The sequence below is a fragment of the Gadus morhua genome, chromosome 14 (genome assembly GCF_902167405.1).
Source record: "Gadus morhua chromosome 14, gadMor3.0, whole genome shotgun sequence".
In the NCBI taxonomy this organism is placed as follows: domain Eukaryota; kingdom Metazoa; phylum Chordata; class Actinopteri; order Gadiformes; family Gadidae; genus Gadus; species Gadus morhua.
In genome coordinates, this window is record NC_044061.1 from 2,925,635 (window position 1) to 2,991,701 (window position 66,067).

Here is a 66,067-nt window from a genome sequence, read left to right on the forward strand (position 1 = left end):
CTGCGAGGCGAGGTGGCGGGTTGCGGCGCTAAGCTAAGCTAACACGCAGCCGTTGCGTGTGTCTCACGGCATGAAAGGCCATGACTGGCACGTCGCGAGTTTGGAGTTTTTTTTCAACTCTGAAGAAAAAATAAGGGGAGTGTGCCTCTATAAATGCTTTTTAGTACTTTATTTCTATCGGGGTCTTAGGTTGCGATTGGAAGTTTATGTTGGTGCATGTGTGTGTGTGCTGGCGTCCCACAGACACACCATGTAGGAACAGCCTCAACGTCAGAAAGGATTCCCAGCTGTTAATACGAGCATATCATATCAAATGTTAGTCGATTTCTTCACAAAGATTCTTGGACATTACCAGCTCAACAACGTTGGTTCTTCGTCTAACTAAAAACGAGCTTTCTCCCCAACACCCAGGGTTATTAATACCCGCCTGGTGCTAAGATCTGTGCACACCTTCCACGGTGTCCTGTTATCAGCCGTAACAGCAGAGAGGTGAGGCGTGGTGCTCCGCATGCCCATTTGTAAGTGAGAGACAAAGAATGGCGCAGACTTTTCAAAGCATAGAGCTGTGACTCTCGGTGTTGATCAGCAGTAATCACACCGAAATAGATCTTGAATAATTTTTTTGAAAAAAAGTTACGAAACAAGCACGTTCCTTTTTGCTTCAGGTGTGTTAACAAAGTTCTCGACAGTAGTACGAGCCAGGAATAAGTTTGACATTAAAACTAAACTCACTTTAATTCTCTTTTAATTCCAAAAACAATAAATTCAGTTGAGCCAGTGACTAGCTATACAAGCTCAATACGAGCTGGGACTTACTGTTGTCAAGCATTCACTACATTGACAGTGACCATGAATGAACCGATGGATACCAAGTGGTATCATAGTGACTGGCCGGTCGTCATACACCATTTTTTTCTATTTGCATGCCGGTCAAATTCTAACACGCAAATAGAAATGAGCAGGGCTGGAATCTCCTCTGATTCCCTATAGATGGCTGTGCTCTGCTTAGTGAGAAGGAGATAGGGAAGATGAGTGTTCAGGTTTGGCCAGAGAAGCTTGGGCAGACCGGGCTAAACACAGCTGTAATGTGTTGATCTTATTACTGACCTGCATGGACACAGCTGCAGGCAGAGCTGCTGGCTCCTTCTAAAGAGATGCTCCTGCTCACTGCTGGCCCATATCCCTTCGCTATGGCGTTTACAATGATAAACGTATACAGTATCATGCTTAGACAATGATAAACGTATACAGTATCATGCTTAGACAATGATAAACATATACAGTATCATGCTTAGACAATGATAAATGTATACAGTATCATGCTTAGACAATGATACATGTATACAGTATCATGCTTAGACAATGATAAACGTATACAGTATCATGCTTAGACAATGATAAACCTATACAGTATCATATGAAGACAATGCATACCATGCAGTATGATTCCTTGATAATCGACAGTCTACACACACACACACACACACACACACACACACACACACACACACACACACACACACGTTTGTTTCTCAGGGGACAGATGACGGGGGCAACATCTGGAGCACCACTTGCCTCCAAGGGCACTTGACCATGTGGGGACAGAACACTCACACACACACACACTGAAGACGTGGAACAGCTTTAAAGAAGTTTGTGGTTATTATGGTAAGTGGCTCTACTGTAGAGTCTGCAGCGCTGGGTCCAGATTCTGTTTACATCGCCTCCTGAACACCAGAACGGTGTGTGTGTTTAACAGAAACCTCACCAACACGATGAGGTTATGAATAGAGGAGAATGACTATCTCTGCAGACGGCCCCGACGATCTGCATGTAAAGATCATTGTAGCATCGATCACCCATCCTCAGCCCAAACAATAGCTGTTGTCCCAGCCGACGGGCCCTTTGTGCTGGCAAATGGCACGCTTGCCAGTGCGGGGGTGACGAGTATCGGCGGGCGCGGGAGAAAGCAATCAGCGGGGAGCTCGGCTCAGAGCCGCTAAGTGGCCGGGCCGCTGATGTTCCCCGTGTCATGGGTGATGTTTTAAGTGAGGCTCTTTCGGTGTCCATTATAGTAGCGTGTAATGAAATTGTCCCGCGTATCATCACACCACACAGAAAGCAAATTATATCGCCCAACCCGGAACCCCCCACCCACCATGGTCCCAGACTCCAAACTATTTCTGCACACACCAATCCCCGGCTAAACTTTTACCTCTCAGCGCGCTTACGTGTCTGTCGTCTCTGAACCCACCACCAAAAATCGTCTGCTTTCTGTTCCACAGATTGACTCCCTCCTCCCCGCCCCCCTTTCTCTTACCCCCTCCCTGTCTCTTACCCCCCTCCCTGTCTCTTACCCCCCTCCCTTTCTCTTACCTCCCTCCCTGTCTCTTACCCCCCTCCCTGTCTCTTACCCCCCTCCCTGTCTCTTACCCCCTTCCCTGTCTCTTACCCCCCTCCCTGTCTCTTACCCCCCTCCCTGTCTCTTACCCCCCTCCCTGTCTCTTACCCCCTCCCTGTCTCTTACCCCCCTCCCTGTCTCTTACCCCCCTCCCTGTCTCTTACCCCCTCCCTGTCTCTTACCCCCCTCCCTTTCTCTTACCCCCTCCCTTTCTCTTACCCCCCTCCCTGTCTCTTACCCCCCTCCCTGTCTCTTACCCTCCTCCCTGTCTCTTACCCCCCTCCCTCTCTCTTACCTCCCTCCCTGTCTCTTACCCCCTCCCTGTCTCTTACCCCCTTCCCTGTCTCTTACCCCCTTCCCTGTCTCTTACCCCCCTCCCTGTCTCTTACCCCCTTCCCTGTCTCTTACCCCCCTCCCTGTCTCTTACCCCCTGTAGATCAATGGAGGTGCGGTGAGGCAGAGCTGGATAATCTGACAATCTTGGCAGACATTATTGGCCCTGGCTGGAAGGCAGGTGCCTTAATCTCCAGTAACCGGCAGTTATTACTGAATACATCTTCTTAAAATGGAGTAGGTAATGGCCCGTGGTGCTTTGGGTGCCCATCTAAGCTTCCTATTAGAGCTTAATGTGATTTACACTGCTGGCAAAAGAGAATGGTTTCCCCGAGAAGAGAGGGGAACTAAATCGGAAAGTGGAAAAGTGCTGATATTTATATGGTTGGATGAGAGGCAGGGTCATTTGTGTGTGTGTGTGTGCGCCTTTGAGTGTGTGTGTGTGTGTGTGTGCGTGCGTGTGCGTGTGTGTGTGTTGGAAAGAGGGAGAGAGAGAGAGAGACATATGTTGAATTAACTCATAGAGCAATTAAAAATAAATGTGAGAATCCCGTCTGTATGGTCTGTGAAAGTGGACCCTGCAAATTGATTTTGTCACATTTGTCAAGTGTGGTATATTTCTTGGGCTTTGCGACGGGGAGCTTTTCCACACTTCACACACACACACACACACACACAGATTAGAGTTCCAAGCAGATGGCATGAAGCTCTTCAGTTCAAATAGTATATTTAAGTTTCCATCAGCGGCTACTCTCAATCTCGTTATTGTTTCTACAGTACACTACAGAGTGGAGTAAATCTTGCATGTCTTTTGGTTCTGCAACATTAGGGTTAGGGTTGAGCCTGACCCTTACCCTATTCAATGATATATAGAAACAATACCTGCGTTAACATGAACACATTAACTTAGTTGGCATGAACACCATCAGCAAATAGACAGTGGGCTACGCAACAGTGTGGACAGGTAAAGTGAATATCAATCAATGACAACCAAAACTAAAACATAAAGCCCCTCAGATCCATGTGTTGATGAGGCCAATGGCTGAGGGGATAAAGCATGTATCTGTCAGAGCCAAGACTGGGGTAGCAGAGGCTGAGTCCTGCTGGGAGTCGCCCACCACACAGGGGCCTGGGAGTCTGCCGGATTAGCCTTGATGTCCGCAGCTCACCTGGTGAAGGTGAGGGAGATCATGGAGGCTCAACACCAAGGATCTGGCTCGCGTTCGTCCGGCTCTTCAGTTCAAACAGACTCAATAGAAAAAGGAATCAAACACCTTCATTAGTGTTTGATCCATATTCACTTTTCTTACCTTCGGGTTTCCTTTCTTACATGTCTATGTTTTCGTCCAAGTTCAATTGATCATCAATCAAAGTCTCCAATCTAACTGTGATTCAGACCCTTTATCTCACAGTCTAGATGAATGGCAGTGTTTGCAGTTTAAAAGCCACTGACGATGAATCCATAAGCCCGTCCACCACCTCTTTAGGTAGTTTCAACAGCAGATGTGACGGGAAATGTGACATGAGGCAGTGAATTCTCCAAGCAGAGATCACCTTGAGCTGTCTGATCTTCTCCTCTTACTTATCCAGTATTCATTAACTCTGAGGTATATGAGACACGACAGAGAGGTCATGTCTGTCTGACAAAAAGGATCCTTTTGTGTGCATTATTGGTGTTAATAAACCGCATCAGTGAAACCGCCCTATTTATACTTTTTGTTTCAATGAATTGTTGTGTAATCGATAATGATGGCTCAAACATTGCACCACCTCAGACCCACTCATTCATTGCAGAATAAATCAATACCCATGTTTAATCGTCTTCAAAGGGAGTTCACGGCTTTGAAATATAAAGTTAAATAAAGTTTTAGCTGTACAGATGGCATGTCAACAGAATTAGACGGCACACCGTTTTGTGTTGGCACTGTGATGCCAACAAGTTTGTTTCCATTTAATTAGACAGATGATGTGACTGGCATACCAGCACAATGTACAGTGAAAGTAAACAAAGACAAAGCTATATTGGATCAGCGCAAACATAGAAATGCCCATGAAAACCTGCCAGCGATACTGGCATCGCTGTAGTCAGTGGCGGTTTTAGGCACGGGCGAACTGGGCAGTCGCCAGAAGCGCCATTCTTTCATGACTCGTGGGGGCGCCACGATCAGATAGAAAAATAAATAATCATCTGCTGATGCATCAGAACTTTGTGTGGTGAATGGGCATATTGGCGCCCCCTATGGCTGCAGGCGCACCTGCCTTTTGAGAAGGTGCCTTGCACAGACGGACTGAAACTCCCACCGAACTCCGTAGGGCCACGAGACCCCCCCCCACCCCACCCACCCCCAGCCCCCCACCCCCCCCCCCCCCCCCCCTCGGAAGGAGTATCGCCTGTGGCAAAACTAGTTCTAAATCAGCTGGATCTTATTTTAGCCAAGGAGTGGTAGACGATATTGAAACTGTATTGTGGGTATTTTATTGATATGTCATCCCTGTATCTAAAAATAATCAACACTTTCAAAGAACATATCTATTATTTTCCTATAGAGCTAAAATATGAACTTTACAAAAGTGTTGCGGACGATTTCCTGACTCAACCACTAATATCCATATCCCTGCCATAATCATTTTATAAATCAAAATGCCAACAATTTTCTATTCCTGTATTTACTCTTTCTTCCATGAGTTGGATCCTTTCCGTGCTCTAGATGAAGAGCAAAGCGAGGAGCGAGTTTCCAAAGTACCTGAATTTACTTTTCATCATTTATCCCATCTCATCCTTCCAATCAGGACATCAGCCAGTCGATTAGTCTCCCCTGAGTCAGACATGAAGGACGATCCTGCAGCTTTTTTCCTCATTAAGTCTCCATTAGCTAGGATGTAATGGATTTCTAATGAAGGAGGAGGGAGAAGCAAACACATGCACACGTACAAGACATGCTCCACTTGACCTCCTGATCTGCAGAGACGCACGCTAATCACCGCCTGGAACCGTGACTGTCACCTCCCTTGTCCTTTCTCAGACCGTCACTCACTTCCCTTTCCTCCATCATACAGTACACAGCTACTCTTACATTTCCACTGTTTTAGTGTTTGCCTTTCTTGTATTTTGCAGCTTGGTGACGAGGTTAAAGAGTGTCAAACTCATTCGACTACAAAATACGTTGTGACTCTAAAATGATGTAAGACAAGGAAAAGTAAGAGGGTAATTTAGCTAGCGAGGCGGTGAACACAGGGTTTAACGTAGCTACGTGGGTAATTGAATGCAACGTTTTGGTAGTGTTTCTACCGCTTAATAACTAACCTTATTTCCCACGGCATGAGACCAATTATGAACACTGCAATTACACCACTTTTATCTCAGCAAGCATTTCTTTTTCAAGGAGTAGAGCCCGGGAATTCTCCAAAAGGTCACTTGTCATTTAGTTACAAGGCAGCTCCGCTTCAACAATGGGCATTGAAGTAGAACTTAAATTCCACATTTTAAATGAGGGTGGAGAGAAACAGAGGACAGAAAAAGGACAGAAGCAACAGTTGGTACAGAATGAACATGCGGGCCAATTCAATTAAAATCAATATAGAAAATTAAGTCATTCAAGGAATACAAGGATAAAATACCGAAGATAACATTGACTCTCTGAAGGTCACAAAAATACAAATCGTTGTCCTTATCGCCACTGGTAGAACAGAGAACAGTTCATTAACCCACAGTAGTCACGTGATATTCAGTCTTTGTCCAGAAAAGTATGGATTGTCACACAGTGAGTATTGCATTATCTTTTTCAAATTCGATAAACCATAACAGTCTCTCACCATATTCTCGTGTGTGTGTTTGTGTGTGTATGTAACACGTGTGTGTTTGTGTGCGCAACTGCGTGTACGTTGATGTGCACTCGCGCAAATGTGTTTGTGCGAGTGTTTGTGCCTGCGTGTGTGCGTTATTGTGTGTGCATCATGTTGTGTTCCTGTGTTGGGCCGTGTGTCCCTACATCATTATTTCTGTAGCGTAAACTCGGGGCAGGTAGCTTGGCGTTGGAGCCGGAGCTAAAGTCCTAGTCGTCCAGCTTTTTGTTGGGGGGGGGGGGGGAGATGCTGGGCCCTTTTCAAGATGAAAGGCAAACCAATAATTGGAACAGGTGCATAGGCCAAAATAAAGAGAGATTGAGAGACAGCAATAATGAGCGGCCGCAACGAACTCGCGCAGCAAATAAAGGTCTAATACACAGGCACGGCAAAGTGAGTGAAATACATACAAGGAAAAAACATGGCAAATAAACCCAAGATCAAAGGCAGATAAATAGGGTCAAGAATTAAATTAACTTTTATCTTGTATTCTTTTCAAGCTCACCCACAGTGCTGTAATAGAAAAGAAGAGTAGCCTCCATTTTCCCATCAGCATGGGCCATACTGTACACCTACAATATCACAAGCATTTCCCCATAGGACCCCCATATGTCTGCAGGAGGGGGTGACATTAGAAATGTATTGTGTGTCATTGTGTGTGACATGTTTCTGAACGCACACACACAAATAAATTCCCCCTCAGGGACATCAACCACACACAAACATACACACACACACAGAGACACACACATTGTTTGATTCATATACTCACATGCTCAAACATAATCATAGGAGTGCACAAACATCATAAAGAATGATTCGGCACTTGTGAAATAAGATGTTGACTTTATTGCCCTGCTAGACATCTGTTCCGCACCCTGTCAGATTGGCCTGTGTAAAAAGACAGACAGACAACCTAATACACAACTTTTTTTCAACCAAATACCTTGGAAACACGAGTAAGAAGGTAAATAATATTATCATTATTGTTATTTTCCATTTTGACTCATTAAAGAAGCATGGAGTGCGCCCACATTTCCCTCATTGTTTCAATCATCCTGCACACGATGTGAGTGTTTGCCCGTTGTCAGGCCGCACTACATACCTCATTATTTCCCCGGTGATGAGAAAAAGAGGCCTTTCTTCATAGCAGTGGGAGTCACGTGTCCTCAGTAGCAGCAGAGGAAGGAGCAGAGGAAGCAGCAGCAGAGGAGGAAGCAGCAGAGGAAGCAGCAGCAGCAGAGGAAGCAGCAGCAGAGGAAGCAGCAGCAGCAGCAGAGGAAGCAGCAGCAGGAAGCAGCAGAGGAAGCAGCAGAAGCAGAGGAAGCAGCAGAGGAAGCAGCAGCAGAGGAGGAAGAATCAGCAGCAGAGAAAGCAGCAGAGGAAGCAGCAGCAGCAGAGGAAGCAGCAGCAGAGGAGGAAGCAGCAGCAGAGGAGGAAGCAGCAGCAGCAGAGGAAGCAGCAGCAGAGGAGGAAGCAGCAGAGGAGGAAGCAGCAGCAGCAGAGGAAGCAGCAGCAGAGGAAGCAGCAGAGGAAGCAGCAGAGGAAGCAGCAGCAGAGGAGGAAGAATCAGCAGCAGAGGAAGCAGCAGCAGCAGAGGAAGCAGCAGCAGAGGAGGAAGCAGCAGCAGCAGAGGAAGCAGCAGCAGAGGAGGAAGCAGCAGCAGCAGAGGAAGCAGCAGCAGCAGAGGAAGCAGCAGCAGAGGAGGAAGCAGCAGAGGAGGAAGCAGCAGAGGAGGAAGCAGCAGAAGCAGAGGAAGCAGCAGAGGAGGAAGCAGCAGCAGAGGAAGCAGCAGAGGAGGAAGCAGCAGAGGAGGAAGTAGCAGCAATAGAGGAAGCAGCACAGGAACTAGCAGAGGAAGCAGCAGCAGCAGAGGAAGCAGCAGCATATGCAGCGAGTGTGTGATGGGCGAGAGGGATAATTTGCCAAGGTCAACCACTGGAGGAGTGGCTGGTGTTCGTTGCTGGCCTCCAAAGGGCACGCACGCTTCATTACCCCCTTGATTGTCAGACTTGTTGTTTTCTGCCACTCTGATGAATTTCTTCCCAAGGAGCCATTAACGGTCGGAACACCAGCGTCTATTTGTTATACACACTGCTGTGGCTGCACGCATGTCCACATGGGACGAACACACACACACACTCACACACACACACACACACACACACACACACACACACACACACACACACACACACAAACCAAAATAATCATCATGCATGGCAATCTGTTCTTCTCTTCCCATCATAGATCATCTCTAATTCCCTGCCGTATCCCTGGACATCGAAGGCTCTAATAGGAAAGAGAAACATGCAAATGAGATGTGTAAAGTTGTGCGGGGAAGTGGGAAGGGGGAGAAGCTGATGGGTGTGTGCACGCCTGTGTGTGTGTGTGTGTGTCTGTATGTGTGTGTGTGTGTGTGTGTCTGTGTGAGTTTCTGTATGTGTGTTTGTGTTTGCATTTATGTGTGCGTCTGTTTGGACTGTGTGTGTTCCTGTGTGCACGTGTGTATGTCTGTGTGCGAGATGAGGATCATAAGGCAGTTGGCAGTCCGACAGACAGTTCCCAAAGCAGGTCTGCTCCTCCACTGATTGGCTGAGAGGAGGAGGAAGGCCCTAAAGCCGTTAGCAGTGAGGACTCCCGCCAGAGACCTGGAGCCTGGGGGGTTCATATCGGCCGGTATGGACCCGACCTGCACCAAAACCCCATGGATAGAGAGGTGCTTATTGACGCTGCATCTATGGGGTCACCAGATATCACACCGATCACTCTGTCTCCTTCTGATCACGTGATCTCATCCTGATCACGTGCTGTCATCCTGATCACATGATTTCGGAAAGAGCAAAGTTGGAGAGGAGATAGTGTGCGTGTGTTGGTGCGTTTGTGCGTGTGTATTGGGGGGGGGGGGGGAAAGCAAGGCTGTGAAAAAAAAGGTTGGACTAAATAAATGGCTTGTGAAAAGAGCTGACGTAGTTGTAACTAAGGGAACGGCTGTGCATTTAATGATCTAGTGAGCGCTCGGATTTGTGAGCATATGTGCTGCAGCAGAAGTTTCATGGCATTCTTCCCTTTCCTTTCACCTAGAGTGTTTGTGTACTACAGCAAGAAAACATTCAATACATCGTTTTCATTCAGACGATCACATGATGGTGTGAGAGATAAATGAATATATTAGAAGAGGGCTTTGTGTGTGTTTTTCACCCGCTCTCTCGAGCATGTGTGTGCGTCTGAATGTGTGAGTCGCAGCAAAACACTTTTTCGGGATATTTTTTTTATGATGGTTTATGGTTTTACTTTTTTTTCCGCGCCAGACCTCAACTGTCCTGGAGCCAGCACTTTACGGTTCAAATCAAGCGTCTTGCTTTTGACTTTAAAGTAAACACTGTGGTCTGAATCCTAGTATCCACAACCCCTCTTCTACCACACAGCATGCCCCCCCCCCCCGAGAGCGCCTCACAGCAGGGGACCCTCCCCGCGAGAGCCCATCTCAAATCGCTCCCAAGCACCCTCTGCCTCCAGCCTGCCTCTCCCAAAACCACTCTCTCTGTGCTCGACTTGTTTTCCTGTCCCCGTCTCCCCCCGCGCCCGCCCGGCCGCCTTGCGTGACGCCTCTACAGAGAAGAGATGGGGCCAGGTCATCAAAAGCCCTCCCCCGTGCTTTGACTCAAAGGCGTGGATTGGACGTTTAGTGCAGATCACAGCAAACGCGCCAAATCGGCGCGTTAGCTGCTGAAACACGAACGGCTCTACACACCAGACATCTTCCACTTTGGTCCACTTTGGAGTCAGACAGCAGGAGAACGGTGGGGGGGGATTCGGTCTAGTCTAGGGTTGGATGGTGGGATTTCGAGGGACTAAGAGGAAGTCAAAAGCATGTGACGAGTGGTGCTATTTTAGTTCTGTAACCCAATCTATAAATGATTATCTGAGTTTTGGGGGCCATCCTGGGACCCTGGGGCGACAGAAGCATCCGTCTTCCAGGGTGATTCTCAAGTTGTTCTCCTCGGCCCACTCGGCTGGAATCTCGTTCCATCTCACTCATAATCTATTTGGAGGGAGATTGCTCTGGTTTCCTGGAAAGGTACTCTACGCTACAGCTCGGCCGGCACAAATGTGCTCACTGGACAATAAAAATAGATCCGTTTTTAATGTATGATAATGGTTATTTGAGGCATAGTACATTTTCCAAGATTGCATCCTGATTATATTTACTTATAACTCCCTTCCACCCTATGTGTGTGGGTGGTTGTGGGTAGTGAGTATTTGTCATTGATTGTATTTTGTGCGGTTGCTGATGAGTTTAAATAATATTATCATTCATGAACACTATCCAAGTCAGTTGGCATCATACTCATTAGCAATCCCAGACAGTACTTAACCCCCTTTGGAGTCTTTATACATGTTGTATCACTGTTAGCAGAGCCACTCGTTTTGTGAAAGACGTGATGCCAAAAGAGAGTGTATGTGTGCGTGCATGTGTGTGCGTTCATGCGTAAGCATGTGTGTGCGTGCATGTGTGTGCCTGTGTGTATGCATGTGGGTGCTTGTGCATGTGTGCGTTCACCTGCATGTGTGTGCTCACGTGTAAGTATGTGTGTGAGTGCGTGTGTGAGTTCACGTTTAAGCGTGTGTGCCTGTGTGTGTGAGTGTGTACTAACCCCTTATGTATTATTCTCTCCAGCAGATGTCATCTCCAGAAGACCGAGCCGGGTTCTAAGGGAGAGAGGCGGGGCCGTCAGCAGATGATGATGGAGCAGCTTCTGGTTGGCAGCGTCTTAGGACAGCAGAAAGGGAACGAGGGTGAGAGACACAAACGCTCACTCATTAAAAAAGGGGAAGAAAAAGGAAACATTATTCCCCCCTGCCAGGGTCCCAAGATAAAAAGGTTCAGCGCTTTCTTTGGCTGCTTATCAAAACTGAGGCGCAGCAGTTTCCTATGCTCTCTCTCTCTCTCTCTCTCTCTCTCTCTCTGTCCTCTCTCTCTCTCTCTCTCTCTATCTCTGTGCGTTCTCTCTCTCTGTCCTCTCTCTCTCTCTCTCTCTCTCTGTCCTCTCTCTCTCTCTCTCTCTCTCTCTCTCTCTCTCTCTCTCTCTCTCTCTCTCACTCTCTCTGTCCTCTCTCTCTCTCTCTCTCTCTGTCCTCTTTCTCTCTCTCTCTCTCTCTTTCTCTCCCCCATTCTCGGTGCTCTCTCGCCCCTTGCTGCCTCTTAGGAGAGCGCATCCTGCTGACTCAGCAGCTGGGAGGAGGAGGAGCTGCTTTTGGCTCTTTTGTTTGATGACTCCTCTTGTCCCACTCTTTTAGGATCTGAGTGCATTTCACTTTTCGTTTTCGTTTTCCCCTGCGATGTGTATATATATATAGTGTGTGTGTGTGTCTTTGTGTGTTTCTATATGTATGAGTGTGTGTGTGTGTGTGTGTGTGTGTTCCTCCTTTCCAAGAATCAGTCAATCTTCTGGCAGTTCATTAGTCTGACTGATCGCCACGGCGATGACACCCTCCAGCCAGCAAAGGTCAAGGAAAGGTCACGTCCGTGCCCTGCCCTGTTTCTCCCTGATATCCCAAGCTCGTCTCTGGTTGCCCTCAAGATGCCCCCCCTTCCCCCCCCTTAAGCCTCACTCTGTCCTCCATCACCCGGGCGGGGTGGGGGGCTGTAAGGTCAGATAGGCAGGATATCGACAGAGCACGCCTGGTTAACACCCCCAGACTGTGTGTGTGGGGGTTATCCGGAGGAGAGGGATGGGGGAGAGAGGGATGGGGGAGAGAGGGATGGTCGCAGCTCCCTCTCCATCTGCAGCACAACGGCCCTGGAAAGAAGAGTAAAGAGACGCACCTCATCCCCGACCCCCCTCGGTGGCTGTGAGTGATCGCAGACACAGGAAACGTGTTGTTGTCCGGGGTATTAATCAGGCAGGAATTAGTGTGCCCGTGCTTTAGAGGGGATCTAAAAGGAAAAAGAACAGGACTATCTGGATGGAAGTGTGCAGAGGGAAGCACTAAAGCCCAGGCAGTGTCCGGGGCACGCGTACCGGCCCTATGAATCCCAGGTTCCACCGTTAAATGTTTTAGCAAATTGTCTCTTTGTGTCCGGTTTTTAACAGATTCATTATGGAGGACAGCACAATGACACGGTGTCTGGGTGTTCATGTGGTCACAGGGAATATCAGCTCTGTTACAATCGGGCAGAAAGAACAAAGATGGGAGGCCGCTCCTGAATTTTATGTTTATTAATCCAAAGTAATCAATATGACGCCTTAACATGAAGTCTGTGTAATCTGTGGTGATGGTGTAGTGTAGCTGTGGGAAAGTTGAAGGATGGAACACAAGACAAAGATCGAACATAAAACCTAACCAAAACTAACCAAAAATCCCACCTGCCTGTGTGGGAAGAGAGACAGAATGGCTGATCTCACACCTAAAACCTAAATTTAACCGTCTCATCATTATACCTAAACTCAACCATGACTCAACGTTAGGATTTATTTTTAAAAATATGTAAAAAAGTCTTTGACCTTAACTGAAGAAAGAAACAGGCAACCTTTTTATGATTTGGACAAATGGTATCTTTAAATGTTGATTTATTGGTTGACGTCAACAACAGCAACTCTTCTATTCACAGTAACAGAAAAGCACATGTTTGTCCCTGGCAATAAGATATGTATTTATGATAAACCATAAATGTCCTTATTTACATCCTCCTGTCTCACTGTCTCACCTGGAGTCACACTTTTAATAAACCTTGGAACGGAAACATGCTGAAAGAGTAGCAAAGGTCCCTTTACCTCAGGCATGTTTGAATAAACTCCACGAAAAACCAATAGAAACGGAGAAAGAAAACAAACTGTTTTTATAGCAATCCCGACTCAAAGAGGCATTCAGAGCGGTCTTCAATTCACCAATGTTGAAAGTTATCAAAATGTGTTTGAGTGCCAGTGAAAATACAACACGATTATAGTTTGCCTACAAACACATAATTATCTGATCAGTTGCTTGTGTCTAGGTATTCTACATGGGTGTTAACCTGTCAGCGGCGAATCGTTGGTAGCAAAATATCGTAATTCGTATTCTGATGAATTCAAAGTGTGTTCCCCTCACATAAACAGGAGCTAAGCTACTGTAACTCTGCAAGACAATGGAAATGGCAAACGGAGAAAAAATGCTTATCCAATGAACTCCCCTTATGTACACAGAATGATGAACTTGGAATTAAACATATCTTCAACTACACATATCTCTGTGTGTCCCTTTAAAACCAACCTTGTTTTTGGTTTCACTGACACAACCTTAAGGCTACAGACTTCTATCTACATTAAACATAAAACATTTCTCCCAGCCGTCACCACGGCGTACCATTGGTGTACCTGTACAACTTCATAACCTCAAATCTTACAGAGTTACCGAACTACCGATGTGAACCACTAAATGTTCGCTCAACACTTCATGTCCTGATACATAGGAGCATGGCGGAGCATCCTGTTGAAAGGACCTCATCTTTGAAACGGAAAACTTGGATGGAAGTAAATGTAAATGGACTGCATTTATATAGCGCTTTTGCTAACCATTGGCCACCCAAAGCACTTTACAATATTGCCTCACATTCACCATGCACACACCGACGGCGGAGTCAACCATGCAAGGCGACAGCCAGCTCGTCGGGAGCTAAAAGTCAGGGTTAGGTGCCTTGCTCAAGGACACCTCGAACCAACAAACTTCAGGTTACCAGCCAACCCGCTCTACCTCCTGAGCTACTGCCGAATTGAGTCGTAGGAATTAATTGGCAAGTCTTGAGCACATCTAAAAGCTTCAGGAGCCACCAGGAAGGGGATACTCAACGTGTTGCTCGGTACCCGGTCTGAACTTCCCTTTATTTAGCCATAGGTTCGCGACCAGCGCCGCACCGTGCGGCAGTTTATTGACGACCCCGGCCTTGTGCTGAGCAGACCTTGACCTGCTCTGAGTGCTGAGGAGACCGTCAGAAACAAGGTCCCTCAGAGCGTCTGGCCTTGGCCCTCACCTGGGTGACCTCTTTATCCTCTGACAGACAGAGAGAGAGAGAGAGAGTGGCTGTCAGAGAGAGGCGGAGCGTGGGTCTGTGATTGATTGAGAGCGAGAGAGAGAGAGAGGGAGAGGGAGAGAGAGAGAGAGGGGGAGAGGGAGAGAGAGAGAGAGAGAGAGAGAGAGAGAGAGAGAGAGAGAGAGAGGGGGAGAGGGAGAGAGAGAGAGAGAGAGAGAGATCTCAATGGAGAAAAAGTACATACAAGAATGAGAGGAAGAGGGAGGTAGAGAGAGTGCAGACAAGAGAGAGAGAGAGAGAGAGAGAGAGAGAGAGAGATGGATACATGGATAGAGGGGGGGGGTGGGCCGCAGATAATGGATGACAAAATGAGAGTGTTCAACATCAATGTTTTTTTTTGTGCGATTTTTTTAGAGAAGTAGAGAAAAATGCAGCGAGGGCAAGGGTGGCTGGACAGCTGGGTGGGTGGGGTGAGGGGGGATTGAGGCCTCTGAACGGAGACCTCTGAACACATACAAACAGAATCTAGGAACACACGGACCCATTGGCAATTCATCCGTATGCATAGAAGTTTATCCAATTTCAAAAAGCACCTCTTTTGAGAGCGTGTGATTTGTGTGTGTGACGTAGGGCCGAAGAAACTCGCTTTGCCCCTGAAAAGTTCACCCCCCTGGCAGCGGGCGGATGATGTCAAACCACATCTCTTATCCCGGCGTCGCCCAAGCAGAGGAGCATCCAAACAATGGATCTCTCCGCCGCCTCGGCAGCGGTTGACTCCGGTATGAACCCCGCAAACGGCTTCTAATCCGGCGCCCGCGAGGCTCTGACATTTCTGTGACATTTTAGCACCGCTCCTCTTCTTCAGTTACCTCGTATCACTAAGCGGAACGCAGCGGAAGCGGCAGAAACAGCCGTCCGCGAGCATCAGGACGGCGCTTTCATCTCACCTAAGGAGCGCACGGTCAAAGAGAGAAGGAGCGATGAGAACAAAGACGACAAAGCCATCCGGTTGTTGGTGAGGATTCCCGTCGACCACGTCTGCAAGCCAATTAGGAGATCTGTGGGTTGAGGAGTAAACAGGAGGAAACGTTGTTCTCCTTCATCTTAGTCCTGGCCTGGCATACCTCCCTGGCTCCGTATCGCTCATCACTCACTAGCTTTCTTGCTTTCTTTTTTTTTTTTTTCTTTAAACGAGCCATGTGGTGGAACGGAAGGAACAAGCCTTTGAAACCATTACTAAACAGCCAATTTATTCACTGTATATCACAGTCCTCTGGCAATATGATATAATACAATATCTAATAAGTATTTCCTTCAAGTGGAAATTCTATTTAAAGAAGGGCCGCTCATTTAATTTCATTGTTTGTCGTGCTCTTTATGCTGATAGAACGGCCACATCGTACCTAGAGAGGTTAGACCAGCGCACTGTAATTAATGGCACAGCTGTTCTAAGAATAAGGCATGAAGGAGGATGTGTTGGTATAGGACTGATGAAGTACAGTTAATCGATCAATAATCAATGAGATTGCTGCCCACCCATACAAGCTTGCATTAGACGCATGTCGATATATTGGAAATATAGGAAATTAAGGCAATCTGTAATCATACACTGGATAAGGCATGCATGCATATAAGATGTTTATGATGCATGCTGAATGTTATTTTTATTGTAATTCTGTATATTCAAGTAGGCAGTACAGTTCATGCATGTAAGCAGATATATGGCAATGTCTGGATAATGCATGTATGCATGTAAGCTATTTATGAAGCATGTATGTATGAATGTTATTTTTATTGTAATTCTGTAAATTCAAGTAGGCTAGCATCCATATTATTATGATAAGAGAAGGGAATGTAAAAATATTACTCTTCAGCTTTTGCATTGAGGCTCATTAATTTAAAATTGCACACAGTGAGTAATTATCTGTTGTAGTTTTTATTTTCCGAAGCTACCAGTATCGTACCGACCAATTACCTTTTGGAAGTCACTTCATCCATTAGATGGTGAAAAGCAAACCACAGTAGCTGAGATTAATAATGTTAAAAAGAAAACACACAAAAATACAAACAAACAGACGTCCATCTTGTGTGTATGCTTGTGTGTGTAGGCATGTGTGTATGTGTGTATATTTGTTTTCATGTTTGTTTTTGCCTGTGTGTGCGTGTTTTTGTGCATCTGTGTGTGTGTGTGTGTGTGCGTATGTGTGTGTTTATTTGTTTTCATGTTTGTTTTTGCCAGTGTGTGCGTGTTTTTGTGTATGCATCCTTGTGTGTGTGTGTGTATGTGCGTGCACATCCAGTCCCATCCAACACGTTTATCGGCTCCGGCGTCCCCGTGCCTGACAGCCAGTCTCTCCCTGTGATGCTCTGCAGAAAAATCTCAGAGACAACCCCTTCATCAACTCCTGGCCCTTTGTCTCACGGTCAATCAAGCGCATTATCCCCCGGACGGAGAATAGGGGGTAATTATCCGCCACGTCAATGCCCACATAACTCATTGCTGTGCGCAGAGTCATCCACCAACAGCGCTCCTCTGAAACCCTCCGGTCTGCCTCGGCAGTAACGACCCAAGAACCGCTCTTCACTAGAATTGTTCTGATACCGATACCAGTATCGGGAATCCATCCGATCTGCCTGAAACGCAGTATCGAGTATCGGCGAGTGCATAAGACCATGCGCCAATCTGATACCATCACGTGACTCAGTCACTACACAGGCAGAGAACATCACAAACACTACAGTACCAACATCCATTTACCAACATCTCTACCAAAGACCCCCTCTTCACTCACTCCAGTGTCCAGGTGAATCTGCGTAGCATCGAAGTGGCAGCCCGCTACAACAGAGAACAATGCTTTGCCTTTTAAACCAGGGGGATGATTACAGTGGAGGTGAACGGGCTGCACTCCGACGCCGGGGCCTCCGCCAGAGAGCGCCGTGTGTGTAATGTGCCGCTCCTGGGAGATGGAGGTTTGAAGTCGCGTGTGTTTGTACTGTGCTGACAGGGCTGCCGATTTCCCCTGAGGAGCAGCGAGTGATTCACCTCATCCCCCAGCCTCTTCAATCACCCTAGGCCGTTGGTTCAGGGGGCCTTTTTCATGTTCATCAGGGCACGTGTGTGTGTGTGTGCGCCTCAAATGGGCATCCCTCTGTGTTTGTTTGTTTGTTTGTGTTTGTGTGTGGTGGTGTGTGAGGGTCGGGGGTATGTATGTGTGTAAATATGTTTTTTGCCAATTGTGGCTGTATGTGAGTGTGTGTGTGAGTGTGTATTTGTACGTGTATATGTGTGCATGTGTGGCTATGGGTGTGGGTGTTTTTGTGTGTTTGTGTACGTGTGTCTGTGTAGGTGTATGTGCATGCATATTTGTATGTGTTTATGTATGTGTACTTGTGTGTGTGTGTGTGTGTGTCTGTGTGTGTGTGTGTGTGTGTGTGTGTACACACCGGATTTGAGAGAGCCAAGCAGTTTATCTTAAGCATGTTTTTGTTTAAATTTGCGAGGACCTTTAGTGAGCTGTTGATGTGGAGGTCTTTTATCTCGCGGAGGCAGCCCCGGATTAGGGAGCTCTCTGTTTTCATTATTTCTGTTTTCCTAATGTCTTTTTCATACATCTTATTTTATGACTTGCTGTCATTTTTTTTTCTTTTCATGTCAGCGTTTCCTCTATGGTAAATGTATTTTGTTCGTTTTTTTTTGGTATGGTTGCTATTGTGGCAGTACAAAAGCATAAGTAAATCATTATTATCAGACTCCTGTGTACACACACCGGAGATATGTGTGAGGTATTGCATTTTCACAGCCATACTGGTTAGGAGGAAGGGAGCTTTCCAATCCTCAGGTTGGTTAAGGACAATTGAATAGTAAATGACTGCATTTTGTGCTTTTCTCACCAGTGGTCGTTCAAAGTGCTGTACATTATTGCCTAACGTTCACCCATTCAAGCACACATTCACTAAGGGTGGGAACCTCTTGGCACCTCACGATTCGATTCCGATTATGAGGTCAACGATTCGATTCTGAAGCAATTATCGATGCATCTCGATGCAACAATTTTTTTGATGCACATTTACATGCGTGATTTTCAAAAATATATATATACATCTGGGTTTGCTACTCAGAGTTTGCTAATCACTTCCTACTTTTGTGATCATCATCATTAAAGACATCAACAGATGAATTAACTTATCTAATATTTTATAAGAGAGAAAGCTTTTGTCACGAATATGACTTTCAATGAACAATGCAATAATCAATGCAGCTTGCGTTATAACACAATATGGAAGCATGCAAAAAATAGGTTTCAGTTTTATTTTCTTTCTAATCTTTCTTTTCTGCTCAAGAGCAGAAAAGCTACTCTTGAATTAGAAGGCTCTGCTCTTGAATTAGCAGTTCTTGTGTCTGGCTGTGAGTTTGCGCGCATGCTATGCGTAGGCTGAATCGCAATCGTTTGAAGACAAATCAGATTGGCCAATACATACTGAAGATAAATTCAATAATTTTAAAATTACAAAAAGTATCCCTCTCTGGCGAACAGAATGTTGCAGCAGGCAAAAATAAATAAAATAATAATAATAATAATAATTCAGATTATTAATTTATCTGCATCGAGACAGAATCGTTCTAGCGAGAATCGCGATGCATCGAAGAATCGATTATCGATTATCGATTAACATTCACACACCCACAGTGGTCACAACCATGCAAAGGCAAGCTTGTCAGGCGCAGTCAGGGTGAGGTGTCTTGCTCAGGGACACCTCGACACGCAGCTAGGAGGAGCCGGAGATCGAGCTAGCAACTTTTCCAGCAAATCCGCTCTACCTCCTATGCCACATGCTGTCACAATTCTGCTGTTCACACTGCAGAGCGGATGGGGACTGCAAATGTAATCGTGTCTGCAAATAACGTCCGTGCAATTCTTAGTATGACATCTGTCTACGATAGTAAAAGCAGAACCTGGTATCACTCATCACTCAGTATCATCATTTCTGACTTCAGCGATTATTATGAAATATGTCGTCATCCATAGTAATCTTCCTCCTGGCAGGATGGACCATAATGCCGCTGCCAAGTCAAGGCTGGTCATTTCATCTCATCTCATCTCATTTTCGTCCGCTTATCCGGGGTCGGGTCGCGGGGGGAGCAGCTCAAGCAGGGGGCCCCAGACTTCCCTTTCCTGGGCCACATTGACCAACTCTGACGGGGGGATCCCGAGGCGTTCCCAGGCCAGTGTTGAGATATAATCTCTCCACCTAGTCCTGGGTCTTCCCCGAGGTCTCCCCCCCACTGGACGTGCCTGAAACACCTCCCAAGGAAGGCGCCCAGTGGGCATCCTTACCAGATGCCCGAACCACCTCAGCTGACTCCTTTCTAAGTAAAGGAGCAGCGGCTCTAATCCGAGTTCCTCACGGATGGCTGAGCTTCTCACCCTATCCCTAAGGGAGACGCCAGCCACCCTTCTGAGAAAACTCATCTCGGCCGCTTGTACCCGCGATCTCGTCCTTTCGGTCATCACCCAGCCCTCATGACCATAGGTGAGGATAGGAACGAAGATCGACCGGTAGATCGAGAGCTTTTCCTTGCGGCTCAGCTCTCTTTTCGTTACAACGGTGCGGTAAAGCGAACGCAATACCACCCCCGCTGCTCCGATTCTCCGGCCAATCTCACGCTCCATAGTACCCTCACTCGCGAACAGGACCCCGAGGTACTTGAACTCCTTCACTTGGGCTAAGGACTCATTTCCTACCCGGAGTAAGCAATCCATCGGTTTCCTGCTAAGAGTCATGGCCTCGGATTTAGCGGTGCTGATCCTCATCCCAGCCGCTTCACACTCGGCCGCCAGCCGATCCAGTGAGTGCTGAAGGTCACAGGCCGATGATCCCATGAGGACCACATCATCTGCAAAAAGCAGTGACGAGATCCTCAGACCACCGAACTGCAACCCCTCCCCACCACGACTACGCCTCGATATCCTGTCCATGTATATCACAAACAGGATTGGTGACAAGGCGCAGCCCTGGCGGAAACCAGCACCCACTGAGAACGAAACTGACTGGCTGCCGAGGACGCGAACACAGCTCTCGCTTTGGAAGTACAGGGATTGGATGGCCCTGAGGATAGACCCCCTTACCCCATACTCCCGCAGCACCTCCCACAGTTTCTCCCGGGAGACCCGGTCATACGCCTTCTCCAGATCCACAAAACACATGTAGACCGGATGGGCATACTCCCAGGCCTCCTCCAGGATCCTTGCGAGAGTGAAGAGCTGGTCCGTAGTTCCACGTCCGGGGCGAAAACCGCATTGTTCCTCTTCAATCTGAGGTTCGACGATCGGCCGAACCCTCCTTTCCAGCACCTTGGAGTAGACTTTACCAGGGAGGCTGAGAAGTGTTATACCCCGGTAATTGGCACACACTCTCTGGTCCCCCTTTTTGAACAGGGGAACCACCGCCCCGGTTTGCCACTCCTTTGGCACTGTACCCGACTCCCACGCGATGTTGAATAGGCGTGTCAACCATGACAGCCCCTCAACACCCAGAAACTTTAGCATTTCTGGCTGGATCTCATCAATCCCTGGGGCTTTGCCACTGCGGAGATGTTTGACTACCTCAGTGACCTCCACCAGGGAAATTGACGACGAAACCCCATCAACCTCGAGCTCTGCCTCCAACATAGAGGGCGTGTTATTCGGATTCAGGAGTTCCTCAAAGTGTTCCTTCCAACGTCCGACGACCTCCTCAGTTGAGGTCAACAGAGTCCCATCCTTACTGTACACAGCTTGGATGGTTCCCCGTTTCCCCCTCCTGAGGTGCCGGATAGTCTTCCAGAAACACTTTGGTGCCGACCGAAAGTCCTTCTCCATGGCCTCTCCGAACTTCTCCCACACCCGCTGCTTAGCCTCCGACACGGCAGCAGCTGCATGACATGAAATGGTCATTTCATGTCATAAAAAAATCATTTTGTAAGTTATAAAGTAATAAGTATCAAAAGCAATAAAGTCCAACATGTTATGAATCTATTTCTAATATCATTTAAAAAGAGTTTTTAATTTGGCCGGATCCATCATTCCCTTTGTTTGCCAGGTGACAGGTCTTTCCAATATCCACCGGTCGCGGCCTCGTTTTAAAATGAAATGAAGTAGCTTGAGACCTCCGGACCTTTGACCCCGGGGGTCTCAGCTCAACTGCTTGTGTTATTTATAAAGTAAGAAGAGATTTGGCTCCTGGTTCCAGTGTTGGCCTCTGTACTTTCTCCCTTTCAGGGTGTATACAAAATGAATAGGGGAGGAGCCGTTTCCATTAATACTTAAAACGTTAAACTTTGTTTTATTTGAGCGGTTCTCAAGGTGAATTCTAAGCAGTCTACCGGCGATGTCTGCTATCAAGCCCGCCATACGGGGGGCCGGATAAGACATTAAGTAGAGTAAAACGACCTGCCACCTCCTGTAGATAATTACAATACTCCTGGTCCAGAGTGCTGCTACGTGCGGCCATTTGGTTTGTTCCTCTTTCAGTGTTCGAAAACAACAATACTGAAGTATCTCAGGAACCAGAATGGCTCCAGGGAGCCCGTTTATTGAAGACTCTCTCCCCGGCAGGGCATGGAGAGAGAGAGAGAGAGCGAGAGAGAGAGAGTGAGAGAGAGAGTTCATGTGTCTACGTGGGTTGAGTTACCTAGACCCCAAGGCACAGGTACCCCTGGTTAGAGAGAGAGAGAGAGCATAATAAAGAAAGAGTGAGGGAGAGAGAGAGCGAGAGAGAGCGATGCAAGGTGGTGTGTTGAGCAGGGCTGAATTCTAAATGAGGGCACATTAACTGCTGCATTAATAATGACCTGGGAGAGCAGCGTGGGCTCCAGTTCCAACAGGTGGTGAAGGCTTTGATGGAAATATTAAACTGCAGTGGGAGACTCACACACGTGTGTGTGGGGAATACATGCTTGTGTTGGAAAACATGACTGCACTAAGTGCAGTCATGTGTGTGCGTGTCTGTCAGTGTGTGCGTGCGTGCGTGGGTGGACAGACGGACGGGTGCATTGGACACAGTAACAGTCGGGAATCAGTCGGGTGGGCAATTCCGTCGATTCTGTCGACTAATCAACGGAAGCCGTCTGATTACCCCAACAGAGGGGTACTGCGAAATGAGTGGCTCAATACGGCTCAGTCCGGATCACGTCCACTTTTGGTGGAAACGCAACCCGTGCCGCACCTTTGCAGACCGAACCGCGCCATTATTGTTTCAGTTGGAAAAGAACGGACCTTTCGTTTCTAACGCTGAGACTAGAAGAGCAGATGGAAGATGTGTGTAAATATATTTTTGCTGATTGTGGGTTTCAGTTTGTGTGTATATATATGTTTTTTTATGTGTTCCTGTGTGGGTGTTTTTGCATGTGTGAATGTGTATTTGTATATGTGTGTTGGTATGGGTGTGGGTGAATGTGTGTTTGTGTGACAGACTTAAACTGAATCGGAATCCTTACAACAATATCTGACCATCGTGGCAGCCTTACTGTTCAGCATCCTTCCAATCAGAGATTAACACAATTGACTCTCCATCCCGTCTGCATTTTTATTTTCCTTAATAGGACCTTTGAAGGGCTTGCGCCTCATGTCTGTTACACGTTGACGCCTGAAGGCATTCCAACCTCTGTACATGCTGTCTGCTTGCATGGGATCTTGGATTGCATTCATATCCATCACATTGTAGGAAAATGATTATTTGAACAGTTTCACAGAACAAGTCTGCCATGTGAAATTCAATTCTCCAAGCGCAGATCTTCCAAATTGATGGCATTCGACACTGCGATATTATTTGAGGGAGTGCAGGCAAAATATTAGTTTGTTGTTTGTTTGTTGAGTTGGCCTGTGTTACGTTATGTGTGCGTGTATGTGTGTGTGCATGCGTGAGTGTTCGTCTTTCGCGGTCGCCAGAAATGCACGCATCTGTGTGTGTGTGTGTGTGTGCGCGTGCGTGTGCGTGTCCGTATGCGTGAGTGTGTGTCGCTGCCTAAGTGTGCGTGCAGCAAGGTTAATAGGGCCTCGCTGGGCGACACAGTGAGAATGATTTTTGGATGAGTCCCATTTGCGGCGCATCATTACTCTGTGGCTGGCGGCTCTCTCTCTCAGACGGCCTAATCTATAAATACAACTCGCCCGCTCGCCGCTGATGAGCTTCTCTGCGATGGCGCACTCCGGGACAGCGGAGCAACAAAGTCAACAAATGAAAACAAAGAGTCACCCAAGCAGCAACTAATAAATGTCACGGGGGGCGGGGGCGCTGACGTACATTGATGTTAATTTAATATTTATTTCCCCGCTATGCCTCTGTGTGCTTACTTGTTACGGTATCTTTGTTTACAGAGTTATTAATGATAAGAACTAAAATGAGGTTCTGCAAAAGCAGCGTTTTCTCTCTCTGGGAAGACTTCACGTTTGCGTAGGACTCTAATTATTACTAATAATATTTATGATAGGCTAATAATCACAAGGATGAGAACTACATTATTCATATTATTATTAATAATACGAATATGAATAATAATATGAATGATCCATCCAAACATGTGAGCGTTCATCTGGAGAGGGGGACTTGAAAGAAGAAGAGACAGGCCTTCTCATTGGTCCCACCCCCCTAATAGTGCTTCCAGTTGAAGTTCTGCCAGCTCTTTCTCTCCTTCCTGGTACTGCGTCCTCTCCCCTGCCAGAGAATGAGTCAACAGCCGCTCTTGCTACTGTTGCAAACACATGTCATTGTCTCCAAGACTGCTGCGTGCTCACTCCACTTCAGAGGCCAATCGATAAACTCAGGTTCCATGACAGCTGACAGACAGACAGACTGCTGAAAAAAACAGACAGACAGACAGACAGACAGACAGACGGAGGGAAAGAGAGGTTTCATTGTGGAGTGGATCTTCTCGCTGATTAGGTTCAGGTGTAAATATACAATATTCAATGAGAGAGAGAGAGAGAGTGAACGAGAGAGAGTGAACGAGAGAGAGAGAGTGAATCAGAGAGAGAGGGATATGATTTGGTAAACACTTGAGATGATGGGTGAGCACCTTAATTATGGTGCGGTCTAGATAATAAGGCTGCCATCTTGCCCCCAGTCGTTTCTTGACCTCTTCCTTATTACTGCCCAGAGTGGCAGCAGATCGATGGCCGTCGTGAGGACTGCAGAAAGCACCGCACATAGGAGGATATGATAAATATGGCACCACAACACACACACGCAAACACGTACAGGCGTGCATACACACACTCTCTAACACACAAAGTAGTATTAATCAAAGAAGATACACAATAACATGCACATACATTTTAATATCATCCAAGACAGGGAGGTATGTACACACATGCATACACACAGACACACAGACACACACACACACACACACACACACACACACACACACACACACACACACACACACACACACACACAGGCTGCATAGGAGGCTGCACCGGGCAACGGGTCGAGCATTAGCATGCATCAGCAGAACGGCTTGTCAGAAACTGAACAGAGGAACGTGCAGAATTCTGCACGCATCATTCAGCCCATTTGTTTCCATGTTTAATAATTCTTACAATTCTGTTTTAATGATCCATTCATTGGACTCAACCAGCTGAAGTGGTCTCCCTTCTGCACATTAGCACGTGCGCCATCCTCTGTTGTTTTCTTTAATCATTTGATTAACATTATATTATGTGGGGTTCAATTAATTTGAGCGGTGTTCGACTACTTTACACTCCTGCGTTTGTTTCCTAATCACCGAGACAAATAAAAACGTGAATATGCTGGGGTTGTTCAGGTTTTTTTGTTGCGCTGCTGCAGGGGGCATAGAGTAGTGTGTATCAGTTTGGCCGTTTGAGGACGGGATAGATGAGAACTGCTTAGAGGAGGCTTTTCCGAACATTGCTGACAGGGTGCTATTATCTCAGCCAGCCCATAACGTACAGGAAAGGTAAGCCTACTCTCTCTCTCTCTCTCTGTCTCTCCATCTTTCTCCATCTTTCCTTATCTCTCTCTGTCTTTCTCTCTCATTTGCTGTCTCAAGCAAACACACACGCGCACACACACACACACACACAGGCACACGCACGCACACACACCCACCCACACAAACCCATAAAGATACCCACCAATATGTACTAGCAAAGAGGCACAGAAAAAATGCATTGAAAATAAACTAAGAAAACACACACACACACACACACACACACATACACACACACACACACACACACACACACACACACACACACACACACACACACACACACACACACACTTGCCTGTTCATGTCAGCAGATAAGAGTGTTTTCTGGAAGCAGAGGGCTACAGCGAGCTCATCAGCTCCACATTGTTTTCTGGTAAGCATCTTTTAACTTTACCGCACACACACACACACTCATTCTTAAACACACTCACATACAAATACACACAAATGTGCACACACACATAATCACACACACACACATACACAGACACACACACACACACACACACACACGCACACATTAAAACAGACACACACACACATGTGCACACATGCATACAAACTCACACACACTCAAAAAAACACACACACACACACACAGGTATTAGCATGGCTTTGACCTCATCCCTACAATTCACACACACTCACAGTATCTCTGCACGCCTCCCATCTAAACAGCAGACAATATAAACCCTTTTGGTCTTTCCATGATCCCTGGCTCATCAGCCTGTCATTGGCGCCTTATAAAGCATGTCCTCATCACATCTAATTGGAATCCTTAGTCACAGAAAGACTGTCAGCCTACACCAATGATGTTAAGTCTTCATGAGGGTTAAACCTTTAAATGCACACTCTGGGAACGGTCTCGATGCATTCGTCAGCATACAGTTTGCTGCTAGGAGTTAAGGGGGAGAGACAATAATGAAGGGCTGATCATTTTACGTTTTATTTAAAGTCTTTCAGCGTAAAACTTTTGGGTCCCTCAAAACATTAGAACATCTGTTCATATTTGTTCATCTGTTTACCTGGGCTAAAACAGCTTTGTACTCGATGCTGGAACATGTGTTAAATATGAGTACTTACAGTTAGTCGTTTAATCTGTCATTTGTCCTTTTAAACCTGAAACAACATGCAGGTGTCATCGCTTTTGAATCCATCTGGTTGCGTTTGAAGGAGTGCGTCGTGTTTCTGTGACGTTTGAATTCCACCGTTACCTTTTGGTTTGTTTTTGAAACATCCCCCTCAGGGATTGGCTGTGGGCCTACAGCTCAACACCTCCCGAAGGAAGGAGCAGGAACAGAGAGAAGAGGGCCTGGAGGCGGAGGAGGAACAGGGAGCCTAGAGGTGGAGGAGGAGCAGAGAGCCTATAGAGGTGGAGGAGGAACAGAGAGTAGAGAGCCTACAGCTGTAGAAACGACTCTCCAATTAGAGCATAACAAATAACAAGTCCTTTGGTTGATCGTTCAAACACATTATTCTCTGTAAGAACAGAGCTACACGACGTAAAGACATTCGCTCTAGAGCAACGGCTCTGTTGTTCTTTTCAAGAGCGACGCTATCTTTAGCGACGAAGCCTTGATCTACCAAGGAAGTGTCACTTATTGGCAGCGCAAGAGAACGCCAGCCCCAGTCATCGCGTGTTAACCACCGAGTCAGTGAGCGTACGAGGGAGACAGGAGCGGGAACACAGGGGGAGAAATAACGACTGAAGCTACCAATGCACAATGAACAGATTAAGGGGTGATCCCAGATCAAACAGTCAGGTCTCAGAATTAACGCATTCACACACAAAAGGTAGAGCCGGGAGTGGGGCTCAAAACACCAACCAATTCCACGCGTTCTACGTCATCGCTTCATCTTGTTTTTAGACTTTCCGGTCTCCCTCGATGTGACCTGATTCGATGCTCTCCTCCAGAAGGAAGCCTTCCCAGGTTGTTCAGGTGACAGCTGGCCTACATACAGAGACTGCTTCCCACGTGGAGCAGGGAGGCACGGCAGCCATCCACCGCAGAAAGAGCAGAGCGGCGTTGTCTTCCAAGCGGCTTTCAGAGGGGCTGATATTTGCCGCCGCCGCGATCTAGGGTTCAAATATGGATATAACTGAATTTTTCTTGAATGTGTACAATTTTGATGACTACACTATTTAATGATTGTGGTTAAACATTTGTTTAGTAGAGCAATGGTTTCTTTCGATAGCTACCAATCAATGCCCTTTAGTGGTTAACGACATCGTTTTCCAGTCTCATCAAAAACAGAACGAAACCATTTTAACAAACAGAACAAGCGAAATGTAAAGAAGAATGTAAAGAAGAAAATCATATTTCACACTCAGATACACACAAACACACACCCGCACGCAGACGCACACACGCAAACGCATGCACACAAACAGACACACACACACAGTCACAAAGCCACATTATTGAGCTTCTCTCGGCCTGTCATGGACCTGTTATGGTGTCTCATGGCGGGTAGGACCAAAGCCCTGCTATGCTCCGGCTGATCTCCTGCCTTATGGCGGAGCCATCTGTCACCGTGGGCAACCAGGTCACACACACACCAGAGACTCTTGGGCTGACACAGGGGCTCAGACCGTATTCAGGAGAGGGAGAAGACAGTGTCTTCGGCCCACACACGCCGCTATGATCGCGGTTATGAGATGGGAGGAGACGGGATGAGCATGTTTGTTTGTGTGCATGACTGTGTCTTTGTGTGCAAATGTGAATGTCACTGCATGTGTGTGTGTGTGGGCGAAGGTGAGTGTGTGTGTTTGTGTGCGTGTGTGCATGGTTGAGTGCCTGGTTGGGCAAGTGAGGACGAGGAAGATAAATTGACAGTGACAACAGCCAATGGAAGTGAAATTACTCATTTTGAGACTGGGCTCCATAGAGTTCAGCGCAACATGCTTCTGCGTATCAGTATCATCATAAGTACATCTATTCAATATTAACCTGGAGCCAAGATGGAATTCAGGACTATGGTGCTCTGACATATCCTTCTCTCTGTATACTATGTCTGAAGGATATTGGTCCCCCTAAACTATCAGAGAAACCGACTATCCAACCTGAAACATCTCTCTCTCACTGTCTACATCTCTCTCTCTCTCTCTCTCTCTCTCTCTCTCTCTCTCTCTCTCTCTCTCTTTCTCTCTCTCTCTCTCTCTCTCTCTCTTTACTTATTAATCGTTCTCATCTAAATTTGTCTCCATCCCTCTTTCTGTCTCTGTCGCTCCGTCTCACTCCTCTCACCCCTCCTCTCTCACTTTGCAGCCCCAAACACTCTGTCTATTCATGTTCAGAGGGAGATGGAAAGAGAGAGAAAGGACGAGGCAGAGAGAAAGGCAGCGAGAGAGAGAGAGAGAGAGAGAGAGGCAAATACGGAGAGAGTGAGAGACAGCGAGAGAGAGGCAAAGATGGAGAGAGAGAGAGAGAGGCAAATACAGAGAGAGAGCGAGAGAGAGGCAAAGATGGAGAGACAGAAAGGGAGAGGGAGAGAGAGAGAGCGACCAGGAAAGACACAGGGGGAGAGAGAGAGGGATGGAGGGAGAGGAGATGGCAGAGCCCCCCCAGGCCAGCCCCCCACGTTGGCTGCTGACAGTAGCAGGTGCCACCAGGATGAACCCTGGCAACGCGCCTTGATGCACCTCCCCCATCTCCCCCTCTCCCCCAACTCCCTTCTCCCCCACATTACTCTGAAAGACCTCAAACGGGATGAGGAGTTCAGTCTCAGTCCACTTGGATCTCTGGTCCATGTTGAATTATTCCTGGGGCTCGTTTGATGACGATTACAGCGATTTCAACAGACTATGCTTTGAAGGGCATGGCAGAGTTGGAATTGGCTGAAGAGGGGATAGTAAAACAACCATCTTTGAAGATTAGCTGTGATATTTTGAGGGGAGATAGTTGGTCACATTATCAGGGCGAAGATGACCAGGAAAGAATGTCTTACATTTTTTCTTCCATGCTGAAGCGTTTTGCTCTCTCTTCAAAAGTCCCCATTTGCAACTCTTACTCTCTGCAATATGTGGGCATGCAATCACTCACACAAACACACACACACACACACACACACACACACACACACACACACACACACACACACACACACACACACGCAAGCAGACATGACCGTACGCACGCACACACACAGACACACACACACGCATGCACACAGGCAGTTATGCAGGCACGAATGGACGCAGGCACAGACACACATCTTCACACACACACACACACACACACACACATAGAGTAGTAGCCCACCCCACCTTCACGTTATTGACTTGACAGAGGGTGGCAGAACTCTTCTGGTCCTGTCGGCCTCACCAGCATGTCGGACTACAGATCGTGTTCTGATGATCAGCCTCATGTGGTTAATGGTGACATCACCCCACCAGGTGCCATCGGCCATCCGTCCCCCGATTGGACAAAAGCCGATGCTATCCGCTGTCTCCTTCAATCCCACGGCGTCGATCGTCTGAACGATCTGCACATATCAATTAGCGTTCCAACCCCAGGCCGCGTTCAGAGGCAAGAGACAAATGAAAAGATCATTTGAAATGTTCCCATTATAAAACCGTTGTTCTCCCGCGGATCTCTTTGTGTTGTATTTATTTTGGAGAGACAATTGTGTGTGTGGCATGAGGTTTCGGTGTACAAAGTGATGAAATTACCATTCTCTCACAGACCACAGTGCATTAAAATAATTCATTTGTCAATAATCAATTTTTCTTCGGTGATTGCGCTGCCAAAGATGATGTCTTACTGTCTTTCTCCCTCCTTCCCCCCTCTCTCTCTCTACTCCTCTGTCTTACTTCCTCCGGCACTCTCTTTCACTGTGTGTGCGAAAGGCTAAGCATGAATATAAATCAGTTAATCAATTTTCAAACATAGTCCCTCCAGTGCTGAACAGTTCTCATGGCGTTGGCCTGGAAACAACTTGTGTGAATACAGGCTTCTCGTACCTCTCTAATGGCCATGCACCGAACTCACTCAATGTCAGGTTAGGGATGTCTCACACACACACATTTGGCTACGCACACACCTACACTTGGCTTACACACACACGTGGCTACACGCACACACATGGCTACACACACACAAACACACACACACACACACACACACACATACACACAAACACACACACACACAAACACAAACGCACACATGCACCTGGCTACACGGACACTTGCACACACACACACACACACACACACACACACACACACACACATACACACATATGAACACACAGACACACAGACACACACACACACACACACACACACACACACACACACACACACACACACACACACACACAAACACACACAAACACACATAGGAAGGGCCTCCATCATTTGTATGGCTGCCTTGCTGTAGATTCTAGTTCTGCTGTGTGGAATTCAAATCCTGACAAATATAATACATGAGGGGTGTGAAGGGATCATACAACATGTTCATCCGGGAAGAATTCTTTGGTAGTTGCATTATATCAAATCTCAAGTTCCTTCGTGATTAAATTTGAGCAGAGTCAATCCATCGATGTATAAAAATAGCTTTTCAGCAAGCGATTGTCTCAGTTTTATAACGTAACGGGCAGACAGTGACTGATCGTCACAAAGGATGCCGGTGACACATGCAGTCAACAATACCTCACTTACACACGCACCCACCCAAATACACGCACACACGGACAGACGGAGAGATGTTGTGTGCTTCAGCACCATGGACAGTTGCTGTCTGCAGATGTACTCATGCCTGGTAAAGTGTGGAATCCTCTTCATTACAACATGAAAACAAATACACCTCCACGTCGTTGGTTTAAGTGGAGACCCAGGCAGCTTATCAGGGGACTCATTTCCTGATGGGGGCTTCATTTCCTGTAAAAGGAATTACACGATAGTACAAGACAAAATCTCTTCCACTCAGCTGATTCATCCAGCAGGTCCAATGCTTTCAGTCCGACGGTCCGGGTGGCAGATGTTGATTCAGAAATAGATTCAGAGTCATTTGGATAACCAGGCCAATTGTTAAGAGTGCCAGTAATCAGGCTCAGGAAACACCGTGTGCACACGCACGCACACACACACACGCACACGCAACACGCAACACACACACACGCACACGCAACACACATAGACTGGGCCACTCACATACTCCATACACATTGACAAATAGCGCAAGCTCAGCAGATGTTGTGAGTAGGTGTTCCAGATGAGAAGCTGGCTCCGTAATGGGAAACCTGGGGCGACGCGTCTAAACACAGACATACATTAGCGTGCACATTGGAAGCCTGAAGCAGTTGTCACGTCGTTAATCTCACGCTACAACAAGTCTCTGTGCTCTAATTACCCGCCGATAAGGATGCTCTTCTGCGACTTGAAGGAGAGACGCAGAAACAGACTTCCTCGACATTGTCCCATATACACGGGCCGCTTATATTATAAATACATCGTACAATGACCCAGTAAGCCCACTGTGGGACACCATTAGACATCGTTGTGCTTCCGGTAATGCACAAACCACATTACATTACTAAATACCTAGACTCTGCATAACCCCCGCACGCACACCCCTCTCACACACTTATTGTGTGTTGTACGTCCTAGCACTTGATGTACACATTTATTGTATGTTGTTGCAACTACACTTAAAAAATGGTACTGGTACATCTTATCTAAGCTATCTTTGTTGTAAACTGGAAATGGGTTAACCTAGTGATATATTATTATACAGCGATATATTATTGTTTCTCTTTCTTCTGACAAATGTACTTATTGTAAGTCGCTTATAAAAAAAGCTCTGCTAAACGCAATTAATGTAAAATGGAAATGGAAATACTTTTACCTCTTGATTCAATCAATCATGGGAATGGTGAATCAGTTTAAGCGTGTCTTCGGGGATATTTAAAACAACATGAATTTGAAGGTGTTGTTACTCCACGTTTAAAGGGTTGACGAGGTAGATTTGTGTCTTTATTATGCAATCAAACAAAATAGGTTTGAGAGCAAATCTTTCCACACTGCAATCAAAAAATGTATTTGAGAGCAAAACTATCGACAGTGCAATCAAAAAAAAATGTATTGCAAGTAAAACAAATGTGATTAAAAAATGATTAATGGGAATCCAAAAGTTTTGTTTGCGAATCCAAAAGTCTTGCTTGCGAATCCAAAAGCTTTGCTTGCTGTTGAGCTGAATCTTGTGGGCGGGACCTACGCCGAAATATGTAAGACACTTCTCTATTGGCCAGTCTCGATCGGAGTGACAGCTTGGCAACATCCACAGTTTTTTCAAACGTTCTTGCAACGTAATGATATATATATTTTGCATGGATTGAATTCTTTTAATATGTAAGTAGCTGGTGTTTAAACAAACTACTGTCGCCAATAACAATTTCAATAATTAAGCGGGGTGGCAAACCTCTGAACAGGGGGGGGCCATGACCCCCCCCTGGCTACGCCCCTGCCAGTAACCAAACAGAAGCACGGCCCACACATGCTCACCCACAGTGAACCAACAGAGAATGCTAATTCACCTCCTATTGATAGACCTAACGATCATTAAACTACAACCCCCAACAGGCTATCGGATTCCTCGATTCCTTACCTCTACCGAGCAACACAAGGGCTAATAAACCCGAACCCTTCCAATCAAAAAGCGCCCTATCTACAAATTTGATTTAAAATAAATGACGAACACATGTGAAAGGTAATGCACTGCATTTATGTTGTGCTTTTCTAACCAGCGGCCACACAAAGCGCTTTACAATATTGCCCAACATTCACCCATTCACGCACACAATCGCACACCGACGACGGTATCGACCACGCAAGGCGACAGCCAGCTCGTCGGGAGCAGTCAGGGCTAGACGCCTCGCTCAGGGACACCTCGACACTCGGCTAGGAGGAGCCGGGGATCGAACCAGCAACCTTCTGGTTCCCAGCTTCAAGTCGACCCGCTCTACCTCCTGAGCCACACGCCGCCCCCGCATTAGCATTCCTTCCGTCATCTGAGTTGTTTCTGGTCGACATCAAGGCCACACCTGCAGTGCTATCTTCAGCCTCCCACGACCGGACTGCCTCTGTTAACCCACACAATGTTCCAGCAGCAGCAGCAGCAGCAGCAGTAGTGGCCCCCTGGGGGTCGGTCAAGCTGTGGCAGCGGCTCCAGTGTTTATGGGGGCAGAGGAGTGGTGATGAGGCTTTATGGATCTCAGAGCACCTTTTAATCCCCCCCGGGAGCAGTGGCGTCTGCCAGGACCCCCATCACCAACCCCCCCCCCCCCCCCCCCCCCCCCATCCCCGGGACCCTGACCCGCCCACGCCCCCCGGAATCGATACCCACGTCTCCGATGGCTGTGGTGGACACAACTCCGGTCCCCAGCGCCCGCCCGGCCGTCCCCACCGCCGCGCTCCCCAGCGCCCGCCCGGCCGTCCCCACCGCCGCGCTCCCCTGCCTTATGACTTCATCACAACGGCGAGGATTACGCTTATCTATGGCCGATGCACCGCCAACGCGGCCGGTCGATGGTAAACACATGGAGGGGACGATGAGAGAGAGAGAGAGAGAGAGAGAGGGAGAGAGGGAGAGGGAGAGAGAGAATATGCTCTCACTTTTATTGAGCTGAAGCAGAGAGGGATGGCGTGGGGAAGAGAGGGAGAGCAGGAGGGGAGGGGGGGAGGTATCGATCGCGGTAGAGAGGAGTCCCGTTCGTTTTGTTTGAAATACAGTTGAGGTCCATCGACCCTCCCCCACCACGACATTAATAACGTGCCGGAGCTCACCCTGGCCTTCCAGACGACTTCATTCAAAGCCTCCACAGGTGCTGTTGCTCCACAGCCTGCTGATGGCCTCTCAGAGCCTAGAGGAGGAGAGGACGGGGCTCGAACCCGGATCCTAGGAACACGACCCGGGTAGAAATGCATGGTTTACAAGAACAAAACAACAGCAGCCACGATCTCCCGCTTCTCCCTTCCTCTCAGCGGTCTTGCCCCGCCGCCCGCCAGACGACGGCGCTCATTAGCCACACCTCTGGATCGGGTTAATTACCCGCACCAGATGGCTGACTGGGAACACTCCGATTCTGCCGTCTGAAGAACATTTCAGCCTCAGAATGGGGCCCCAGTCAAGTTGTGTTCCCTCCACAGCTTGCGTTGAGATCCACTTGAACTCATTGTGCTGGTGGGAGACGCATCTCGTTAGGACGGTGAGGGGTGTGACATACACCAGTTCGGTCTTCTGTCGGTCTGCACTGTGTCTGTGATGCAGAGAACGACCACTGCTGTCACTGAGGACACGCACTAGGACCTTATCAGTGTGTGAGTCTGGATGCTATTTTTGTGAATTTGATTAGTACATGATGGTTTCATGATCTTCCTGATTATACATTATGCAGATTAAATCAGTGGAATTCAACTGCATGGAATGATTCAAATCTTTTGAATAACTATCTGATAAATATATGGTTTACAGAGGCACTGATCCAATGAGGTCATTGAAGATGTGTGATAGCATTTTAAGTATTATAAAGGTGAGAATGGGCCAGCTTTTGCAGTTTCCCTTCACTTCCCTTTTGTGAGCATTACTGTTAAATTATGATCAAACTGATGTTTTGACTGATACTGGATGGGGAGGAAAATGCTTGACCTCACAGTTTTTGCTTTTGCAGACTTTCTCTCGAGAACCTGTTCCATCACTCAAGCAATACATCTGCGCAAAAAGACAATCCAATCTTCAGGCTGGCGCCGTAAATGTCACTGCAGAAAATAGCTGACGGAAAAGAGCTTCATCTTGTTTCACTCTTTTGCTTAGTTTTGTTGTCCTCGACTTTTGATTCACGGAGGGTATGTGGGATGTGATTGTGCTTTTCTTTCGGGGTGTGTGTGTGTGTGTGTGTGTGGTGTGTGAAGGGGACTGCTGAAGGTGTGGATGTGCTGGTTCCAAGGCTGTGCATTGGTTTTACTTACTCTGGTCAAAAGTGCCGTGGATCTCGCATGTCCACGTTATCGCATGTGCCGTGGATTATCGCATGTCCAAAAATTGATTTTCATTGTCCCACAACAGACCTAATCAATCATTGATCACATTTGTGTTTAGGACTTTAATATGACTTTGACTCTTAACATTTAACTAAATAAATGCAATATCCTAGTTTCACTTTTGCATAATAGTCGATTTTTCAGCACCTAAATATCTCAACCCAATATTATAAGAATGCATAATTTTAGCGATAATAATTAATTATAATGTTAGGGCCAATCCTAAATCAATCATACGATTATAAATAATCGGGGATAAAGGTTAACTCGGCATAAACCTTACGGCTATTGGCCTAAACATTTCAGCCTCTGCGGAAAATAACTTATCGCTTCTGTTTTTTAATTTTGTGTTGGCTCCCCTGTAGTAGCATATTGTGTTTATTTATAAATATTGGGGCGCTTGTGACAAGGATACAAATGTTTACCTAAACCGCTTATCCCAAATAAGACTTTAACAAGGATCTTATCTGGGACAGTGTGTGAGATAAGCCAATATTGCGCACTTTTTAATTTAGATATTTTTATGGGGCAAACAAATTGTCGGTTATGAAATTCCTGGACATAACTGATATGGACGTCCTAATCGATTTATATAATAAAGTGTGAAAAGTCTTAACAATGGAACTAAATAATTTAATTTAGGTATTGTCATCAGGACAGTTTTGAATGAAATTAATTAATATCAATTCTTAATTAGTAGTAAACTACATTATTATTGTGTGAATCTGGAAGCTATTTATGTGAATAAGATTGGTACACGATGGTTTCATGATTACACACTGTAACTTTCATTTGAAATAGCTCCCACTATTTTTGCGTCACTCAAATACCTAATATTAATCACTTCAAATTAAATACGCTCTTTTTTCTACCTCAGCTTACTTCACAAACTCGTCCTTTTTTTATTTTAAGTTATCAAAATATAACTACATAAAATATTGAATACAATTTCTGAAAACCAGAATGTACACCATTTCAGAGAACCCAGTTCATCCTAGAACACTCCCAACCTAAAGCCGGTTCCCCGTCTACCTCAACGCATGACATTACACAGTGGTTCTGCACGGAAAACAAATAACAAGAAACTCTCAGAGGCAATGATTTAAAAAAAGGGCAGAATTCATTTAAAGCACTTACATAGAAAAATATGATTGATTTGAGTCCAACAATAATAAATAGAGTGCCCGGCCATCTCCAGGCGCTGTCAGTACAACAGTACAATCAATATCCAGTTTTCACAATACAGCAAAGGCACTAGCATTTACCGCAAATCAGCACAGTCAATGTTGGAGGCGTGTGGTGGTGGTAGGGGTGGTGGTGGGGACTCGACAGGACATGATAGCACCCCCGTCGCTACGACGATGCTGGGTACCGACCGTCAGGGGAGCCCGTCAGGGGCCCGGCAGGGGCCCGACACATAGCGCACTGAGCCCTGCACGAGCTCGTTAGCCACTCCGGATCTCCGCCACAACGGGGATCTCTTGGGTGAATATCAGAGTGTGGCGTTAGTTTGGGACAGCCGCTTGACCGGGCTGACTTCAAAGCGTGGAGAAGGGATGGAGAAAGAGGAGGACGAGGGGGATGACGAGAGATTAAAGTGTTAAAGGTAATGAGAGAAGGTTGAGAGGGCTTGCAGTACAGTAGATGGCACATATATCCAGTGGATCAGACACGTTACCGAGGAATACCTTACTTTAGTCCTCGATCAAAAATCAGGAATTGATTTTTAGTATCACTAGCGATACCGTAACTCTAATTATAATAAAACATGAATTAGCCCCAATTGTAATTTAAATTGGTCATGCTAACTGGTCCCAATCAGTCATTATTTGTGCAGTGTAATTATTGATTAATTATAACATCTGTGGATTTATTTTGCTCCTTTCGGCGGCAGGAATAAAACAACAGTGAAGATGAACGCTTGTAATTAACTGTTAATTAATTACCATTTAGCTCTCAAATTAAAACATAGCAGGTAGTGCAATTGTTTCGAAGCAAGCAAATATACACGCCCTCGATGTGATCAAAGAAAATAATAACAGGACCACGGGGTCGAGCATGTTAGAGTCATGCCAGATCAGCAAACACATGCACACTTACACACACATACCCCCAAACACACACACTCACACTGGCACACACGCAAACGCACATCGTGCTGAACTTTCAAACACACAGAAGATCTATATGCAATTCTGTTTTTTTATAAGGAACACAATATATTCTCTTCTCAAGGGGTCAGAAAAATATAAAGAGAAGCAAATTATGTCATTCTTAATCAACATTGTAATCAAAACATTGTCTATGCCAACGTTTATTATTCATTGGTTGTAATTTACACAGAGGATAAAATGAAAATATAATTAAATATCTTATTAAATATCATGGAAAATTGGTAAGGCTTTCAAACGATAGCCCCAGCTCCAATTCCAAGCCTCTGTCTCATCTTCTCATTTGGATATTTCAAATAATTTCTCTTTACCTAATGTTTTCTGTCCTCGAGCTAAATGTCCGTCTATCTGTACGGACGGAGTAGCTCAAGTGTGTCTTCTGAAAACCCCCAAAATAATAAGCCTTGATTGTCTCAACGAATCATAACTATATGGTTGTATCTTGTCTCTTCCTGGCCTTAAAGCTAGTCTGGTCAGCGGTATCCTGACGCTCTTCCTCTGCGACATCACTTCCTGCTCCACCAGCGATCCTCCAGCAACAGTCCCATGTGGCCTCCCTCCAGTTTGGCATCTCCAACCCCCGGTCGTTCACCCCCACCCCCCCATCCCCCCCGCTTGAGAACCGAATGTACCGGATTGCGCAGACTCAAGAAAAACCCAAAACACCAAGACGACAAAAAACCAAGGGCACCGTAAAGCTGCACCGGGCTGCTGTGTCGTGTCAGCCCTTTCATCTGCTCGAGTGTTCCCTCCCTCCCTTCCCGCCCGCTTCACGTGTATGTGGCTGTAGAAGACGGGCCGTCCGACCCACGTTTTGAGATGAGTCTCTCTCTTTGTCTCTCTCTCTCCCACTCTGTGTGTGCCCGTGTCTCTGCCGTGTCTCTGGGACGCTAGATGTTCCTCTGGGCGGTCAGGTACTTGAGGGCGGACGAGCCGTACTTCCTGGACAGGTCCTGGTGGAACTCGTCCTTCAGCGTGCCCAGGCAGTTGCGGTAGCTGGGGCTGGAGCGGAACTTGGAGATGTCGAAGCTGGGCGCGTGCGGCATGTGGATCATGAAGGCGTTGGGGAGGACCATCAGGTCGTACTCCTGCAGGGGTCAGAGGGAAAGCGAGAGTACGGATGTTAGCAGGGCTCACACGTGAATCGAAGCTGTGATGGGGGGTATTTGAGGGTTTGAGAGCGAGAGAAAGCAGAAAAAACACCCCCTTCCCCTCTCTGATTCCATCCCGCAACTTTTAAGCGATAAAAGTGTGTGTATCTATGTGATAGAGGTGATTTCAACCAGCTGATTGGTTGAAATTGAGCTGAGAGTGGTCTAAAATCGTCTCCATTCTAGAACGATATCCTCACAGCAATTTCCTCTCAATAACAGGTGACGGATGGCTGTGGCATTTCTTCTTATACCTACACCTTCAATTTATACAGAAGGGTTTTTAATCCAGGCATCTTTGTATATATCACGTATAAAATCCTCCAATCAGAACACACATCGAACCCTGTAATAACTGTCAAAAAAACGGCATGATATTGTTTGCCCCTCGATTTTATCTCCTGCCGACAGGAAATTCAAAAGGATCCGTTTAGAATGATAATTCAGTGTGGTTCCGTCAACTGACTACAAAATATATCACTTTAGGGATTCTGCAATTGTATGCGCCTTTTAAAGAAAATACATTTAAACAACCGGTGCACCCCAAAGACATTACCTGTGCATCCAACTCCATGATGTGAGACACCTTGTTCCAGCCGAAGCCCACGAAGCGCTGGTCGTACTCGGGGCAGTCGCGCCTCACCACCACGTAGGGCTCGAAGTCCGACTCCCACTCCACCTTGTAGGGGGTGGTGGCCGTCCGCCATTTGGCGTAGTTGGTTGGAGCATGTCCCTTGGTCCAGACATGATACCTGGAGGACGGGCAGGGTGTCGGGCGGAAGACCAGAATGGAGAGGATGGGTTATGGTACAGGTTTAAAGGAACCCTGGGAAATATCTATCAATGTTGGCCTCTCAACCTGAAAGGAATGATCGTGTGATTGATACTGAAGGTACTCAGTTTATCCTTAGCTGTTGGGTTCATTTGTGGTGATCATAGTTAACTAATAGGTTCAATAGTAAGAATACATTAAACTGAGAAAGTGCTTGCTCACAGATTGTTTAAATGTCAACAGCTAAATACACAAAACTACTGAACCCTATTGGGATGGATCCGTCTACAGTGTATATTTACCTGCGTATTTTGTACGACCCCTATCTGCGCGGTACCTGAAGGTGTATAACTGTGTATTGGTACGGTCCTTATCTGGTACCTGAAGGTGTACTGTGTATTGGTACGGCCCCTATCTGGTACCTGAAGGTGTTAAACTGTGTATTGTGTACGGTCCCTATCTGGTACCTGAAGGTGTACAGTGTATTGTGTACGGTCCCTAACTGGTACCTGAAGGTGTACAGTGTATTGTGTACGGTCCCTATCTGGTACCTGAAGGTGTACAGTGTATTGTGTACGGTCCCTAACTGGTACCTGAAGGTGTTTAACAGTGTATTGTGTACGGTCCCTAACTGGTACCTGAAGGTGTACTGTGTATTGTGTACGGTCCCTAACTGGTACCTGAAGGTGTTCAACAGTGTATTGTGAACGGTCCCTAACTGGTACCTGAAGGTGTACTGTGTATTGTGTACGGTCCCTAACTGGTACCTGAAGGTGTACTGTGTATTGTGTACGGTCCCTAACTGGTACCTGAAGGTGTACTGTGCATTGTGTACAGTCCATAACTGGTACCTGAAGGTGTACAGTGTATTGTGTACGGTCCCTAACTGGTACCTCAAGGTGTTTAACAGTGTATTGTGTACGGTCCCTAACTGGTACCTGAAGTTGTGCAGTGTATTGTGTACGGTCCCTAACTGGTACCTGAAGCGGTACTGTGTATTGTGTACGGTCCCTAACTGGTACCAGAAGGTGTACAGTGTATTGTGTACGGTCCCTAACTGGTACCTGAAGGTGTACAGTGTATTGTGTACGGTCCCTAACTGGTACCTGAAGGTGTACAGTGTATTGTGTACGGTCCCTAACTGGTACCTGAAGGTGTTTAACAGTGTATTGTGTACGGTCCCTAACTGGTACCTGAAGGTGTACAGTGTATTGTGTACGGTCCCTATCTGGTCCCTGAAGGTGTACAGTGTATTGTGTACGGTCCCTAACTGGTACCTGAAGGTGTTTAACAGTGTATTGTGTACGGTCCCTAACTGGTACCTGAAGGTGTTTAACAGTGTATTGTGTACGGTCCCTAACTGGTACCTGAAGGTGTTTAACAGTGTATTGTGTACGGTCCCTAACTGGTACCTGAAGGTGTACAGTGTATTGTGTACGGTCCCTATCTGGTCCCTGAAGGTGTACAGTGTATTGTGTACGGTCCCTAACTGGTACCTGAAGGTGTTTAACAGTGTATTGTGTACGGTCCCTAACTGGTACCTGAAGGTGTTTAACAGTGTATTGTGTACGGTCCCTAACTGGTACCTGAAGGTGTTTAACAGTGTATTGTGTACGGCCCCTAACTGGTACCTGAAGGTGTTTAACAGTGTATTGTGTACGGTCCCTAACTGGTACCTGAAGGTGTACAGTGTCCCCATGTCCAGCATGGAGAGCAGCTCTGCTTTGGATTTGGGGAAGGACAGGCGGTAGCGCAGCGTCTCGAACGCCGGCACCACCAGAGCCTTCTTAGTGTGGGCCATGTCCAGCTGCACCACCGCCCTCCTGCCAAGAGGAACCCCACACACGGTCAGTCACACGGATACTGAGATAGATGCCTTATTCATCCCCTGGGGGAACCTCAGGTATCCAGCAGCGCACAAGGTCAGGTAACAGACGGTACAGTGGACAAACAACAAAATGGACGAACAGTAAACGTCAGACAAATCGGTCAATAACATTGCATATAATAAATGATCCAGAAGTACATATAAACACATTTATATTATGCAATTACATCAGGGTCCAGTGTGCGGGGTAGGTTTGGGGGGGGAAGAGAGAGGGAGAGAGAAAGATAGAGTGACATTTGTCGCAACATTCTTCCATCACATTCCCCGCGGTTGTCTCTAAGCCGGCTTAAATGTGCCTATATCTAATTGAGTTATCCTTCACAATTTCCTACGCCTTCAGTATTTATCAACGTGTCAATCAATCACGCAGCTCCCCCAGTATCCGGCGCCAGTAGAAAAACATCCAACCGGACGCATCAAGGCTAATTATTCACCGAGACTCTCTCTCGCCACTGAGGGGGAGGATCTACCGATACGTCTCTTCCTCGATCTGTATTAAATATAAATACGACAAGCTAATGGAGCCCTAACGCACCGCTGCCCTCCTGAATCCACCGGGGGAGAGGCCCTCTGCGAGACGGAGGCCCTACCTGAGGTAATCGTAGAGGCCGTACATGGGCAGGAAGTCCACGTCGGCCAGGAACACGTAGGGCGTGTTGGCATTCCTCAGGGCCACGTTCCGCACCAGGTTGACGGGGTAGAACTGGCCCTCCTTGTACACCACGTGGTAGCCCACGTTCTTGCGGTTCTTGAGGACCTCGGAGGCCTGGGCGTAGCGCAGGAACTGCTGCGCCTCGGCGTCGGACATGTAGAGCGCCAGGCTGATGGGCCCCTCCCAGTGCTTGCAGATGGCCTCCAGCATCTGCAGCCTGGGGGGTCCGGGGGTGAGACAGGGAGAGAGGGGGAGGGAGAGAGAGGAGAGGGAGGGAGGGAGAGAGAGGGGGGGAGAGGGAGAGAGGGGGAGAGGGGGGGGGGGAGAGAGGGGAGAGGGAGGGAGAGAGAGGGGGGAAGAGGGGAGAGGGAGAGAGGGGGAGGGAGAGAGGGGAGAGGGGGGGAGAGGGAGGGGGGGAGAGGGAGAGAGAGGGAGGAGGGGGAAGAGAGAGAGAGGGAGAGGGGGGTGGGGAGAGAGAGAGAGGTTGGAGAGAGAGAGGGGGAGAGAAGGGGAGAGAGAGAGAGAGGGGGGGAGAGGGAGGGAGAGAGAGGGGGGGAGAGCGGAGAGAGAGAGAGGGGCAAAGAGAGAGGGAGAGGAGAGGGAGAGGGAGAGAGAGAGGGAGGGAGGGAGAGAAAGAGAGGGGGGTGGGGAGAGAGAAAGGGAGGGAGATAAAGAGAGGGGGGGTGGGGAGAGAGAGAGAGGGAGAAAGAAAAGGAGAGGGAGGGAGAGAGAGAGAGAGAGGGGGATGGGGAGAGAGAGAGGGAGAAAGAGAGAAAGAAAGGGAGAGAGAGCGGGGGGGAGTGAGAAGGAGAACGAGGGGCGAGAGGGAGAAAGAGAGTGGGAGGGAGAGGAAGGGAGAGAGAGGAGATCTACGTTACTGCATTATTGATGGAAGACATTAAGGTCGGAGTTGAGGAAGAGGACGATGATGAGGAGGGTGGTGATGATGTCTCACTGATGCTGATGGAATTGAGTTCCTAGTCTCGAAAATCTCAAATCCTGTCATATTATATTATATGAAAAGGTCTGTATGTGTGTGTGTGTGTGTGTGTATGAGGGTTGTAATGGAAATTTCCATAATACAAGATTTTATCAAGACACTAAGACACTGTAAGCTCTCAGTTATTATCTATGGAGGCCATTTCGCAGTTCGCGCTTTGCTTATCGCCCTGGGGGAGGGGACTTTATCGCAGCTATACCACGAACTACACCCTGAGATGGCCGGAGGGAGTAGTGGCATCCCAATCTGCGGCTGAGCCCTCAAGGACATACCCGGCACGCTTTAACAGCGACTGTTCGGTCTCGCTACAGTGCTCCAACCTTTGAATGCGTGTCGTCGTGATGTGTGGCCTCTCTCCGCAGAGGCTACTTTTATTTTTACACAGTCCGAAGAATTCCCCCCCAAGGCGCGTGTGTGTGCGTGACTCACCGGTCCATGGAGAGCTGGGCCACCAGCGTGACGTCGTCCTCCGTGGGCGTGTACTCGTACTGCAGGAAGTAGAGGTGCACTCGGTGCACGGTGATCCGCTCCCGCCGGAAGTCGTAGCACTGGTCGTCTTCGTCGAGGTCCTCCAGCGACGTCTGCAGCTGGAGGAGAAGAAGCCCAGGACAGAGTGAGACGTTGAGCGGAGTCAGACCTTTAACGGTGGAACGAGTCGTCCACCTATGGGTTGTCATCGGTTTGACAAGTTGTCAAAAAGGCGATTTTAGGATTTTGAATGTTTTAGAAACAATCCGACAGTTGGGTTTCATAGGAGTGGGTGTTAGAGTTTGTGTCAAATGTTGTCCAAAGTCACATCTCGCTAGAGCGAGAGTGCGCAGCCAATAGAAAACTAGCGATGTGGAAAAGGGGTTCTAACCAGAAGTATCCGACTTTTTGTAATTTACAGAGAATTTCGCCGGTTTAGCAACTCTATGCATTTTATTCAAAAATAACACATAAAGGTCAACGGTTCCCTCCGAAAAAGTGAATTTGTGTGCACACTTAACCTTTAATAATATTGAATAAAACATGACCCATTTGTAACCTCGGACATGTCTACCAGGACTAAACGGAGACGAGGATCGAGGATAGAGATGTGAGCGTGTGAGAGACGGGTCTCTTACCCGGATGCTCTCCGGAGTGGCCTGGCTGGGACAGCCAAACAGCTCTCGCCTCAGCAGGTTGCCGTCGTACTCCAGGAAGGTCAGGTAGAGGTTCCTGAAGAACTCCACGTGCTTGTTCTTCACGCGCAGCTTCTTCGGCGAGTTCCAGTGGATCACCTTCAGCCAGGGAGAGGAGCGGATCGGTGAGCGTGTGAACAAGACAACGGACTGTCCCTTTTTTTTTATTCGTTCCCCCAGAGGAAGGACCTTGGTTGGCGTCCACAAGCGACGTACATGTCCTACCTTGAGGTCAGACACCTCCGTGTAGCACTGCTCGGAGCGCGTGTGGTCCGACAGCTGGACGTTCCAGAAGCAGGGGAGCTGGTGGACCAGGACGGGGTTCTGCTTGATGAAGGCGTTGAAGATGTCCTGTGAACACGGGGAAACGCCCAGGGGTTACACACCGTCTTCAACGCAGACTGCTCTGTATCAGCAGACTTGTGGACAAGGTGGTTAAGCCGAGCGATGTGCTTCCAGACCTGGTCGGCCAGAGATGTACTGAGCATGCTCATGAGCTCTCGCTCCGCCGTCAGCCTCCACATCTGCTCCCAGCGAAGTCTCCGCAAGCGCTCTAGGTAGAGCAGGATCACCCCTGCGAGCAGAAACACAAGGCCATGTCCGTCAGCTCTACGTCCTGGTAAAACACTGGCTCATTCTGAGATGTTGTTTCTCGACACCGATTTTTATTCTTAAGTCTTTTTTTTAACAGGTAAAGTCTCATTTAGATTTAGAATCTCTTTTCCAAGGGAGACCTGGCCAAGAGGCCAGCATAAAACAAAGTAATACATTTAGGGTTCGTACAATTAAACACACAATTATCACATAATTTAAAGTGTGTTTTGGGATTTCATAGTTAAGAAATTTCAATAATTCCACATTTTAGGTTCTTTAGTAATGAGCCAATGAGCAATCAATTAAATTCTGAAAATTGTACGATTTTGATGGTGATGAAATGAACGCTGATGGAATCTGACAGTGTTCCTCACCGGTGTTGAAGCCTCGCCCAAGGGCAGGCCAGGGTTTGTGGTTTTTCCAAAGGTTTCCCAGGTACCAGTCGCTCTGATTCTCCACCAGACCGATCACCTGTTTGTCTTCACAGACAAAGAACCAAAAGGCCTTCAGTTATTCATTCAGGGGCTCAGAATATTGATGTACTCGAGAATCGAGATTGAGAAATTACCAAGACAGGATCAGTTCTCGAAAAAAAATCACTTCTACTTTGTTTTAATTTTATGAGTAGCAACCAAAATAATGGCACAGTTTATTTTTCAACCACTGTTTCTGATGTTTCATTACAGTCTCATGACACTACAATACACAATGTAGGGATTACACCCTTTTATACCAGTGCATTACTGTGGTAAAGTGAAACCGCGGGGTCCATACCGGTGAACTTCTGGAAGATTCCCCAGAGCTCGGCGATGTCCGTGGCGAAGGTGATGTCTGTGTCCAGGACGATGACCTTGGACAGGTTGGAGGGCAGGGCTTTGGTGAGGGTCAGCTTCATCAGGCCGTAGATGCCCGAGTAGTGCTTGTTAGGGATCCACGACACCTCCGACTGCAGAGGGAGGAAGACGGAGGACATCAATCAGGTAAGATCTGCATCATGGTTGTGTGTTTAGTGTGGACGGTTCACGTGAGTTAAACTGTTGGTGCCGGCGAGTAGGAAAGCCTCTTCATAACAAAGACAGAGGGGAGTCAAGATCATCAAAGATGGCTGCTATGAAGACGTCAGGATCGTTGTTCAGGCTTTGTGCAGTACTTACTGCACGGGGGGGGGGGGGGGGGGGTAATCATAATGGCATCAACTTTTGGCACGCATGTGAATCTCTTTTTCCTTTTATAAAATAGACAAATAGCAGCAGTTAATTAATTTGGTTGATTCAGTGTAACCGGATCTGCATAAATGTGTATTCTGCAAACATAATCGGCTTAGACGCTGGGATTTATTTATATTTTTTCTCAGTTTTCTTGTATTCAAACTGAGTTAATGGAATATGCGGCCCTTTCTTTTTTCTTCCTCCCTTCCAGCGAGTGTAGGCCCAGACAAGCAGTATAATAGGAGGCTTTTGTTCACGTTGAGAACATGAGGGATGGGAATGTGATGATGTGACACAGCCTGAGCCAGACATGTTGATAGCAGAGAGGGGGAGGACGGAGAGGAAGAGGAGAGAGGAGGCACAGGTCGATCAGTGGGGGGAAGAGAGCTCTTGAAACAATGCCAGAGGCTGTGCCTGGCTTTTGCTATGAAATCTGGCACTGACAGGAACACACACGTACGCACACTCTCAAAATCCCACACACACACACCAACAAACACAATCACACACATAATCAGACACATACAACACAAAAACATTCACACAAAGGCACACAAACACAAAATCACACACACTCATCCATCCACACACACACACAAGGGAGCACACACAATCACATGCACACAACGGCGCACACACAATCACTCACATACAACGGCGCACACACACAATCTCACACACACACACACACACACACACACACACACACACACACACACACACACACACACACACAAGCACATCCAAGCTCTTGTCACTCTTGCTCTAAGAGTGGAAACATTGCATTGGTGAGGATTGATTCCTTTCAGATAGCGTGTCTTGTTTCTGTTACCTCAGAACTCAAAGGCCTCATTCACCTAAGATATCTTACTTTGATACTGAGAACGCAGTGCTTGACTTTGGCTCACTTTGACTTTGTATGCCTGCCATTGTTTCCACTGAGCACACTCATTATACCGAGTTGAAAAAGAAGGTGTGTGCAACAATAAGGTCTGACTGAACACAGAAGCATTACCTGAGTTAGCATTCGCGTGAATAAGTCCCTCACCTTGAGTTCATCTGCGTCATAGAAGCTAACTTGAACCGAAGGAACCATCCAGGACTGAAACAGGGTGCTGAGGATCCGATGGGCGACCGTGTCTGTGATGAAGTGGAAGTGAAGCGGGTTCCTCCTGGAGAGAGAGAGAGAGAGAGAGAGAGAGAGAGAGAGAGAGAGAGAGGGAGGGAGAGGGAGAGAGAGATTAGGAAGATGGACATTCACAGAAATGCAGACACATTCTGTATATAATCATTATTTTCTAATAAAATCGAGCTGAATCATCTACCAGATTAGTCATCTACCAGATTAGTTTCATACAAAACTAATTCCCAAAACATGTTCAAATGTTAGGATTTCTCTCTACTCACCTATGGAAGAGAATAGACTTGACCAGAGTTACCACATCTCTGCTGGCGTTGTGACCGGCACACACACACGCTACATGGATCAGCTAGAGAGAGAGAGAGAGAGAGAGAGAGAGAGAGAGAGAGAGAGAGAGAGAGAGAGAGAGAGAGAGAGAGAGAGAGAGAGAGAGACGGTGAATGCATGCATATCAGATATCTGACATCAATGCTGTATTCAGATCAGTTGGATAACAGCTGATCTTATCCGGCTTTAATATATCTGTGAAAATAGTGTCCATATTAAAAAATAAATATGTTTTTTATATATATATATATATATATATATATATATATATATATATATATATATATATATAAGCCGTTTGAAAATCGACCTTAATGACATCACAAGTGGGCGTGTCCGGTATACATACATCTATGGGGACACACCCATTTGTGATGTCACTAAATCACAGGAAGAGGCAGATTTTCAAATGGCTTGTTATGGCTAATCACACCCACACCTGGTGGCCTAATATAGCCCCTTTAACAAAAAAAAAGCAACATTGATGCATATTCAGAGGTTCATTTTAAAAAGTGGAAAATTAAAGTTTGTATCAGCGATTTTGGGTGACGTCACTTCTGTTGGTAGTTGAAGCGAGATCCCAGACAAACAGAGCCAGCTCGCCCCTCCCTTCCGTGTTTCGTGCATCCAGTAAAAAACATCATAAACCTAGCGCAAAACCCCACAACACCCCACCCCCTGTCGGTGATTGGTTGAAATACTATTTATTTTGGTTTTGAGTGGTTGGTAGTACCATTTGTCTTTGTGCGTGATCTCGGAGCACAGGCTGCCTACAGAGACAAGGTTTTTTGATGGCCTGCTTATGGGGCGGGCAGCTAGTCGCGAGGAAGGGTCAGATGAATGTGATTATTTATGTTTCGGCATAGCATCGCTGATCCGACCTTTGAGTCATCATTTTGAACCAGTTGAGCGTGGGTCCAGCGAGCTCTGGTGCCCGTTCGCCGCCTACCTCACACTTCTGCACGCTGGGCGCGCGCGGGCACTCCGTGTGGTTGTTCTTCTCCTCCGCCGTGTTCTCCACGTCCTCCGGCCCCGTGTCCGCCGACGCCCCCCACTGCTGGTTGCCGTAGTTACCCTCCTGGGGCTGGGCGGCCGTGCCCAGCGATTGGCTGAGCCGCAGCCGGATCTGGCGGTTCTCGGCCTCCACCTCCCGCACCCGCGACTCCAGCACGGCGCGCTGCAGGACCTCCGCCGCCGGCGTGTCCGCTAGGCACGGCGCCAGCAGCAGCGAGCGGCCATCTTGGGGAGGGAAGGGACAAAGGTCAAAAGGTTGAATGATGAGATAGACTTTATGGTAAATGGATTGTATTTCTATGGCGCGTTTCTAACCAGTGGCCACTCAAAGCAAAAAAAAAGGGTTAGGGTATATATATTGCCGAACATTCACCCGTTCATGCCCACATTCACGCGTCTACGGCGGTTTCAGCCACGCAAGGCGACAGCCAGCTCGTCGGGAGCAGTCAGGGTGAGGTGTCTCGCTCAGGGACGCCTCTACACTGTATCTATCCCAGACGGGAAAATCGGGGCGTCATGGCACCCAAAACTCCATAAACCAAACCCAAAACACCTTACATACATCCAACCTTCCAGGTTTCCCCCATCCTTTAACTTTCTCAGCCTCAGTGTAAACAGACTCTATTACTTTTAAGCCCTACCTAACAAAGACCAACTTGTGGATTTCATTCTTCCTGGTCTTACCAATAACCAGACAGAGAGACAATGAGACAGTGGAGAGAGATAGAGAAACAAAGAGAGACAGAGAGAGAGAGAGACAGATGGATAAGGGGGGGGGGACACAGTGGCATCACAGTGTCAAGTGATCTTGTCAGTGCGATGTTTCACGAGGCTTCAGTCCCCCGCGTCTCCCAGCATCCTCGCAGAATGTTGGTTAATCCCAGATCTCCACGTCCTACTGTCTGTCTGCCGCCCTCCTTCAGCGGAGGAGGAGAGTGTGAACATTCCCAGAGTGCCACACTTCAGCTGGGAGCCAGCTGCTACACACTCTCAGACGGGTTCGGGTTGTGTGTGTGTGTGTGTGTGTCCGTGTGTGGTGTGTGTTATAGTTGTGCTTGTATGCGTCAGGAGAGAGAGAGAGAGAGAGATGGAGAGAGAGAGAGAGAGAGAGAGAGAGAGAGAGAGAGAGAGACCGACATAGTTCTAGGGACAGGGAGAGAGATGATGAAATGGAGGGGAATATAAAACATTCATAAATAATCTTTGTAAGAAGTTATAGTATACAGAGTGATGCAGAGCACTCATCAACAGAGGTAGTTTTATATACTGGGGCCTGGCTATTACAGAGATGAAGACAGGTGTTTCTCGAGACCTACGCACAGTGGAGACATCCATATTGAGTTATTAACGAGCAGTCCAAGAGGACACACAACCACCTCAGGAGGGTCAGACAAACAGACTGCCTAGGACTCAGTGCTGGGAGCTTTCCACTCTCCAGAACCGAACACTTATTATCCAACACGTAGCGTGTGTGTGTGTCTGTGTGCGTGAGTGAGTGTCCTTGTGAATGTGGCCGTGTGTGTGTCCGTGTGAATGTGGCCGTGTGTGTGTATATGTTTGTGTGTGTGTGTGAGTGTCGTGTATATGTTTGTGTGTGTGTGTGTGTGTGTGTGTGTGTGTGTGTGTGAATGTGACCGTGTGTGTGTGTGTGTGTACGTTCGTGCCACGTACAAGGAATGCTGTGTCACGTTTTCTTCCTTTATATTCGTGGTGGCGGAAGAGGAGGAGGAGAAAATCACAGAGTTTGAAAGAGCAGCGAAAGGCCCCGAGGACAGAAGAGACAGACACAGACTGAGAGGAGATAGACGGAAACGGGAGAGGGGAAATAATCTCCTTCTGGACACCATGAGAGGAAACTCACCCGGGGGGAGGGAGGGAGTCTCTCCCTTCTACAGCTCCCAGCTCCCTTACAGTCTCAGACAGACAGTCACCACAAAGGAACAGATCCTGCACATTAACAACACTAGTGCTTGCTTTATAGGAGATGTGCACACAGAGATACACACTCACTTAAACATTTACACACAAACACACACACACACACACACACACACACACACACACACACACACACACACACACACACACACACACACACACAAACACTAAGGCCTCGGGCACTTAAGCACTCAGAAAACTCACACATTCACTCAATCACTTCCCTCCCATGAGCTAAAGTGGATGCATTACTCTGTGGCAACTCATCAGTCGTAGTCATCTGCGTGTGTGTGCATGCATTTGTGCGTGTGTGCGTGTGTGTGTGCGTGTGTGTATGTGCGTTGAACGCCCAAAGGTCCCTCATATTTTGTTGAACAACTCAATTGTTTGATCTACTTCTAACTTGCAGTAACTTGTTTACAATATCTATTCGCTACAAGAAGGACATTGAAAGGAAGGTGTGGATCTTCAGAGCTAGTTGCAAGCTAATGTAAGCTAGGGCCCTAGCGGGGGTGCTAAGATAAGGCTTTTTTCTTGGACAGGGTAAGGGTTCAAATGTATTTAACGTTTTGTTTATCGAAAATCACAGAGTGGATCGAATTAGTGATGGTTTTGGTGCTAGCACGCGCGTGCTCAAACATGACTTAGTGACGGAGAAGAGAACGATTTGGTCTGAAAACACAGAAGAAGATTGACGGACATCGTAGATTCTGTATGAGTGCGTGTCTGTACCTTTGTCTGTTACACAAGACAAAGGTTATACAACGTACTGAGGTCAATGAATAAGAGTATGTGAACGATTGGTTCCAACCAGGTTGTGTCTGTGAGTCTGCAGGAGCCTACAGATGCTTTATACAGGGCGGCATGTGGCTCAGGCGGTAGCGCGGGTTGGCTGGTAACCGGAAGGTTGCTAGTTCAATCCCCGGCTGTTGCTTTGCTTGGCTGACCCCGCCGTCAGTGTGTGAATGAGTGCATGAATGGGTGAATGCAATGTTGTAAAGCGCTTTGAGTGGCCACTTAGAAAAGCACTATATAAATGCAACCCATTAAGCATCTATACAGGCGGTGCATAGGTGGCCATGGATAGCCCGCCTTGTCTCCTTATTGTGTCAGATGGAACAAAAAAGGTAGAATTTCTTTCAGGAGGAAGTCAGAAGGAAATAACCATGTTATTCAGGAGACTCAAGACCCACTTGTTCAGAGTCAACCTTCGCATAGCAGAGTCTGCTATGCAGACTGCATTATTTGTGCTTGGCACTTTAGTTCTATGAACAGTTCTCCTAACTTTACCGACAGCAATATATTGTTTCTCTTCCTTCTGACAAACTAAGATCAGCGACTTTATTCTAAAGTCGCTTTGGATAAAATCCTCTGCTAAATGCAACAGTACACAGTACTAGTTCCTCCGTCTCATTGGTCTCCAGTCACGCCCCTTGGCACAAACAAAGTGCGTTGTTTGCTAATAGGTTGTAATCTCCAAAGTTGATGACATCTCAAACCTTTCATCGCTTTCGGCCGCCGGCCCGGAGAAGGACAGAAATTACTCAGCAGAGTCGGGAAACCCCACCAGCCACCGGCGGCAGCTCTGAATGCCCACGTAGCATATTGTGGTGCGCTGGGGGAGATACTGGCAACGTGCGGAGACTCAGTGTGAGCTGAATCAGTCGCCAGGCCTCTCAGGTCTACATTCATAGCGGCGAGAGACCTTCAGGCAGACCATTAGTTATATTTCCCCTCAATGATGCTTCTTGCTACGTATTTGTACACGTCGCGTTTCTAATGCACTACTGCGGGCTAGCTCCGAGCCCTGGTGAATATACGGAGCACGAATTGGTTAGGGAAACACCAGCGTTGGCTCATTTGGGGCTGCTCAAATACTGGAAATAGTTACGGTGTTTGCAGTCGAAAAGGAATCGTGGTCTTTCGTAGCTCATACCGGAGTGGTTTCACACCAGTGGGATGAGTGTTACTGTGTCTTCTGAGGCAGTGCTGTGCTTTCAGGTGTTTTCTGTTGTTGATTAATAACTTCAGGGTTAGCCTTCTGTATGTGTGTGTGGGCACCTAGGCTGGTTTATGACAGCACCGGAGATAAGGTAGAACACAGCCCATAGGCAGGGAAATAAATCCAACCTGAAACATCAACAGTGGATACCAGGGGTGAGAGAGAGAGAGAGAGAGAGAGAGAGAGAGAGAGAGAGAGAGAGAGAGAGCGTGAGCGTGTTTGACTGCATGTGATTGTGTGTGACTTTGTGTGAAAGCGTGTGGGTGTTCGTGGATGTGCGTCCGGGTAGATTATTATACTTCTCTGTGAGTGTCTCTATTAAATAGTTTTTTTCCAGGAAATGCCTTGGATTCATAATTCCCCGAATCTAGTTTTCAAACGTTACAGAAGACGGATAATAAGACAATCCAATTTCCGCCTGGCAGTTCCATATCCCGTGTTATGATTCAGAATGAACTGTTTAACGACCTCACCTCAGACGCTGCCCGGCCGAGGGAAAAGTAAAACCTCTCTGTGATTGTTGTGGGTTTTCTGTTTGATGACTTTCTGGTTTGTTTGTCAGGCGATGCCTCCGTCGCCGTCTCTGACTCACACTCCACTCATTGGCCAAATGAGAAATGAAAGGCACTTGGCTTCTTTTGCCTTCTTCCTCTGGACTTTTCATAACCACATCTCATCTAAATGTTAACAGGCTGACATAGGGAGTGCTCCCGGGGGCATTCCCTGCTTGGCGACCTGTTTCCGATCGGTTCTGCTGGGTTAGCGAGGTCTGCAGGTGGATTTTAACGCGCTGAGAGGAAAACAAGCTGCTTTCATGTTGTTTCATCACTAAATCGAGTGTTTTCTGTTTGGTTTTGAATTAACTCAGGGGTGATGGTAAAATGTGATGGATAGATGTTGTCCCGCCACCCGATTGGTGCAGGTTCATGAAAACAATCTGAAAAAGAGACCTTCTGACTAGAGTTTTTCCGATACCGATACCAGGATCGGAAATTCCTCTGGTACTGCCTAAAATAAAGTATCTCGTATCGTCGAGTACGCAAGTCTACGTGCTGATCCGATACCATCAACTTCCATCATACTCAGGCAGAGAACATCACAAAAACGTGCTGTGTTCTGCTGCTTTCGTTAATTGTTGGAGGTTGAAGGTTGGAATGGGAGACGCACGATCTCCGTCCTACGTGTGTTCGAGCTACCAAGTTGGACAAACATGGATGCATATAACAATTAACAGGAAGTGAACTATCTATACATCACTGTCATTGTAAGAGAACCCTTCAATAAGTATCGGCCGATACTCAAGTTCAGGAATCGGAATCGGTATCGGGAAAGTAAAAATTGTAGCGGAACATCTCTAAGACAAACCAAAAGAAGAGACCTTCTGACACTCCAACCACTGTCCTCCTCCACCTCCACCCACCCCTGTGATGGTACTCACTCTCCAGGTTCCCAGCCAGCAGGTAGAGCCAGGTCAGCAGCACGACTGCCGTGAAGGACGCCACCATCAGCTTCACCCGGCCGCGACACAGCAGGTTCATGATGGGACGGTCGGCACAGGGTACCAGAGGAGGAGGAGAGGGTGGGGGGGGAGGGAGGGTCAGGGTGGGTGGAGGAGGGGTGGGGGGGGGGGGGGGTGGGAAGGAGTGTTTAGGTGGGGCTTAGTCCCTCATTGGCTCCCGGCAGCATTCTTTCATCTGAGGGAAACAGGAGGAGAAGAAGCAGAGGCTTAGACCATGGAGACCCAACTCTTAATAGAACGAGCGTGTCAATCAACGGGTTATTCCACAGTGTTCGCCTAGCCATTAATTGGCAATTATTTTTTTTATTTTCACTAGTTTATCTGCTTATAGACTTTTTTTTGCAGTAGGATAGGATAGGAGAGATAAGAGATACAAGACTAACTCAATCCAGTGATGTGCCCATATTCTGAGCAAATTCAATCTCAGTGCGGTAAATAGAGCTCTACACACCAATGCAACTCATTAGGTTCTGCATCGAATGTCCTTAATCCTTATTAAGTCAATATCATCAATCATACAAGCCGACAAAACTAATCTTTCAGTTTCATGATTACTGTGGTCTTCTGCTATCGGACTTGAGGAGAAACTGATAGCTTCCCCCAGTTTTGTACCTTAGAAATCACAGTCAAGAGACAGAATAGCCTAAAAGCATGACATGCATAAAGAAGGCTTTACAAATACGTAACACGTTATACTGCATTAGTATTGTTATTGCCATGCAGTCGACTAATGAGCAGAAATAGATCAATTAAAAACAGACGAGTACGTTCATCCAGTTTGTGTTAAAGGGAATACTGCGCCAGGTCCGTTGTGACATTAACAGGTTTAGACGAGATAAGAGCCAACGACATAGCCAACCCACTGAGCAGAACGCATTTCGGCTCAGCCTCCAACCGCACCCAGAGCAGCCGAGGTGCTGGAGTCACAGTGCAGCTAATGACTCAGAGGCACCGCCAACGAGACGCCCATGAGGCTGAACTCACTGACAGACGAAGTGGAAGTAAGCACAGGAAAAAAACAGGTAACACAGAACCATAACCGAGTAGAACGCATACACACAGATGGGACATGTGAAAACCTATAGATTGCGATATATATCGTTTCTCTCTCTTCTGACAAATGCCCTCAATTTGAATGTAAATGTTCAGCGAAGCCTCCTGTCTTCCTTGAGTACCCTGCAGGACGAGTGGGGAAGACCGTCCCTTGTCTTGATATGGGATTCATTAATCCCACTTCACCATAATTAGACACTAGCCTGAAGGGAACCGGAGCAGGGAGCCTGGAGAAGGGGGCGGTGAGGGGGCAGGAGGACGAAATCTCTCCCCTTAACAACAACAACATCCAGCCCCGGGCCCCGTGGTGCTGCTGGCCTCGGGCCCGGCGCGGCCCGCTACAGAGCGGAGGAGAATGCCGGGTTTAAGTGTCTACCTTCAGCCAAAACAGAGGAGCTTTAATGGAGCGGTACGTGCCGGAACGAACCACGAGAGCGCATTTTGGCAAAGATCTCGGGACGTGATCAACCCAAAATCTACGGGCCGCAGTTGGAGCCGGTTTTAGTGCGCGTTGTCAGGCAAGAGTGGCAATTTGAGAGGAGAAGTGGCGTCCAAGTGTTATTGCTTAGTGACATCTGAGCTTGTGTCTTCAGAAGCTTGCCATGCTATATTAACGGCACTGGCACTGTGGCACGTGGCTGCATATATATCCACCCAGCTCAACATGGTGTATATGTGCCGTAGCGTACATACGTGTTTTTAAACATGCTTCCCATTGTGCCTCGTTCCTATAGTGTTCAATTATGGATCTGCTGTTGTTTGGTTGTTTGATTTAGTTTTATAATAAAATTCAAACTTTTTTGTATTTCTCATTACCAATTGTGGAGGAAAAATATAATAACACAAACCAGCAAATCTATTATTAACATCGCCATGATTGGTTTTATGCAACTACAAGCAATTGCATGTCAAAAATATGGATCATTAAATGGAATAAACCAAAGAGCAAAAAAAAACACAAAAAGGCAATCTACGCAATTCTACGCAACGTAGAAAACTGTTTTACGGTCCTTATTGCAGTATTTAAGACACTCATTGTTGATGAGGATGTTCTATATAAGGCATGTTCTGAATAAGGGCATGTTCTATAAACATCTTTGGGAACCACTGAAACAAATCTGTGGTGGTGTGTGTGTCAGTGTGTGTGTCGGCATGTCTTTGTGTGTGTGTGAGTCGGTGTGTATATCACTGTGTGTGTGTGTGTGAGGCTGTGTATGCGACTGTGTGTGTGCATGTCAGTGCGTGTGCGGGTGAGACTGTGTGTGGATAACGGAGAGCAGCAGTGTCACGAGGCGAGCCACAAACTGCGTCCTGGCCAGACACGAGACACACGCCGTTGGCCTTCGCCGCTTGACACGGGCGCGGCCGCCACAGCTAAACAAACCAAAGCCGGCCTCACGGCCAAGAGGAGCGAGGACAGCCTGTCGGGACATTCTAAATAGGATGAAGCTATTGGCTTTCACACCTTGACAAGCCGTAAGTGCTTGGAGGCGGCTGGCGGGATTGAAATGGAAGAACAAATCAAAGCACATAAAGGACATGATGGAGCAGTGACTCGAGCCCATCACTTTAGATTTCATTCAGTAAGACGTGTGGAAGGGGCCTAGCCTTGGGTGTGTCCCCACCGCCCCTGGTCTTCCTGTGGGGGTCGGACGTTTCGCCGGGAGGCCCGGGCCTGGCTAACAGAACCACAGTCGAATGAACAACTTTATACGCACACTCTGTCTGACGTTTACGAATGTACTTCCGAACCGCGACAAAAGCGGCAAGCATAAAACCTGACAATCTGCCTTTCGCCCATTCTCCCGCGGCTGTTAAAAGCCCGCAGACCGAGCGTTATACGCAAGTCATCCAGATCGCCATGGAGATGTTCAGTGGGAGGTAGGGAATGCTGGGGATGAATAAAATAAAGAGAGGGGAGATAAGGAACACAACAAAACTAGAGAATGGGCCCAGTGGATCCGCCGATCGATTTAAACACAAAGAGGAGAGTTTTACAGTAGGGGGGGGTGTTGTACAGGTCCCACTGCTGTGGGGATTGTGGAGGTGTGGGGGCCTCTTAGCCCCCAACACTCATAAAAACCCAGGGAGCGGATAAACACAAAAGACAGGTCCACTAAAGAGGAGTTTAATAGGCCTTTCTTCCCTTGTTGACTCTGCAGAGGCAGCAGAAACGGTTACACTTTGCAGATGGTGTGACAACTTTGAATAGGGGGGGGGGGGGGGGGGGGTGCCATCAGAGGGGACCCAGCAGGGGGTGAGGGAGAGGGTGCACAGCCCCCCGACACTGCTGCCTCTCAGCGCGATGTGTGGGGGACAGGACACAGGCAGGGGGCAGCGGGGGGGTGGGTGGGGGGGGGGTAGCGAGCTGCAGAGCTGTCAGAAGGCTGCAGATTAAGAAGCACGCCCGAGGGGGTGTCATGAACCCCCCCCCCCGTCGTCTCCGGAGTAGGAGGTGTCCCAGCCCGGGCGTTGCTCGCCCTTATCTCGGCCTGCCGTTGTCAGTCCGACGCCCATGCCCCCGGGACCATATGATGATGTCATTAGCGGCTGAAAGCAGATGCCTCCCCCGGTCCACCAACGGCGCGCGGCAGCCATTGATTCTGAAGGGCTTGGTAGCATCGTGCTAATCAGGGGAGGCCATTTGGCACTGATCTGGGAATAATCAGCGGGGACTTCCTGCATTAGAGACGCTGATAGGAGAGGAGACAGATAATCAACTCCTCTCGGCCTCGCCGGCGACCTCAACTTAGCCCTCATTCTTCTTCATTCTCCCCCACACACAGGCGCTCTCTCTCTCTCTCTCTCTCACTCTCTCTCTCTCTTGCTTTCTCTCTCTCTTGCTTTCTCTCGCTCTTGCGCTCTCTCTCTCTCTCCCTTTCTCTCTCTATCCTTCCCTCATTTGCATACATATACAAGAAGCAGGAGAATGCATTCTGTAGTATTCATGTCATACATATTCAACATTCTGTATATTAAATATTAGCTCCTGCTGGGAGAGAGATGTGCTGCATGTGTGTGTGTGTGTGTGTGTGTGTGTGTGTGTGTGTGTGTGTGTGTGTGTGTGTGTGTGTGTGTGTGTGTGTGTGTGTGTGTGTGTGTGTGTGTGTGTGTGTGTGAGAGAGAGAGAGGGGTGTGAATGTGGTCTGATGGCCTGAGTGTGTATGCGTGAGGGTGTTTGTGTTTGTGGCCATGTGTGTGTGTGTGCGAGGGTGTGTGAGTGTGGCTGCTCTGCCTTCCCCCTGTCCTGACACAAGACAGAACCGGCTCCATTACCAGCGGCTGCCCTGGGCGACGTATAAACGGATCCATCTGGAACACAAGTCATCCGCTGGCCTGCTTCAGCCACGGCTGGCAGGACGGCTGCAGCCATGCGGAAAACGTCCTCCGCACGGCTCACGGACTAACACACGGTCACCCGGACTCCTCACACACAGACAGACAGATAGACAGACACACACCCTTGCGGCCATACATACCCTTAAACACAAACCCTCACACAAACACATACAGACAATCAAAAACACACACACACACACACACACTGAACGCTATGACAGTAGTAGTGGTTCTCTACATCTGTATTAAGTATTCACTCCTGTGGGCCATTAGAATAATTCAGTTAAGATGGTTACAAATGGCCAGCAGGTTATAGATACATTAGTATTACTGCTATTTTTCACAGGGGCCTCCATATAGGAATTACTGTGAATGAATACAGTTATCAACGCCACAATCATCATCATCATCATCATCTTCAGCCCTGCATACCTCTCCATAGCAGCAATGCTTTCTGGGAATAAACTACCGTTGTACTCCCACCAATTTCCTGCAGCTGCTGCTTCACCCCAGGGCCATTCGTCAGCCACATCATTTGTTATAAGAACGCTCAATCCATAAAACGCACTCATCCAAGTAGAAAAATCCAATCAAAATAAACCACTCATACGGTGAAATATTACCGCACACCTAAAGACCTTCCGGGTCTGTCTTCGCCCCTGATGATGATAACAGCGCTGATGGCAGCCAACATGTAATTGCACGGCTTTGGCTAAAACACAATGGAGTAATGTAATCATAGCTGTTCTGTCGACCCCATCACCCTGACTCCCCCTCACACACACACACACACACACACACACACACAGATCACATCAGGGTGGGTGTGTGTGTGTGTGTGTGCGTGTGCGTGTGTGTGTGTGTGAGTGAGTGAGTGTGAGAGAGCGAGTGTGAGAGAGCGAGTGTGAGAGAGTGAGTGAGTGTATGTGTGTGTGTGTGTGTGTGTGTATGTGTATGTGAGTGATTCCCTCTGACGCATGTGAGCCAGCTCCTCCAGAGTCAGAGGCGGGCCTCCTGTAAGCCTCTGGGATCAGGCCTCCTGGCGCCCGGTGTGTCCTGGTGCACGATGCCTTGTGTAGGAACGGCGGAGGTTTAAAGAGCTCCAATCAGCGGTACTGATTACATCAGAGATATGTGGGTAGTTTATGGGAGGGTTAAAGCATGGGGGGGGGGGGGGGCAGAACTACGGATAAGGGTTAGGGTTACCCTAACCCGATCCAATCAAAACAACACGTTGAACTCGTTCGCCATTACTCATTGAGTTGGTCCATCAAGAAATTAATAATATGACAGGTCTGCAGTCTCCCGGAAGATAGAGACAGCAGAGACACACAATGACAAGAATCAGGGTTAGGCAGGCGCGATTCAATAAAAGGAATGGAAAATAAAGGAAATGTTGCAAAACACTATTGGCCTTCAGGAAAATATGGAAATACCGAGGAAGGAAACACAGCCGATACACTCCACAAAGACTCTTTTCATGACAAGAAAGAAAAGCCTACCAGAAGGCTATCGCTCACCTCCCACTGCTGGACAAACAGAAGAGCCCTGTGCCCACGCTTGGCCCCGCCCCCGCGCCTGGCCCTGCCTCCCTCCTTCATGTCCCCACACCTGGCCCCGCCCCCACACCTGGCCCCTCCCACCTCACATTCGGCCCCTCCTACGCCACAGCTCTGATCTAAGCCACAGAGCCTGAGAAAGACACTGAACACGACTGTGTTCACAGATCTCCACTAGTGCGCACACAAACACATACACACAAACACAGAGACACACACTACCAGCAACACAAACACACACACACACACACAAACACACTCTACCAGCAACACCAACACACACAAACACACACTACCAGCAACACACACACTCACACAAACACACTACCAGCAACACAAACACATACACACACACACACACACACACACACACACACACACACACACACACACACACACACACTCTACCAGTAACACAAACACCCTCCGACACACACACACACACACATATACACACACCCTGCAACAGCCACACACACACTTTGCGGTGACCCCGAGCGGCCCGGCGGTCAGACCTCCTCCTACCTGCCTGTGCTTCCCTCCTCAGTGTGCGGCTGGTGTTCTCTGGCAGCGTGTCGCAACACCACAAAGTCCAGCCCTGTGCTGTGGGCGTGTTCCCCCCCACAGGCCCCGCCCACTGCCCGCCCAGCCCTGGGGCTTATCATCTACCTTTCCCCGTTGCTCACCGCTGCCTCGCTATTGTCCCTGCCCTCCTCCTCTCCCTCCTTCTCTTCCTCCTCTCACTCCTTCTCTCCCCCCTCCTCTCCCTCCCCTCTCCCTCTTCCTCTCCCCCCTCCTCTCCCTCCTCCTCTCCCCCCCTCCTCTCCCTCTCCTCTCCCCCCTCCTCACCCTCCCCTCTCTCCTCCTACTCTCCCTCTTCCTCTCCCCTCCTCTCCCCCTCCTCTCCCTCCCCTCTCCCTCCTACTCTCCCTCTTCCTCTCCCCCTTCCTCTCCCCCCTCCTCTCCCTCCCCTCTCCCTCCTCCTCTCCCTCTTCCTCTCCCCCCTCCTCTCCCCCCTCCTCTCCCTCCCTCTTCTTTCAGACGTCACCTCCTGTGCCTCAGGAGCGCCGCGGCTCTGATTTCAGCCCTGGGTTTTTGTTTTCCTCCCCACTTCGTACCGCCTCTCTCTGACAGGGGGGTTCACCTAGGACGAGGTTGGATAAACCTTCATGTAACTATTTAACTTGATGACAGCGGCCTAAGAAACAGGCACACACTCAGGGAACATGCACATACATAGAGAGAAAAAAAAGGAGAGAGAGAGAGAGAGAGAGAGAGAGAGAGAGAGAGAGAGAGAGAGAGAGCGAGACGTAAAGGGAGGGGGAGAGAGAGAGAGGGAGAGAGAGACACAGGGACATTGGAAGAGGGAGAGGAACGGTAAGTATCACCTTGCACACTGTTAACCCCCAGTTAATTTTGGTATGGGAGAGGGCGGTTTGGCAGTGCAGGAATGCAGCTGTCTGTCTCTGTGTGTGTGTGTGTGTGTGTGTGGGTGTGGGTGTGTGTGTGGGGCGGTGTCTGGAGGCATGCTAACAGTCATCAGGCTGCTCAACGTGGAAGATTAACACTGAGCTCTGGAAATGCACGCACACATCATTCAGCGAGAGAGAGAGAGAGAGACTCTATTGCCACAAACATGGTGCTTGTGTGTTCTATGCATGCACAAACCCATGCACTGAGTGTGTGTGGGGGTCTCCGTGTGTTTGAGTTATTGTGTGAGAGAGAAATAGAATGAAGGAAAGAAAGACGAGAGAGCAAGAGAAAGGATGATGTATGATGTGTGTGTGTGGGGAGGTGTTTATGTATTTCTTCCTCTCCGTATGTGGGTGAGAGATCGAGCGAAAAGAAGAGAGATGAAGAAAGAAAGAGATGAAGAAAGAAATCAGTTTCTGTGCACGTGTGTGTGAGTGTAGGTGTTTGAATGTGTGTGTGTGTGTGTGTGTGTGTGTGTGTGTGTGTTTGTGTGTGGTCTCTAATCAGACATGCTGTTTTTCTAGGAAGGGAGGTCTATTTGGATCCTGCAACTGCATGCCATTGGTGTAGAAAAGCTCTGCTGAAAGTCATTCATTAAGGAGAATCCTCAGGGGTCTGCCCAAGCTATGCATCTATGTATACACTCACAAACACGCACGCACGCACGCACGCACGCACACACACGCGCACACGCAAACACACACACACACGCACGCACACACACACACTGGCTCTTATTTCGACTCCGATCAGAAAATAAATCGTTCAGACGCTAGCTGTCAGGTTGCTAGCTGGCAGGGCGCTAGCTCTCTGGACGCTAGCTGTCTGGACGCTAGCGGTTAAAAGGCTAGTTGTCTGGATGCTAGCGGTTAAAAGGCTAGTTGTCTGGATGCTAGCTGTTCAGACGCTTGATGTCCTGACACTAGCTGTTGAGCAGCGAGCTGTTCGGACGCTAGCTGTTCAGATGCTAGCTGATGCTATTTGTATCTGGACGCTAAGTGTTCAGACGCTAGCTGCCTTGACTCTGTCTAGATACTAGCTCTCCGGCCACTAGCTGTTCAGATGCTATGTGTTTAGACACTAGCTGTTCAGATGCTATGCGTTTAGACACTAGCTGTTCAAACGCTATGCGTTTAGACACTAGCTGTTCAGATGCTATGTGTTTAGACACTAGCTGTTCAAACGCTATGCGTTTAGACACTAGCTGTTCAGACGCTATGCGTTTAGACACTAGCTGTTCAGATGTGTTTACACACTAGCTCTCCGGCCACTAGCTGCGGCCTCTCACACCGCTGTTAGTTTCCGTGTCAGTTAATCCGGCTGAGGTCAGCCCCTCTCCAGCCGACTGATTGGTTTGGGTAACAACATACCCACCGGCCCGTGCCTCCCTGTGAAGGGGGTCAAGGGTTACGTTTACTCTTCGTGTTGTTGAGCTGCCGATCACGCAGAACTAAGATTACAACTGGTGAGGGGGAGGGCAGTGGGGGAGATGGGAGAGAAGATATGCTATGGAACCACTGAAGGAATGTCTGTTAGGCTGGCCGCACCTCTTATTCATTATTCCAGGGAATTCTAGAAGGGGAAAAGCCCTCAGGTGGGGCATTGTTTCCCAGAGAGACCCTGGAACAAAACTGAATCTTCCTATTAGTCTACATATAAGGCTACACCTTATATGTAGACCTCTGTCTGTATTCGTTAGTGTTATAAGTAATCCTATGTTATAGGTCTGGACTGTGATACCTATCATAGCCGAGTTGATGCCTGCAGCCTGCATACGATAAACGAAGACCGGAAATTCGTTGTGAACCTCGAAACAATATTTTCTGTTGTGTTGCATAAAAGGCCCCACCCACACACTCTGTATAAATAGAAGCATACTTCTAGCCGGGGGTATGTCACACACACACACACACACACACACACACACACACACACACACACACACACACACACACACACACACACACACACACACACACACACACACACACACACACACACACACACACACCGGGGGGAGAGAGCCATGCCTGGACCCTTGGCTCCCACACACGTTACTCATATAGAACATGATCCAGCATTGAACAGGAGACACTTTACACACACGCTTGCTCGATTCTCCATCTGCCTCAACTCCACTCAAAAAAGAAATGACGTTCAAAATACAGTTGGACGTGGCAGTTGGAAGGAGAGAATAGATTGCCTGGATAAGGGATAGAGATCGGTGTAGGACGATGATCATGATGGGTTTGTTATTTTCTGCCAGGGAACAAGACGAAGCTGCAAGCTCGTGTTTTTATTTGCCTCTGCCGTATGCGTCTAGCCCTCCTTCAGACATGTTTCCAGCAGACCTGGCCCGGGTTGGGCCAATCACAGCCGCTGATCGGATATGAAACGGGTTTGATACGATGACTGTAGGCATGTGGTCTGGGCCTTTTGATAACACAATAATCAAAAAGCATGAACTGAGACGTTCCAGACTACCTCATGTGTGGATCGGTCTGGCCATGTTCTGCTCCATTTCTTTCAAACACAAGAACATTTGAATATCTCCCCACCGGCATCTGTCTGCTTACACGTCTGTCTGGTGGCACACCATTATTTTTGGTGCGCTCATCCATTATGAGTGTGTCTCTCTGTCTGTTAAGACAGAACAGCTCTGGAACTGAGCTGCACTGCTGTTCAGGAGGCGAGCAAAACACAATGCTCCTCAAGGGCTTCAACACACCATGAGAGACGGAGGTCTTATCAGTGTGGCAGCCTTGGACTGACGCCAGCTAGTGCCAGGTGGGCTGCGGAGCTCAGCGTGTACCAAAACAGCACAAACACAAACCAACCGCACAGCCAGTGGAAACCTTAAGTCCAGGGCGCACGCGTCACATGACCCGTAGATTTGTCCAGTTTATACAAACATGTTTTCCACGGCTAATTAATCAAATCCCGGCCCGGCCTGTCACATCACGGGCCCAAAGGCTGGGCAGCAGGTTTAAAATGTGAGTGTGTTTGCGTCTGTGTGTGTGTGTGTGTGTGTGTGTGTGTGTGTGTGTGTGTGTGTGTGTGTGTGTGTGTGTGTGTGTGTGTGTTGTGTGTGTGTTTGTGTGGGGGGGTTTATATTTGTGTGTGGGTATCAGGTTGCCTGCGTGTCGGTATGTATCTATTTGTCATACAATTAGTGTATCTGTGTTTGTGTTTGCGTGCATGTGTATATGTGTGTGTGTGTGTGTGTGTGTGTGTGTATATGTGTGTGTGTGTGTGTGTGTGTGTGTGTGTGTGTGTGTGTGTGTGTGTGTGTGTGTGTGTGTGTGTGTGGGCTGTAACAGGTGTTCAGCAGGTAACCTGATATCTGCCCTAATATTCAATAACAGCACATTTGCACCTCTTTCCCTGAGGAGGAGACATAGTGGGGAGAGTGTGACAAAACACAAACACACACACATACACACACACACACACAGTGTCACACAGCAGGCGATAAGCAGCATTGTTTTCTGTCCTTTGAGCAGGGGAGAGTACACGCTGTGGCCGGTTCCCACCAGTTTAACACGTCCTCCTGAACTCTGACCCACGCCGCGGGAAAGAAAACATCGCCCCTTCATCGGACCGCACCGATCATCCCCTGGGTCAGCCGTACTTACCACCCCAGCAGGGGCGAGAACGACCCACAGGGATATCACTGGGCCATGCTGTTAATGGGCCAGTTGGACGCTGTGCGGTGTCTTCTGTGTCACGTGTCGCTTTAGTTCAGTGCTACATATTCATCACACAAATGCCTTGCTTGGTAACTATTTGTTTTTACGAAATGACAGAAAGAAAACTGCCAAACGGTGATAAGGTCTCAAAGGAAGAGTCTGAATAAACATCAGAATTCTGACTTTAATCTATATTCATATAATCTATATTAAGATATCTATATCATATTAATAGATCCATATTCAAATGTTTCCCTAATCCTCTTCCGTAGTTCTCCCCATATGTTATTATATTATATATTTAGAAGAACATATTTAAGGAATGGATCGACCACAACAGCAACTGAAGACTCACAGTGGTGGAAGTGCCAAGTTAGGTTTGATTATTCATCCATCTATTATAGAGGATCCACTATTGGGGCGGTTCTTTAAAACGATTTTACATCAAAAAGTCATGTCCTGGAACACCCAGCACAAAGGGAAACGTACTTGACCTTACAGAAAACCAAAATCAAAAGAGGACAGCGTGAGAAGGAGAGGTAGGAGAGAGGTAGGAGAGAGGAGGAGAGAGGAGGAGAGCGGCCAGCGATGCAGTAGAGACAGTGGGATGAGTTCATTTCCTCGGTGGAACTCGGTCCCCATAGCTCTCCATCAGGCCACACACATTCATCTCCATGACAGGAGGGGGAGTGAGAGTGAGCGAGGAGCATTTGGAGGAGGAGGAGGAGGAGGAGGAGGAGGAGTATATAAGCGGAGCACAGAGGAATGATGTGTAGAGAGGTGGGGGTGGG

General features: G+C 47.7%; 1 protein-coding gene across 2 annotated transcripts; it reads right to left on the reverse strand.

The window, feature by feature from the left end:
- Positions 1-36,501: 36,501 nt before the first annotated feature.
- On the reverse strand, positions 36,502-59,334 carry large2 (LARGE xylosyl- and glucuronyltransferase 2). 2 transcript variants are annotated; one of them, XM_030378067.1, is made up of 15 exons: positions 58,493-59,334; positions 54,083-54,338; positions 48,640-48,929; positions 47,630-47,712; positions 47,271-47,394; positions 45,789-45,960; positions 45,389-45,493; positions 44,882-44,994; positions 44,637-44,771; positions 44,364-44,519; positions 43,687-43,844; positions 42,196-42,474; positions 41,394-41,540; positions 39,502-39,697; positions 36,502-38,882 (listed from the first exon to the last, which is right to left on the reverse strand). In XM_030378067.1, exons 2-15 carry the CDS (start codon positions 54,180-54,182, stop codon positions 38,685-38,687), a joined length of 2,256 nt encoding a protein of 751 aa, XP_030233927.1. In that variant the 5' UTR covers positions 54,183-54,338; positions 58,493-59,334; the 3' UTR covers positions 36,502-38,684. The 2 variants fall into 2 exon arrangements, with proteins under 2 accessions (XP_030233927.1, XP_030233928.1); XM_030378068.1 differs by having other exon boundaries at positions 44,646-44,771; positions 58,493-59,332.
- Positions 59,335-66,067: the final 6,733 nt, after the last annotated feature.

Excerpts from the sequence above, each read along its gene's own strand:
- large2 (XM_030378067.1), bottom strand. The coding sequence starts at position 54,182 with ATGAACCTGCTGTGTCGCGGCCGGGTGAAGCTGATGGTGGCGTCCTTC. Across the intron at positions 45,961-47,270 it reads ATGACGCAGATGAACTCAAG|TCGGAGGTGTCGTGGATCCC; the intron begins GTGAGGGACTTA and ends CTCCCTCTGCAG. Across the intron at positions 44,995-45,388 it reads TGGGCGAGGCTTCAACACCG|GGGTGATCCTGCTCTACCTA; the intron begins GTGAGGAACACT and ends TTCTGCTCGCAG.